This window comes from Macrotis lagotis, chromosome X (genome assembly GCF_037893015.1).
Source record: "Macrotis lagotis isolate mMagLag1 chromosome X, bilby.v1.9.chrom.fasta, whole genome shotgun sequence".
Lineage (NCBI taxonomy): Eukaryota > Metazoa > Chordata > Mammalia > Peramelemorphia > Peramelidae > Macrotis > Macrotis lagotis.
The window spans coordinates 373,017,913-373,090,001 of record NC_133666.1 but is presented as its reverse complement, the minus strand read 5'-3'; the positions used below and the strand labels follow the sequence as shown (position 1 = coordinate 373,090,001).

The following is a 72,089-nucleotide window of genomic DNA, read 5'->3' as shown; positions in this document are numbered from 1 at the left end:
ATCATATCTAAATTGTCTAAAATTTCATTCATCTTCTTAATTTGTTTCTTGTTTATTTTGTGGTTTGAATTATCTAGTACTCAGTGTAGGAAGTTGAGATTCCTCATTATTAAAGTTTGATTGTCTGTTTCCTTGTATTTCACTCAGCTTTTCCTCTACGAATGTGGATGCTAAACTTTGGGAGCATAACAGAATAAAAGTAGGTCAAAGGAAACTGAGACACTTAAGTTTACTCTCTAATCATTTGGTCTAAACCCATTACTTTTCACTGGGCTTTTTTTGTCTCACATATAGTGAGGTCATCTTTGACCTGTTCAATGGAGAGATAAGACCCAACTTTACCCATATCCTCTAAGTTAATTATATTTGAAGTACTTTTCTCATGCATAATCTTCCCTTTGTATAAACTTTGATGGTCCTGAATAACATATGTTTTATTCTGTTTTCCTTTTCCCTTCCTCTTTTCATTTACCTTTTTAGGCAAATTTTGATATGTGTATTTGGTGATTGAATTTTCTCATCAATTCTCTTCTTTTTTGTCAGTTAATTTTGAAAGTCCTCTATTCTGATGTATATTTATCTTTTGCCCCGATGTTGTATGCTGAATTTCTCAGGGTAGAAAATTCTTGATTATATAGTCCTAGGTTGTTCGTGCCCCACTATATGATATTCCAGGTCCTATGGTTCTTCAGTGTTGAGACTGATAGGTCCTGTGTGAGTATGATTGTATTTATTTTGCATTTGAATTTTTTCCTATTTTTTGCTTGGAATATTTTTGCCTTTATTTGAGAATTCTGGAATTTGGATACAACAGTCCTTGAAGTTTTTAACTCATTCTGGAGGGTTTCTGTGCATTCTTTCAATGACTGTATTGTCTTCATGTTCTAGCAGATTTGAACAATTTTCTCTCATAATTTCCTGCATGATATTTTCTAGATTATTTTTTTAATTAAGCTTTCTGGTAGTCAGATGATTTGCAAATTATCACTTCTAGATCTATTTTCCAGGTTTGTTTTTCCTAAAAAGATATTTACATTTTAATTAATTTTTTCATCCTTTTTAATTTTATTTGATGAAATTTTGTTAACTTGTAGATTCATTGATATTCAATTGCTGAGTTCTAAATTTTAGTGCTTTATTTTCTTCAAAAACATTTGTTTCCATTTCCAGTTGGTTATTTTTACTTTTAAAGATTTGATTTCTTTAATTATTTTTTCATAATTTTCCTGCATGAATCTCATTTCTTTTTTCCATTTCTCTTCTTCCTCTCCTCTTTCATTTTCAATTTTTTTAAGCTTTTCTTTGAGGTTTTGGATTTGAGTCCAGTTCATAGATTCTTTTGAGACTTCCCCTGTGACTAATTTTTCACTGATTTCTTATTCTGACATGGCATTGTTATCACCTTTATATGCAAATTAATTTTCTAAAGTGAGGGTTCTTTTAGCTTTGTGGGTATTTTTTGTTGTTTTAATTCTGCTCCTGAGGTATATGGAGTATTGTTCTAAGCTTTTTTTGCTGGAACTGGGATCTGATCCCTCGCTTGTCATTAACCTAGACCCTGACTATGCATTCTAAATTATATTTATTGTAGAAGTTTAATTCCTCCTTTATGTCCAGGTTTTGTCTCTTCAGCAGTTGTTTCCAACCCAATCCTGTCTTTTACCCCAGGTTTCCCAGGGTTGAGCCTTTCTTTGGGGTTGAGACCTTCCCTCCTATCTTGCTATCTAGCTGTTGGGACCTATGTTGTTGTCAAACTGTTGGAACCTAAACTGCACTGTAGTTTGAAGCCTCCCCTTGGGTTCCCCACTCTCCAAATTTACTTGGCTTTACTTCCCCTTTTCTGCAAAAAAGATAGACATTTACTGAATATCCTCCATGATGTCTACTGCTGAAAACTTCTTTTGATCTTCTCTTTTTCTTAGTGATATTTGAGGTTTCAATGTTGGTACAGAGGCTTCATTTATCTTTGCTAGGGAAAATCTCTGAAAGCATAATAGTTTCATACAGTCATCTAGGCTCCACCCAAGAATTGCCTAAATTCACTTTTTTTTAAAGAAAATTTTATTTCATTTAAGTTATACAATTTCCCCCCCATTTTTGCTTCCCTCCCTCACCCCCCACAGAAGGCAGTCTCTTAGTCTTTATATTGTTTCCATGTTATATGTTGATCTAAGATGAATGTAGTGAGATACAAATATCCTTAAGGAAGAAAAAATAAAGTATAAGATATAGCAAAATTACATAAGAAGATAAACATTTTTTCCCCTAATTTGAAGTTAATAGTCTTTGGTCTTTCTTCAAACTCCACAAATCTTTCTCTGCATATATATGCCATTCTTCAAAGCAGATAGCCCAAAATTGTACCTGGTTGTTGCATTGATGAAATGAGCAAGTCCATCAAGGTTGATTATCAACCCCCATATTGCTATTAAGTTGTACAATGTTTTTCTGGTTCTGCTCATTTCACTCATCATCAGTTCATGAAAATCCTTCCATGCTTCCCTGATTTCCCATCACTCCTTGTTTCTAATAGAACAATTATGTTCCAGGACATAGGTATACCACAGTTTCTTAAGTCATTCCCCAATAGAAGGACAATCACTTAATATCCAATTCTTTGCCAACACAAACAGGGATGCTATGAATATTTTTGTATAAGTGTTGTTTATATCATTTTTCATAATCTCTTCAGAGTGTAGACCAACCATTTTTCATACTCTCTTCAGAGTGTAGACCCGGTAGTGGTATTTCTGGATCAAATGGTATGCACATTTTTGTTGTCCTTTGAGCGTAAATCCAAATTGCTCTCCAGAAAGGTTGGATGATTTCACAGCTCCACTAACCATGCATTATTGTCCCAGATTTACCACATCCCTTCCAACATTGACCATTGTCCTTTCTGGTCATATTGACCATTCCCAGAGATGTGAGGTTGTACCACAGAGATGCTTTAACTTGCATTTCCTTAACAAGTAGTGATTTAAAGTAATTTTTCATATGACTAGGTATTACTTTCATTTCCTCATCTGTAAATTGCCTTTGCATATCCTTTGGCCATTTGTCAATTGGGGAATAGCTTTGTTTTTTTAACTTTGACTCAGTTCTCTTATATTTTAGAAATTAGTCCTTTGTCAGAAACATTAGTTGTAAATATTATTTCCCAGTTTAATGCATTTCTTTTGATCTTGGTTACAGTGGTTTTGTCTGTGCAAAAGTTTTTAATTCAATGTAATCATAATTGTCTAGTTTGTTTTTAGTGATGTTTTCCAACTCTTCCTTGGTCATCAACTGCTTCCATTTCCATAGATCTGACAGGTATATTACTTCTTGATCTTCAAGTTTGCTTATAATATTGCTTTTTATGTCTAAATCCTGTATCTGTTTTTTACTTATCTTTCTATAGGGTGTAAGGTGTTGGTCTAATACACATAATAACTTTCAATTTTCACAACAGCTTTTATCAAAGAGAGAGTTTTTATCCCAATATCTGGATGCTTTGGGTTTATCAAACAGCAGATTACTATAATCATTTCCTGCTATTGCACCAGTCTATTCCGCTGATCCACCACTCTATTTCTTAACCAGTTTTAATGACTGATACATTATAATAAAATTTTAGATCTGGTAGGGCTAAATGACTTTCTTTTGTACTTTTTTTCATTGAATCCCTGGAAATTCTTGATTTTTTATTTCTCCATATGAATTTACTTAAAATTTTTTCTAACTCATTAAAGTGACTTTTTTTTTTTTGTAATTTTGAGCGGTAGAGCACTAAACAAGTAGTTTAGTTTTGGTAGAATTTATGTTTGACCAGTTATTTAAATCTGATTTTATTTGTGTGAGAAATGTTTTGTAATTGTTTTCAAGAAATTTTTGAGTCTGCTTTGACAGGTAAACTCCCAGGTATTTTATATTGTCTGAGGTTACTTTGAATAGGATTTCTCTTTCTAGCTCTTTCTGCTGTATCTTGCTAATCATATATAGAAATGTTGAGGATTCATGAGGGTTTATTTTAGCTCCAGCTACTTTGCTAAAGTTGCTAATTATTTCTAGTAGTTTTTAGATGATTTGGGGGGATTCTCTAGGAATACCATCATGTCATCTGCAAAGAGGGAGAGCTTTGTCTTTTCCTTCTCAATTGTAATTCCTTCAAATTCTGTTTCTTTTCTTATTGATGAAACTAATATTTCTGATACAATATTGAATAGTAGTGGTGATAATGGGCATCTTTGTTTCACCCCTGACAATATTGGGAATGCCTATAGCCTACCCCCCCATGCATATAATGCCTGTTGATGGTTTCAGATAGATACTGTTTATTATTCTAAGGAACAATCCATTTATTCTTGCACTTTCTTGTGCTTTTAGTAGGAATCGGTGCTGTATTTTGTCAAAAGCTCTTTCAACATCTTTTAATATAGTCATATTATTTCTGATGTTTGTTATTGATATAATTAATTAAACTAACAGTTTCCTAATATTGAACCAACCCTGCATTCCTGGGATAAATCCTTTTTGGTCATAATGTATTATCCTAGTGTAAACTTGTAATCCTTTTACTAAGATTTTATTGAAGATTTTTGCATCTATATTCATCAGGGAGATAGGTCTATAATTTTCTTTCTCTGTTTGAACTCTTCCTGGTTTAGATATCAGCACCATATTGGTTTCATAGAAGAGTCACCTAGGTGGCGCAGTGGATAGAGCACTGGCCCAGAAGTCAGGAATACCTGAGTTCAAATCCAGCCTCAGACACTTAATAATTACCTAGCTGTGTGGCCTTGGGTAACCCATTTAACCCCATTTGCCTTACAAAAAAAAAATTCTAAAAAAAAATATTTCCACATATTGGTTTCATAGAAAGAGTTAGGCAGAGTTCCATCTTCCCTTATTTTTCCAAAGAGTTTATATAGAATTAGAACTAATTGTTCCTTAACTTTGTTAGAATGCACTTGTGAATCCATCAGGCCCTGGAGATTTTTTTCTTAGGGAGTTCCATGATGGCTTCTTGAATTACTTTTTCTGAGATAGGGTTGTTTAGACATTTAATCTCCTCTTCATTTAACTTGGGCAATTTTTATTTTTGTAACTATTCGCTTAGATTGTCAAATTTATTGGCATTGAGTTGAGCAAAATAATTCTGAATTGTTACTTTAATTTCCCCTTCTTTGGTAGTGAGTTCATCTTTTTCATTTATGATACTAGCAATTTGGTGTTCTTTCTTTTTTTAATCAACTGGAACAGAAGGTTTATCAATATTATTTTTTTTTTTTCATAAAACCAACTCTTGGTTTTATTCATTAGTTCAATAGTTTTCTTGCTTTTGATTGAGTTGACCTTGAACAATGTGCTGGGCCCTGAAGGAGTTAATCTCCCTTTCAGCTGATTGCACTCTGTTTCCCACACCTGAGCCTGAAGGGGTGTATGGGTCTTTTAACTTTCATTCTGGGCAGAATGCTCTGCAAAACCTATAGAGCTTATGCCCCTTGGGCAGCTAGTTGTTTTCCAGGTGTGCTCTAAACCTCTGTGTTGGAACTCACCCTTCCTTTTACTGGGGCTCAACAATCCCCAGCCAAAGATTCTGAAGTTCAAGTTGTTCCTTGGGCCCAGCACTCACTAAAGACTGCTCTGGTTTCCCCCTGCTGCTGTCCCTGTGTTCAACCTCTGGTCTCCACTCCTGGTTCACCCACAGTCCCCTGAGACAGAGCTTTTTGATAGGTGTTCTTCTAGCTTCTCTTTCTGGGTTTTGTGGATTGAATTTCTGTTAAGAGATTTCCTTCATGTTACTTTTGAGGGGGAAACTGGAGCACTTAGAACAATACCTGTCTTGGCCAGAAGTCAATCCCAATCCATACATTCATTTTTTTTCAAAATTTATATTATTGTTTTCTTCTTATCTCATGGTTTTCTTCCTTTAAACTTACTCCCAATTCTTCATGCAGAAAATAATCTGTAAACATCAAATAAAAATGTATATATATATATAATGTTTAACAAGATGTTTGCTATTGAGGAGAGAGGGGTAGAAAGGGAGGGTGGAAGACAATTATGTAATCTACAAATATGCATAATCATGTGAATGAATGTTGAAAAACTTTTATAACATAATTGGTAAAATAAAATAAAATTTATATTTAAAAAAAGATTATCTACAAGCAGAGACTTTTTAATATAAATTTTATTTCATTTTACCAATTATGCTATAAAAGTTTTTCAACATTCATTATAGTATTATATTATAGTAAGCATTGCATTCTTTTTGTTCCTCATATATAAGCATATATAAAGAAGGAACTCCTTCATTTTTCATTTTTTTTCTTTTTTGCATATTCTGTCTAACCTGGTTTTTGATTAAAATTTAATAGAGCAAAATAATTTAGTATTATTATTGTTATACCTTTGAACTTAAACAAAATCTTGAGTACCTTAAAGGATATGTCATTGTCACAAGTAAAATACATAAAATAAGATAAATGGCATTTTACAAAATCAGTAGTATTTTCTATTTCCCACTTTGCTATTCAAAAAATAAAACATGTGAATTGAATTGTACACAGTGACATTGTTCATTTATGATTGTGGGCTGTTATTTTTTCACTCAATTTATCTCTCTTTTTAATGCTTTTTTCTCTTATTTCTTCAAACACTGATAATTTAGAAGAATTTTGATGTAAAATCTCATACACACTATCAAAGATCCAAGTAAAGGATTTTCAATTTTTTTGCTCATTTCTGTTTTTTCTTATTGTTTACTTATTTTTTGCTATAATTCCCAAAATAATTTTCAACAATCATTTTTGTAAAATATTCTGCCTCAAACCCTTCCTTTTGCCCACGCTAGGATTGGAAGAAAGCTGTTATAATTTATACATGTAAAATTGTGTTGCATATATTTTCATATTAGCTATGCTGTGAAAGAAGAATAAGGGCAAAAAGGGGAAATCACAAGAATGAAAACATTAAAAAGAAAAATCAATAAAGTGAAAATAGTTTGCTTTAATGTATAATCAGATTCCATAATTTGTTCTCTATATGTGAATGGCATTTTCTATTGAGTTGTTTTCGGAATTGTCCTTCATCACTCTATTGCTGAAAAGAGTTAAATGTATCATAGCTGATCATTGAAAACTGTTGTTGCTATTAAATTATGCAACTTCACATTCATTTATGTCTTTCCAGGATTTTTCTGAAATCTGCCTTCTCATGATTTCTTATAGATAAATAGTAATCCAACATATTCATTTGCCATAACTTGCTCAGTCATTCCAAATTTCATGGATGTGCTGTCAGCTTCCAATTCATTGTCACCACAAAAAGATCCTGTCCTCATTTTTTTGTAATTTCTTTGGAATATAGTGCTGGAAGTAGTATTGAAGAATCAAAGGGAATGTACAGTTTTATTTCCCTTTGATCATACTTCTAAATTGTCCTCCAGAATACTTGGATCAATCCATAACATAAATAACAGTTTATTAATGTCCCAATTTTTCAACATTCTCTCTGGAAATGACCATTTCCCTTTTTTTCTTATTAGCCATTCTGATATGTGTGAGGTAGTACCTCAGAATTGTTTTTATTTACATTTCTTTAATTAATAGTGAGAGAGCTTTCTTCATACAGATATACATAGCTTTTAGTTTTTTAATCTGAAAACATTTTTTTCCAGATCATTTTAATATTTATCAATTGGGGAATGTTTTGTATTTTTTATAAAATTTTACTCTGTTCTCCATATATTTTAGAAATTAAGTCTTTATGTGAAACACTGGCTATAAAAATTGTTTCCCAGTTAAATATCAAATTAGAATTCTTGATTGTTGATGGTCATTCAAGAGAGTTTGGGTTAGAAGGTCAGTTATGACTAAAAAACCTAAACTCCACAGAACTCTTATTTGATAACACAACTGTGCCATTCATTATCTCACTTGTTGATAGCCTTGTTCCCAAACTTCTTGACCTGAGTAACATGTTGTCATGTTATATGCTTCCTAAATTAGAGTTACATCATTGTATTTATCCTGTATGGTAATTTTGTGGTTTTTCTGCTATAAAGAAATTTGATACTACCAAAAAATGGCTCTGCTAGTTGTCCTGCTAGCACCCTGAGTATACACATGTTTCTTTTCTCTCCTAAGCTGAATTAATACCCTGGTGGATAGGGGGACTCAACATTTGAAATCTAAGGAAACTAAGAAGAGCTTAAACATTGAAATAAAACTAGTGAATTAGTAAATGCAATTAAAATTTTGTTTTACGAGAAATCAAATAAGTAGCAAGGCCATTTCAGTTTTGGAAAGTTGGTGTGCCATTAGGTTACCCAAGGACAGAGAGCAGATTGGAACACTGTCAATTCCAGAGTAAAAAGTCAGGAGCTAAAATATTGGCCCCCCAGCCAAAAAAAAAAACAGCTTGGAACTATACATCCTATATAACAGGAATAGACCCAATGATCAGAAAAGCAAAACAAACAAAAAAAAAAAACATTTAACCATTGACAGCATTCTGAAAGTACCATTTCAGTTGGTACTATCTAAGATATTATCTCAGAATCAAAAGTAGTGATAAAATGCCTACTTGTGAATTATCTAAGGATTGATGAACTTGTCTCAATTCCAAAAAGACCTCTTGAAGAGATCAAAAAGTGTTTTAAAAACCAAAGAAGAGAGGATGAAGAAAAATTGAGAAAGGCAATGAGAGTTATGCAGGAGAATTATGACACATTAACTGAAGAAAACACTAATTTTAAAAGTAAACCTTGAGCAGATAGAAAATAAAATAAGCCAACTGAAAAAGGAAATAAAAACACTAACTGAAGAAAACAAAACTGGACCAATGGAAATGAATTACTCTGTGATACACCAAGATTCCGTCAGACAAAATCAAAAGGCTGAAAAAAAGAAGAAAATGTAAGGTAACTCTTAGGGAAAATGACCAAGTTGGAAATTGATTCAGAAGAGATAATTTATGAATTATTGATCTATCTGAAAGCCATGATCAGAAAAAAAGCCAAGACAATGTCATTCCAGAAAACATGATGGGAAACTACCCTAATGTCCTAAAAGAAGATCAAATAGTCACTGAAAGCATCCATCATTCACCCCCAGGAAGAAACCACCAAAATAAAACTCCAGTGAATTTAGAAGTAAAATTTCAGCATTCTGAGTTAAAGGAGAAAATACTACAAGCAGCCAAAAAAGAAGTAATTTAATTACCAGGGAGCCACAGTAAGGATTTCACTTGAATTATCTATCAGCTTAAAAAAATTAAAGGATGAGAGCACCTGGAGTTTAGATTATAACCAAGAATCAACTTCCCTGCAAATTTAGCATATTCTTTCAGGAGAAAAGATGATCTTTTAACAAATTAGAGGACTTTCAAATTTATCTTATAAAAAGTCCAGAACTGAAAAGGAAATTATATCTTCAAATACAAGTTTCAAGAGATATAAAAAGATAAACAGATGGGGAGAATATGTTCTTAACTCTAGGACAATTTAAAGGACCGCATTTAGACAAAGAGGTTGGGTATAAATTGACTGTATTACCTTCAAATATTTAGCTCTTGAGTTGTTCTGCTTTACATGATACTTTAGTTCATGAGGATTGAATTCTATAGACAATACTTAGAAAGAAGTTGTATTATAAATTAATTATAATTTGATGATATCTATGACTCTTAAGAATTGTTTTTATTTTCCCTAATGGAACAATCTACTTGTACAGTGTGTACTTGAAAAGAGGCTGTAGGTACAAAATGATTGATATGAAATGAGATAATATTGCTTATAAATCATTCAATCACTCAACTTTTGAGAACTGTACCTCTAATGGAAGAAAAATGGCCATATATATTAATAGAATTTGTGGATAAAAGACATTTATGAAACAATCAAGACATGAAAGAAGGATTATACTAGGAGAAGGCAATGCATTAGCCAATAAATAATGTCACTTGTAGAGGCACACAGACCTATTATTGCAGAGGGGAAGAAGGGAAGGCATGATCTCTAATCAAATCTTATTTTCAACAAATTAAGCTGGAATAGCATATATTCCTAATTAGGGTTAAAAATTTATCCTACTCTTCAGGGAAATAGAGGAGGGAGGAGAAAGAATTTGGAAAAAGGCACTAACTATGGGGAAGAAAAAAGTAAAAAAAAAAAAGGTAAACTTAATGTAAAAATCAAATGTGAAGTAAAAAGGGAAAGGGAGAAGAAAAGAGAAAGGGGCTGATAGAGATAAAGACTGTATGGGAAACAGCAATCTGAAGCAAAACAATGGTGTGAATGGATAAGAGGAAAAGAAAGAGAAATGTAAAAATGGGGGAAGATAGCTTGGAAAAAATAGAATTAGTAATCATAGCTGTAAATGTAAATAGGATGTTTTTTCTTTCTTTTTCATAGTTTTCTTCCTTTAGTTCTAATTCCTCTTTCATAATATGACTAATAGTCAATGTACATGTACATGTACTACTTTTGCCAGATTGTTGCCATGGGGAAGGAGGAGGGAAGAGAAGTTGATAGAAAAATATGGAACTCATACACTTTCAAATGAATATTGAAAATTACCTTTGCAAGTAATTGGAAAAATGAAATAAAATTAATCTAAAAACTAAAGAAAAAGAAATAATGAAGAATAGCACTTTAGAGAAACCTGGAAAGTATTGTCTCTCCTGATGCTGAGTGAAGTGAGAAGAAGCAGAAGAACATTGTTCACACTAAAAGGAATATTGTATGATGATCAACTACCCTGGATTTTCTCTCATCAGTTCAATGATCAAAGACAATTTCAAAGAACAAGAGTAGAAAATAACATCCAAATTCACATGCAGAGAAGGATCTAAATTCAGACTAAAGTTTGAAATTTTCAATTTTTAAAAGTTGGTTTGAGTAAGAAAAAGGAAAAGAAAGAAGAGAAAAGAAACAATAGATAAACCTTTGCTAAATTTGGTTTAAAAAAAGAAGAAAATCAAATTATCAGTATCAAAAAATGAAAAGATTGAACTCACTACAAATGAAAATTAAACTTAATTATAATTTAGAGATTTAATGCTTAATAATATATCAATAAACATGAAAATCTAAGTGAAATTGATTAATAATTGCAAAGAAATAAAAATTATCCAAGATTAGGAAAAAAGTTAATAAAATACTTAAATAAACTTTTTTTTTCAGACAGAAGATATTGAACTAGTCTTCAATAAATTCCCTGAGGAAAAGTCTTCAAACTGTATGGATTCAGAAGTGAATTCTACCAGACATTTAAAGAACAAATAATTCTAATACAATCTAAACTCTTTGGAAAGATAAATGAATAAGGAGACTTATAAAATAAATTTTATGACAAAAAATATGGTGCCGAAAGCTAAGACAGGAAGAGTCAAAATAGATAGACTAACTTCCCTAATGATGAAAGATATTAAATTTTTTAGCAAGCATTTTTAGCAAATTATCACTAAGATAAGGCATTTTGATAAAAAGGAATTTCTCCAAGGAATAGAGGGCTAACTCAATATTAGGAAAATTATCAGCATAATCAACCATATCAATATCAAAAGTATCAGAAATCATAAGATTATCTCAACAGAAATTGAAAAAAGATTTTGATATATTGTGGTGTCTATTCCCATTGAAAACAATGGAGAGCAGAGGAATAAATGGGCATATCCTTAAAATGATGAGCAGTATACAACAAGCAAGCTTCATATGCAATGATTATAACATAGAAGTCTTGCCAATAAAAACAGAAATGAAGCAAGGATGGCTATTACCCCTGATATTTTTCATTGTTGTTCTAATCATAGTAATAATACTAATTATTTTAAATTTAGAATAGTAAAAGAAAAATATAAAAGAATTAGAATTAGGCAATGAGAAAACAGATCTATAACTCTTTGCACAATAATATGATGGCATACTTAGATAATCCTAGCAAATCCACTAAAAACTATTTGGAATAGTTAACAACTTTAACAATGTAGCAAAATATAATATAAATCACATTAATCATAAACATTTCTGTTCATTACTAACAAAGCATAGCAGCAAGAGATAGAGAAAATCCATTCCAAACTAACTTAGACTACCTTACATATTTAGCAATCTGTCTGCCAAGACAAAGCCAGAATATAATTGCAAAACACTGCACACAAAAGAAGTCAGATCTAAACAACTGGAAAATATTTGTTGCTCATGTGTAAACTGACCTAATATAATAAAAATAATAATTTAAGCTAAATTAATATACTTGTGCAGTACCATACTAATCAATATACACAAAAATTATTTTATAGAGTGCAAAAATAGTAAAAAATACTTATCTGGACAAAGAATAGATTAATAATATCAAAAAACTAATTCCTAAAAATATCAAAGGAATGTATGCTAGCCATACAGATATAAAATTGTATTATAAAGCACTAGGATTTTTTAAAGTATTTGGTATTGATTAAGAGAGTTTTGAAACAGTGCAACATATGTTCACAAGACCAGTTGTACTTAACTATAATGATTTACTGTATGATAAACACAAAGTTTCCAGCTTCTGAGATAAAAACCCAGTGTTTGACAAAAATTTCTGGGAAAATTGGAAAGTATCAAAAATTAGACCTAGACCAATATCTGTCACCTGACAAAAGGATAAGGTCAAAATGAGTATATTATTTTGATATAAAGGTTGATATCATAAGTTTGTTTCCTTCTCAGATCTTTGGAGAGAAAACTTGTGAATAAAGAAGAGAAATATTAAGGAAAATGCAAAAAAAAAATAATAATGTAAATGTAGTTTGTTGGTGCAGAGGTTAGAGCACTAACTCCGAAGTTAGGTAGAATCAACTTCAAGAATTCAATGGAATCTCAGATACTTACTAGTTGTTTGACCTGACCAAAATTTGATTGCCTAAGTTCCTCAATTATAAAATGAAATGGTGGAGGAAATTAAAAATCACTCCAGAAACTCTGACATAAACAACCCAAATAGGATCAATAAGAATTAAACATGATGAAAAGACTAATCATTAATCAGGGAAAGCAAGTCATCAGTCAATATAATGTTGCATATGAATCATTTATTAACTTTTATGATGACTTCATGTTGTCTTAAAATTTCATTCATAATCTATTGAGTCAAATTAGTTTGATTAATATTTTAACACTTCTAAATATTTTCTCTTCATACACCCTTTAATATTTACCAGGTACACATAAGAATATCTTTGGTTCCATTATAGTCTGGAAGAATCATGGACTTTTTCTATTGTTACTTAAATGAATATTATTGCAAATACCACAGCCTTAATTGCTATAAAGGTTAAGCTTTTGCTTTCAATATATATATATATATATATATATTATATATAGTGGCAGATGGATCTATTCTATGAAAAAGTTGTTCCACTGAAGATTTGGTAACTCACAGTTGTTTTAATTTGTATTTCTCTAATCAATAATGATGTAGATAGGAAGGGAGGGCAAATGACAGGGTGGGAAGGAAGCGGGGAAGGAAAATTTGTAACTTAAAAATATACATGTGCAAATAGTTGAAAATAAATAAGTAAATTAAAAAAATGATGTAGAGCATATTTTGATATGACTATAGTTACGTTTAATTTCTTCATCTGAAGACTACCTATTTATATTCATTGACCTTTTATTAAATGGAGAATGACTTGTATTTTGGAAATTTGAATCATTTCTCTATATATTCTAGAAATGAATCTTTTATCAGTAATAATAAGTGTAAAATTTTTTCTCATCTTTCTATACTCCTTCAAATCTTGATTGAATTGGTTATATTTGTGCAAAAACTTGTTAATTTAATTTAATCAAAACTACTTTTTTTCCTAGGCAATGGGGTTAAGTGACTTGCCCAAGGCCACACAACTAGGTAATTATTAAGTGTCTGGGGTTGGATTTGAACCCAGGTACTCCTGACTCCAGTGTCAGTGCTCTACCCACTGTGCCACCTAGCTGCACATAAAACTATATATTTTGAAGTTTAAATGTTTTCTTTCTTTTTCTTGGTTATAAATAACTGTCCTCTTCAAAGTTTGGAGAAATATATTGTTCCTTATTTTCCTAATTGGTTTAAGATATTCCCCTTCATATCGAAATCAGGAGCCCATTTCAAATTTATCTTGGTTTAGGGTATGAAATGTTTATCTGTACCTCCTTTTTATCATGCCATTTTCCTAGTTTTCCATGCAAGTTTTGGCAAATAATAATTTCTAATACTAGAAGTTAGCTTTAGGGTTTATCAAATAATAGATTTTTGTAGTAATTGTAATTATTCTATTCCACTCATTCATTCTCTATATCTTAGCCATTTCTTGATCATTGTCTCTTGCTAATATAGTTTTAGATCTGGTAAGAATAGGGCACCTTCCTGTGATGATTATTCAAATTTATTTTTCTGAAAAGATTTCATTTAATCATTTTATTTCCTTTTCTGTTAATGTGGGCTATTCATATTTTAAAATATTCATCCCTATTACTTATATTATCACATTTGTTGTAATACAGTTGGACAAAATTACTATGAATTATTACTTTTGTTTTCTCCTCATTGAATTTCTTTTCACACTTTTCATATTTATTTGATTTTCTTCTTTTATTCTAATGAAATTTACCAAATTTATCTATTTCACTTTTTATAAAATCAACACCTAGTTTTCTTTCTTAATTCAAGAGTTTTCTTTCAATTAATTTCTCCTTTTATTTCCAATATTTCTAATCTGTTTTTTTGGCATGAAGCTTCATTGTCATCTATATAAATGCTGATTATTTCTATGATTTGTTGTTCGATGCACTCATTCATTAAAATTATGTTATTTCATTTCCAGTTAATTTTTAGCTCATCTATTCATGGTGCTTTATTTCATTTACTTTTTAGTTGCATCATGATCTGAAAAGGATAAAATTCTTTGATTTATTCACAATTATATGAGGTTTATATGCCCTAATACATGATCAATTTTTGTGAAGTGACTATGGACCACTGAGGACAACATGTATTACTTTCTATTCCTATTAAATTTATTACCGTAATCTCTAGAGATCTATCATCTCTAAACTTTTTAAAATGCTATTCACCTGCTTCATTTATTTTTTGTTTATTTTAGGATTACATTATTCTAATTCTGCGAAAGGGAGATTGATATCTCTCACTAATGTAATTTTGATGTCTATATCTTCCTGTAACTTGTTAAACTTTTCCTCTAGGAATTTGAGTGCTATACCACTTTGTGGTATATATAAAATATTGCTATTACTTCATCATCTATGGTAATTTTTATGATGATGTATTTTCCTTCCTTATTTCTTTTAGTGAAATCTATTTTTGCTTTTGCTTTGTCTGAGACTTGGTTGCTACCCTATTCTTTACATATCAGCTGAAACATAATATATTCCTCTATAACCTTTTCCTTTACCCTCTATGTATCTCTATCCTTCAAATTTATTTCTTATGAACAACATACTGCAGGATTCTGATTTGTTCATCCACTTTCAACTTTCATTTCATGGGAGAGTTTATTCCATTCACAATTATATTTTATTACCATTAATTATTTTTATTTGCCTCCATTTTTATTACCCACTTGTACTTTTCTCTTTACTTCACTTTTATCCCTCTGCACCAGTGTTGTGCTTCTCAGTGCTACCTCTTTCAATGGGTCCTCCTTTCTACTATCCCTCTTCCCTTTCCTTTTTATTCTCTTCTAATTTTTTAGCTTTAACTTTATTTTAGCTTTCTTCCTCCCTTTTATTCACTCCTTAATCCCATTTCTTTCCCCTTAGCCCCCTACTTCCCTATAAGGGAGGATAGATGTCTAAGCCACTTTGGGAATGTGTGTTGTTTCCTCTTTCTTTTATATGTTCTGATGAAAGTACAGTTATCTAAGTTTGATTGGCTGATTTATAAACATCATTTCATCATTATTATTTCATCTTCACAGTCTCTGTCCAAGTCCCCTCAAAAATCTCATTAAAAATGCAAGTTTTAAGAGTAATAGTAGCATGAAATTATAATCAATTAATACCCACACCCTCTTTCTAAGTACAGTTGCTACAACTAACTCTAAAGAAATCCAACCCTCATGTGCTAAAATATTAGCTAAAGCATCATCACTTGTGTTATCAATTTTTACCTACACCCTCTATCCTAATATGTTTCTTTTAATTATCCAAAGAGAAATGCAGTTCTCAAGAGCTACAAGTTGTCTTCCTTTGTAGGGACATAGTTTTATTTTATTGACTAACATTTTCCCCCCTTTCTGTTTTTCCTTTTTTCCTCATCTCTTTTACTGTTTGTTTGTTTCAAGGCAATAAGGTTAAGTGACTTGCTTTAGGTCACATAGCTAGGTAATTATTAAGTGCTGAGGTCTGATTTGAACTCAAGTCCTCCTAAATCCAGGGCTTTATCCATTGTACAGTCTAGCTGTCTCTTTTTCTCATGTCTTGAATATTTTATTTTACATCAGATTTTATGTCCTTTTCTGGGCTTTTTATCAGGTAAGTTTTTAAAGTCCTATATTTCATTGAAAATTTATCTTTACCCTAAAAGACTATGCTGGATTTTTGAAGGTAATTGATTCTTGGTTTTATTCCAAGTTCCTTTGTCCTCCATAATATCATAATCCAGGTAGTTCGATCCTTTAATGCTGGAGCTGTTAAATCCAGTATAATCCTGACTGTGGCTCCAGGTTATTTAAATATATCCATTAGGTTGTTTGTGATATATTCTCCTTTGGTTGAGAAATAAGAAATTTGATTGTAATATTACTTGGAGTTTTTATTTTGGAATCTCCTTCTGTGAATGATTGTTTCTTTCAAGGAATATTTTACCTTCTTATTCTAGTAAATAAGGACAATATTAAATGGTAATGTCTTGAAAGATATTTTCCTGGCTCTTTTTATGACTTTCAGGTAGACCAATAAATTGTGAATTTTCTCTAGTGTATCCATCATCTAAGTTGATCTTTTCTCCTAAGAGGAACTTTACATTTTCTTATATTTTTAAGGTCTCTTGTGTGATGGAATCTTGGTTTCTCATAGAATCATTCCTATCCATTTGTCCAATTCTAGTTTTCAAGTTTTTATATTCTTCAGTTAGGTTTTGCCTTTCCTTTTCAAGGTGGTTAATTTTACTTTGAGCTGAGTTGTTTCGTTTTCTGCAATTGATCAGTTTTATTTTAAAAGGTATTATTTTTTAAATCAATTTTTAATAATCTCCCAAATAAAATCATTTTTCTTATCCTGTTTTTTCCCCTTTCTCTTTTGTTGTTTTTTTAGACCAATTTACAAACCCCTTTGAGGGTTCACATGTATGAATTTTATTACTACTTTTCTTATTCTGAGATGTCATTTTCATTGTCCCTATTCAAATAGTAGCCTTCTATCATAAGGGCTCCTTTTGCTTTTTTCAGTATTCATTTTTTTTTGCTTATTTTTTTCTGAATTTTTAGGTGCTCATGGTTTGCTCCCTGAACTAGGTTACAACTGTGCCCCAGAGTTAGACCCTTGTTCTTCCAGATGGAGTTGAAACCCTCACTGTTGGCATGCTGTTCTGCTATCCTGATGAACCAGAGTTTTGCTATGCATAAGAGCCTCCCTCTTGCTTCTCTGCTTTCCAGACTACACTGTACTACATTCCCCCTTTACCCATGTAAAATGAATATCTTCTGAATTTCCTCCATGATATCTTGAGTTGAAAACTTGTTTTAATCTTCCTTTCTGTGGTTTAAAATTTTCAGGAAAAACTCTGGGAGCTTCCTAGCTTCATGTTGGCTCCATTCTTTAGTATTTTAAATACAGTGGGGGAAAAAACAAGAAAAAGTAATCCTGTTGTCTTATTATTAAACATCCTCAATTATTCCTTAGTCCAAAAGGTGCTAAATAAATAAGATAGAAACAAGTATTCTATTTCACCTCTTCTTCAAGCTCCCATTTCACATAAAGTTATACCTTGTTAAAACCATGGAAAGGTTGCTATGACAATCTATTCAAAGAAAGCTAATAGTTCTAAACTCCTTAAGTTAAATAAGTGTAAAATTGCTTTCCATTAGTAAAGAGAAATTAGACTTTTCATGTGAAAGAATAAAAAAGATCATCTCTATTAATTACTTTTCTTAAAGCATTCTTAGGAAAGGTTGTTTTATATAGTACAGGTGACATAGTGAATAAAGAAATGGGCTTGGAGTCAGAAACAGTTGAGTTAAAATATGACCTCACATACCTACTTATTTTCTAACTCTGAACATCAATAAAGTAAGTATAAGAATAGCACCTACCTTGCAGAATTGTTGTGAAGATCAAGTGAGATAGTAATTATAAACCACTGGCAGTCTGAAGCAAAAATGATATATAAATATTAATTAATTATTATTATTCTAATCTTTTTTAAACCAAATTTAAAGTAGACACAATGCATACATTTATACAGAATATTTCAATATATCTATGAGATAAAGTAATTCTATACTATTAAATTCAAGACATCATTAATTTGTGATCCATCCCTTTTATTTCTATTAAAAATAACTCATAAAATGTTCAATCATTTAAAGGCATAGATAAGGGATGAGATTTGCTCCTAGACTCAAAGGTATATGCTCATTAAGTAGATGGATGGGATCCCACTCAACTGGCAAAGTCAATTTTTATTCAGAGTTTAAATAGAATCCAGTATGGGTGAACCTTTGCTAGGGAAGGGGAGAAAAAACTGTGTTCCTGATCCTTTAAATTAAAGTTTATGATAACTCAGTTTATTTAAAAATAACCTAGGTAGAGAGGTCCATAAGGCCATGACTTTCCCAGGCCAGATGCCTTAAAGCTCCTTGTGGCTCATAATCAACAAGGAAGAACTGAAGATTTTTAGTTCATACCCTCATTAAATGTTCAGGAATCAGCATTGATTTTCAATTGTCAAGATTGCCTCCTTCCAGGGTATTTCAGGGTATACCTTGGTGTCTTTGTTGTTGTGGGAAATCATTGGCTATTAATTTATTGATTTATGGCTAGCCTAATTAATAAATTTATTATTTATTCCTCTGAAACTCTTTGAGGATGGAGATTTCTTTCATCAAATTTATTGCTAGATACACACTCATAGACATGCACATATACATATGCATATATGTGTATTGCATTGTATATATATATATACATATTTATCTAGCTAGAGATAAAGAGATAAATATCTTAGTGTGATATTTAATTTTGAATTTTCCTAATACATTTATTCTCAGTTCATTAAAGACATATAGCATTTATTTACATTTATATAATCAAACAATTAAAAAAAATGCAAAAGGGCAGAAGTAACATATATAACCCTACTACTGAAGATATTATACATTATAATCATTCAGATTTTGCTTTGGAATGAAAATAGAAATTCTATATTATAAATAATTCAAAAATAAAAGTAGTGTCTTATTTCTAATTATTTTCTTATATTCAGCATAATGCTTATATATATATTACATATAGGATATGTTTTATTAATTTAAAAAAACTGTCTTCTTTCTTTCTCATTCCCACTGCCACTCAGAATTAAAGAAAAAATATTTTTATTCTTTTATTTTAGGGGTTTTTTTTTTTGCAAGACAAACAGGGTTAAGTGGCTTGCCCAAGGCCACACAGCTAGCTAATTATTAAGTGTCTGAGAAAGGATTTGAACCCAGGTACTCCTGACTCCAGGGCCGGTGCTTTATCCATTACAAGACCTAACCACCCCAAAATATTTTTACTCTTCCACATTACAAATACTATTACAAATATGAATCCAAACAGCCTTCTACATTGGATATGTAGAAAAGTATATTTCATTTTGCACCTTGACTTCTTCATATTTTATAAGAAGGCATTTAATATTTTTTATCATTACTCCTTTTTAGGAGTGATTGTTCATTATACTGAAAAGAGTAACTAAATCTTTGAAAGTTGTTTGTCTTTATGTTCTCATTTTATAAAAATTTCTCTTAGTTTGGGTCAGTTTACTCAGTACGAATAACTTCACAGGTTATTCTAAACCATATCCTTCAATACTAAAGCATGATAATATTCCATTTTATGATTAACAACTTGCTAAGCAATTATACAATTAAGAGATATCCTCTAAATACTTTTACATTGATACCTCAAAAGTACATGTGTTGTTCTTCCTTAGATTTCATTTTGTTTAGGTTTAAGCATTCCCTTCATCCACCCTCCTTCTTCCTCTAAAGCTCCCATTTTTTATTAAGTGAAACATATTCCAGTATCCATCTGTTACTCTTTGTGTTCTCATCTTTTATCTAGCTCAGGAAAACATGCAGTTTAAAGGACAGCTGATCCCCATCCCAACTCCTTATTTGTTTAGATGTCTATTTGCATACCATGATGATATAAAATTATTTTCCCTAACCTTCTTTTCCTTTGGCTGACTATACTTGACCCATATACATCTCTTCAACTCTCTTTCCATTCTTACCTTGTTAAAATTTTCTGAACCATTTTCAATTAGGAGTTTCTTTGAGGAGGTGCTGGGAGAATTCTTTTTATTTACATGCTGTCTTCTGGTTGTAAGATATCTTGACAATTTTCACTTAAGATTTCATCAAATATAACATAATAAGTTCTTTGTCTCTGTCTCTCTAAATCTATGTTTATCTCTGTCTCTGTCTGTCTGTGTCTGTGTGTCTTCTCTCTCTTACTAAAACAATAGCATTCAGAAAGCAATTATTATTTGTTTTTTTCCTGTATCTATTCATCTGTTTTCCAGATCAGTAGTTATTTCTTGCTTGGGAAAGATTTTGTACTTCTAATTACAAAGCATTATTTTTCCAGTTCTTTCTTCTATAGCCTTCATTCCTTTTTAAATTTTCCCTTAAGTTTTTTAATGCATTAATAAAAAATAAATATTTTAACTCTTCTTTCATTTCATGAATTCTAGCTGAATTTGTTCCTAAGTTAGGTTTTTCTCTGAGGCTTTGCATTGGGTGCTTTAGCATTTTTCTGATTTTTTTGTGTGTTCTAAGCTTCTCTGCCTACATAACAGTTTATTATGGTAGGATACCTTTTTGGTTTACTTTTTCTTCCAGTGTGCATTCTAACTTTCACACCTAGTATTAGAACTCAATTTGAATTATTTGTAGTTATTCCATTCTATGGTTTCAAGGATAGAAAAATAGCTCAATTATCTCTTTGATTTTAAAATGGTTTGATCAAAATCAAAGTCTAATTACTGTTCTCCTGTTCTGAATTTTTTGTACAAATTAGATTAGGTGGCAGCTGAACTTAACATCCAATCAGCTAGCTATAAAATTTTATGGTTTCCAATAACAGAATCACTGTATCACTTTTCGTTTGAGAATTCTCCCTTTTCTGATTAGGCTAAATGCTGAATCTGAGGTCCTATTCTGATCATAGTTTCTGAACACCACCACCAATATTTGCCTCTCAACTTTCCCTTTTTTTTGTATATCACCTACTTCAGAATGTAGTACCTTTTCTCAGTCTGCTGTGAATCTGTAACTCCGGACAAGGTAGTAATTAATAATTCAATTACTTGCAGCTGTTCTAATAGTAGAACCCTGGTATTGTTCTATGTATGCCCTGGTTCAAGAAGTGTCTCTTGCCTTAGTGTACACTCTATCCCTAAATGTTAAACTGCTATGGATTTGTTCCTGACTGAACATTCAAAATACCACTCCAGTGCCTTTAGACTTCTTTGTCCTTTTGATACTGAGTTCAGCTGGAAAAAAAAAATGACTCAATGGGACTTTTTGTCTGGTATTCCCTATCAATATTTGGGGTTATGCATTTTTTCAAATTCCATTTGAAGTGTTTTTTTTTTTCAGAGGAAAGATTGACTGTACAGCTTCTTGTTATTATGCCAACTTATCTACTCAACAAATAGCATTTTTTAATATTGACAAATTAAGTCCTAGATGAATCATAGAATGATAAGAATATTAAGAATCTAATTAACTTCAAAAATAACTAGTTTCTTAACTGATGGTTTAAGGAAAGATTTCACACTTTTGAAAATTGAGATTTTAATTTTCATTAACCACTAACTGAAATGTAACATTTTATTCCCATATTTGAAAATGTTTTCTTCATTTTTACTGTTAAAAGTATCCATTATGTGCATAAATAAGGTTAAAACTTCTAATTTAATCCAGACGATACCTGAAGAAATTCCCCTTTATAATATTTACAGGTAAACATAACATGATAGCAGGGAAACTAAGTGGCCCAGTGGATAGGGCATTAGCCTTGGTGTCAAGAGGACCAGAATTTGAATCTGGCCTTAGACAACTGACATTAACTAGCTGTGTGACTCTGGTCAAGTTACTTAACCATGATTACCTCACATCCAGACCCATCTCTAGTTGTCCTGATTCATATCTGGCCACTGGATCCAGATGTGTCTAGAAGAAAAAGAGAGACTGGTTACTTGGCACACCACACCTTCACTCAAATTTCATTCCCATGCTTCACATTCAAGGTGTCGCCTCCTTGATGTCATGGTCTTCAAGAATGAAGGATAGGGCTTCTGGCCGAGATGTCAGAGAGAAGACAGGCAGAGTTCTAAAGTCTCCTGATCTTTCCCCATTTATGATATGAAACAAAGCTCTTAATAGAAATCAATCCATAAAAGCCAGAAAGGAAAGTCAGGAGAAAGAACATCTACCTCAGGATTTGTCTTCTAAAGTCATGGGTGAGTCTAGATGCAGAGGGCAAATCAACCATGGATCAGCCTAATTAGCAGCAGGAATGGAGCTCCAGGAGCCTGAGGACCTGAGAGCCAGACTGGCTTGATCAGCGACAGGGCTAGACCATGGAGGCTTAGGACAACTAGGGAGCAGAGGCACTGGTGTTAGTGTTGACACTCTGGAGCTTGCTAGCAGGGCTGGGGGGGTGGGGAGAATTCCAGGGCAGGAGAGTTGTTGACACCATCCCTGGACTCCTCTGGTCTGGAGGAACTCCAAGTCCCCACCTCCATTTTGGCTGAGGACTCTTCCCAGTACAAACACAATTACAGACTACTTCTGCCCCAGGTACAGGTGTGTGAGCAGAAGAGCCAACTCAGCTGGCAATAGGGAGAGTGATGATCTCACCCCAGGGAAGAGCCCATCATTGATTGAAGACAAAAGTATTTAACAACATCAATCACATCTTCCAGGCTAAGGAAGAAGGTCGAATTCAAGGTCACAGACACTCCAGAGAAAGCAACCAGCACCTCCTACTGGCCATCCAAAGAAATTACAGTCAATGAGCAAATCCGCTAGTACCCCCTATTAGCCAGCTGAAGATATTGCACTCAGTGAGTAAAGCCTCTAGAGATCCCAACACCAAACCTCTGTGAACCAGCCCCTACCAAACCCAAGGTCTTAGCAAAATGAAGAAATGTAAGCAGAAAGGTGGATCCATAGAAAAATTCATGGAAGGAAAAGACCCTAACTTAGAGAGGCCTAAACCTCAGAGGAGAATATGATCTGGTCTCCAGCACAGAAAGACTTCCTTGAAGAAATAAGGAGTTTAAAAATCAATTGAAAAATTTTGGAGAGTCAATTAACACCTTGCAACAAGAAAACAAATCATTGGAAATTACAATTGGACAAATACAAAATGAGTATAATTCTCTCAGATCCTCAATTGGACAAATACAAAATGAGAATAATTCTCTCAGATCCTCAACTGGGCAAGTGCAGAAAGAAAATAATTCTCTCAAAACCTCAATTAGTCAAATGAAAAACTCTTTCAAAAGTAGAATTGACCAGTTGGAAAAGGAGTTGCAAAATGTAAATGAAAACTCCTCAAGAATGGAGTCTGTTAAATGAAACCAAAAATTAGAAAAAAAAAATAGAAGAAAATGTAAAATATCTTAGCAAAACCACTGACCTCGAGAATAGATCAAGGAGGAGAAACCTGGGAATTATTGGTTTTCCTGAAAACACTGAAGAGGAAAAAAAAAGCCTGGAATTAATATTTTCAGATCTAGTTATGGAAAAATGCATTGATATGGAACCAGAGGAAAAAATAATTATTCAAAGAATGTATCGATCCCCCTCCAGAAACAGATCCTAAAATGAAAACACAAAGGAATGTTGTGGCCAAATTCCAGAACTATAAGATAAAAAGAAAATTCTGCAAGCAGCCAGAAAGAAACAATTTAAATACCAAGGAGCCACAGTAAAGATTATGCAGGACCTGGCTGCACCAACATTAAGGGATCAAAGGGCCTGGAATGAAATATTCCAAATTGCAAGGGAGCTTGGAATGCAAGCAAGAATCCACTATCCTGCAAAGCTTAGCACATTTAATGAAATGGAAGAATTCCAAATATTCCTGATGAAAAGAACAGAGGTAAATAGAAAGTTTGGACATCAAACAGGAGGTTCAAGAGACACATGAAAAGTTAAAAGGGGGGGGTGGTAAAGAAAAAAAAAACTGATATGCAATAAGTTGAAACTGTCTATATCCCAGCACGGGAAAGATATTCTTATAACTCTAGAGAATTGTAACTCTAACAGAGAGACTATACCTAACCAGAAGTGATGGACACTCATGACTTATCCATAAGACTGCTATCTAATGCCATGAAACTGGCTATAACCCTACTTGGGAGAAAGACTTTAATAACTCTCAAGAATAGTAACTCTATAGATAGAATATACTTAGCTTGAAATGATGGATACTCAGAATTTTCTATGACTCATAGAATGATTTAAAAACACTACCTCCTTAAAAAAGGGGACAGGAAGGAGATGGGAGGAGGGAGGCAATTGAATGGGGGTAAATCTCATTACACTAAGAGGTACAAAATACTTTAGATAATAGAGGGGAAGAAGGGAGCAGATGAGGAAATACCTGAATCATCTTCTCATCAGACTTGGCTTAAAGTCAACTTACACACATACTCAGTTTACTTAAAAAATGTCTAACCTCTCAAGTATTAAAAGGGGAAAAGGGGAGAGGGTACGGAGAAAGAGAGGGGGAGAAAAAAAGAGGAACTAGCAAAAGGGAAAAAGGGAAAGGGGAAAGAAAGGGGAGGGGTGGATAAAAGAGGGCAAACGCACTGAAGGGGCCGGTATTCAGAAACAAAATACTGGGGAATATGGATAAAGGCAGGGGAAAAGGGAAAAATACAAACAATGGGAAGATAGCAGGGAAGGCAATAAAGAGTTAATAATTATAATTTTGAATGTGAATGGGATGAATTCTCCCTTAAAACATAAATGTACAGCAGAGTGGATTAAACCCCATAATGGTCAATACATTTTCTCAGATCACAATGCAATAAAAGTCATATGCAGTATAAGGTTAGGGAAATATAGACCCAGAAACAATTGGATACTGAATCACCACATTTTAAAGAATAAGTGGAACAAAAAATATATTATAGGAAGAATTAATCATTTTAACCTAGATAATGACAATAATGAAACAACATAGAAAAACCTATGGGGTTCACTCAAAACAGCTGTCAGAGTATATATTATATCTTTATATGCTTATGTAAATAAATTAGAGAAAGAGGAAATCAATGAACTAAATATGCAAATAAAAAATTAGAGAAAGAACAAATTAATAATCCCAAATATATATATACCAAATTAGAAATTCTAAAAAGTAAAGGAAAAATTAATAAAATGAAAGCAAAAAACTATTGAAATAATAAATAAAACTAAAAGTTGCTTTTATGAAGTAAATCAATGAAATTCATAAACCTCTAGTCAATTTGAGTAAGAAAAAGAAAGAAAACCAAATTGCTAGTATCATAAATGCAAAAGGTGAATTTACCACCAATGAGGAGGAAATTAAAGTAATAATTTGAAATTATTTTGTCCAACTTTATGAAAATAAATTTGAAAATCCAAGTGAAATGGATGAATATTTACAAAAATATAAGTTGCCCAGGTTAAATGAAGAGGAGATTAAATACCTAAACAACCCTATCTCAGAAAAAAGAAATTCAACAAGCCATCATTGAACTCCCTAAGAAAAAATCTCCAGAGCCTGATGGATTCACAAGTGAATTTTATCAAACATTTAAGGAACAGTTGGTTCTATTTCTCTATAAACTCTTTGGAAACATAAGGGAAGACGGACCTCTGCCTAACTCTTTTTATGAAAACAATATGGGGCTGATACCTAAACCAGGAAGTGTTACAACAGAGAAAGAAAATTATAGACCTATCTCCCTGATGAATATAGATGCAAAACTCTTCAATAAAATATTAGCAAAATGATTACAACAGGGGGCAGCCCAGTTGGCACAGTGGATAAAGCACCAGCCCTGGAGTCAGGAATACCTGGGTTCAAATCCAGTCTCTGACACTTAATAATTACCTAGCTGTGCAGCTTGGACAAGCCACTTAACACCATTTGCTGTGCAAAAAGCTAAAAAAAAAAATATTACAACACGTTATCCTTGGGATAATACATCATGATCAAGTAGAATTTATCCCAGGAATGCAGGGTTGGCTCATTATTAGGAAAACTTTTAGTATAATCAATTATATCAACAACAAACCTATCAGAAATTATATGAACATAGCAATAGTTGATGAAAAAGCTTTTGACAAAATACACCACCCATACATACTAAAAACACTAGAGTGTAGGAATAAATGGACTGTTCCTTAGAATAATTGTCAGTATCTGTCTGAAACTATTAATAAGCATTATATAAATGGGGAGAGGCTAGAGGCATTCCCAGTAAGATCAGGGGTGAAACAAGGATGACCTTTATCATCACTACTATTCAAAATTGTATTAGAAATCTTAGCTTCAGCAATTAGAGAATAAAAAGAAATTGAAGCAATTAACATTGGGAAGGAAGAGACAAAACTCTGCCTCTTTGAAGATGACATGATGGTATACCTAGAGAATCACAAGAAATCATCCAAAAATCTACTGGAAACTTCAATTATCAATTTTAGTAAAGTTGAAGTATATAAAATAAAGCCTTGTAAATGCTCAACTTTTATATATATATATATATATATATATATATATATATATATATATATATATATATATATATATATATGTCTAGCAAGATACAACAGGAAGAGCTAGAAAGAGAAATCCCATTCAAAGTAACCTAAGACAATATAAAATCCCTGGGAATCTATTTGCCAAGGCAGCCTCAGAAAATATTTGAAAATAATTATAAAGCACTTCTCATTCAAAATAAATTAGATTTAAATTAACTGGCCAAATATCAACTGCTCATGGATAGGTAGAGCTAATCTAATAAAAATGACAATTTTACCAAAACTAAACTACCTGTTTAGTGCCCTCCCAAACAGAATTCCACAAAATTACATTAAAGAATTAGAAAAAGTTGTAAGTAAATTCATATGGAGAAATAAAAAGTCAAGAATATCCAGGAATTGAATGAAAAAAAGTGAAAAAGAAGGGGGCTTAATCTTACCTGATCTAAAATTATATTATAAAGAATTGGTCACCAAAATTGTCTGGTATTGGCTAAGAAATAGAGATGTGGACTAGGTGGAATACACTAGGTGCAGTAGCAGGATATGATTACAGTACTCTGCTGCTTGATAAACCCAAAGAATCCAGCTATTGGGATTAAAAGCTCTCTCTTTGATAAAAACTGCTGGGAAAATTGGAATTTAATATGGAAGTAACTTAGATTAGCCTAACACCTCACACCCTATATCAATATTAAGATCTAAATGGATACAGGATTTAGACATAAAAAAAAATACTAAATGCAAATTAGAAGATCAAGGACTAGTTTACCTCTCAGATATATGGAAAGGGAAGCAGTTTATGACCAAGGAAGAGATAGAGAACATCACTAAAACCAGCTAGATGATTTCAATTACATTAAATTAAAAAGCTTTTGCACAGATAAAACCACTGTAACCAAGCTCAAAAGAAATGTAGTACACTGGGAAACAATCTTTACAACTAATGTTTCAGACAAAGGACTCATTTCTAAAGTATACAGAGTACTCAGTCATATGTTTTTTTTTTAAAAGCCATTTTCCACTTGACAAATGGTCAAAGCATATGCAAATGCAATTTACAAATGAGGAGATCAAAGCAATCCCTAGTCATATGAAAAATTGTTCTAAATCACTACTTATTAGAGCAATGTAAATTAAAGCTTCTCTGAGGCTGGCAAATATGACCAAAAAGGATAATGATAATTGTTAGAAGGATTGTGGGAAATCTGGGACACTATTACAATTTTGGTGGAGCTGTGAACTCATCCAACCTTTCTGGAGAGAAATTTGGAAGTAAGCTCAAAGGGCAACAAAAATGTGCATATCCTTTGATACACCGATACCACTACTGGGTCCTTACCCTGAAGAGATGATGAAAAGGGTAAAAACATCACTTGTACAAAACTATTCATAAAAGGCCTCTTTGTGATAGTAAAAAATTGGAAATCAAGTAAATGTCTTTCAGTTGGGGAATGGCTTAGCAAATTGTGGTATATGCATATCATGGAACACTATTGTTTTACTAGAAACTAAGAGGAATCACAATTCAGGGAAGTCTGGAGGGATTTGCTTGCTGATGATAAGTGAGATGAGTAGAACCAGAAAAACACTGTATCCCCAATAGAACATGGGGGCAATGATCAACCTTGATGGACTTGCCTGTTCTATTGTTGCAACAATCAAAGACATTTTTGGACTATCTACATTAGAGAATACCATCTGTATCCAGATAAAGAATTGTGGAGTTTGACAAAAGTCCAAGGACTATTTTCTTTAATTTAGGGAAAAAAAAACTGGTATCATTGTCTAATCTTATCTCTTATATTTTATGTTTCTTCCTGAAGGATATGATTTCTCTCTCATCACAATCAATTTGGATCAATGTACAACATGGAAGAAATGTTAATACTGACAAATTGCTTTCTGTGGGGGTGAGGGTAGGGAAGTAAAATTAGAGGAAAAATTGTAAAACTCAATATAAATAAAATCTTTAATAAAAAATAAACAATGAAGAACAAACAAAACATAACATAACAGCTGTTTCTTGGCCCAACCTGGAGAAATTGTACTGACTGATTATTCTTTCAGTTAAGGTGTAATTATTTTGAATATTTACATTTTAAATGTTGTCTTCTAGTGGATGACAATGTTTTTGCAGCCTATGATAACTATCAAATAAATTTTAAAAAATCATATGTATGGGCAACTCATTACTTATCACAACTAATTACAGTATTGAAATTGAAATAGAAGAAGGATTTACACACATGAAAATAAGAATTATGACAATGAAAAAAGATCACAAAGTGAATAAAGCTGAATAGATTATGAAGAAGTTTCTTCAATTATTTGGAAGTCATCCCACTGGATGTTATCTAAATATGGCATATTAAAAGAGTGATAAGATTGTTAGATAATTTCTTTTTACTTCATCATTTAATGGAAAATTTGAGCTATGTAACTCTCCAAGGACAAATTAGGATATTTATCAGGCATCTGGATCTATTACAGTCATTCATAAAACCAAATATTATAGCTTTAATAGAGAGAATATCTTTTCTTCTCTTTATGTACATTAAGGGTTTCAGATAGTATATTTTATAATGTTTGAATCTGACTAAAAGACTGAGAACTTGAGTTGGTAGGAAAACAACTTCAAATTTATTAATAAACTATTCAAACTGTTATATTTTAAAGTATTTCATCTACAAAACAAAATGGCACCTGACATTATAGGAGAACTGTAAATAGAGAAGTTAGAAAACTACTGGTTCTGGAGTCATAGAAGATAATTTCCTCCTTATGTCACTTAATGTCTCTATGACCTTGGGCAAGTGAAATCATTTCTCTGACACAAAATTTTCCTAGATGAAAAATGGGAAAGGCCAAATAAATGGTTTCTAGGGATCCTTCCAGCTCTAACTCGATGATCTTATGATTCAGTAAAATAACTTTATTTATATGTGGTGCTATAAGAGTTGCAAACTACTTCAGAAATAATATTTCATTTTATTCTCACAGGATCCCAGAAAGATAGGTTCTTTAGTTAAGTTTTTAAATCTGAGTCTAGGAAAGAGTAAATAATTTGACAATCTTACACAGGTGTTAATTGTCTGAGGCCATAATTGTTTTTAGATCTTCCTGACTCTAGGAGGAGCCATTTGGTTTTCATCTACATATGTTGATAAGTTATTCACTGTGCCACTTAGTTTTCATCTATATAAGAAAGACAATATTTCTTCTTCTCTTTTTGTTTTATCAAAAATTGCAAATGGATTTTTAATTAATTTAAAAAATCAGGTATCATATCCCACATATTTTTTAATATTTTTAATCCTATATAATAATGGAGTAATTACAAAAAAATAAATATTTTCTTGGATTATATAATAGTTTCAGGTTCCATTTCCTTTTGATTTGGTATTTGCTTGATAATCTCTTTGAAGTTTTTATTAGAATATGTTGTGATTTCACATCAGATTCTTTAAATGGTATTAGAATTACTTCTGGATCACTTCATTCTCAAACATCTCTTGAATTGGAAGTATGACTCAAATATCAATTTAAGCTCACACCAAACAAGGCAAAAGTTTCTGGGAACTGAGTACAAAGAACATTAATGCCTAATTCCTACAAGTTCATTCTACAACTTCTCCCCAGACACCCACCTTCAAATGAAGGGATACATAATCTAATCTTATTCTCATTAAAAATTAAAATCAATTTGAACCTCTCCTTTTCCTGGAACCACAAATATCCAAAGAGAAATTTGCTCAGCCTTTAAGGAGTTCTACAAAGAGGAATAGTGCTTTCTGCCAGCACTGTTCAAAATACAGCCTGTGAGCTGTGGCCCCAGTGTGATTTAATGTGGCCTCTGTGGGTTTCCTAAATTCCTTAGTAAATGAAATCAAGCTACAGAGGACCTGTCACTAAAATGGTAAACCAAACATATTATCTAATGTTTCAAAAAAACTTTTAAAACTAGAGTTGGATAAATCTGCATGCCATAATGGACTTTAGTCTCATACTATGCCAAACTGTCTCCCATTTTCAGAAAAGGGAAGCTGAAGGGGGTCTGAAGAAACAAAATGAACTTAAAATGTTTTGGAAACCAATAAAAAAATTCCCAATATGTAATTGGTGAAAAATTTTAAAAATTAGAGGACTAAAAATAAGAATCAGGGATAAGGGATACCCATGCCAAGTGAAAGTTTTTAGGCAAATGAGATATAAATAATCAAAGGAAGGGAAAATGCCAATATGTACTTCAAAATTTGGGGTGCAGGAACTTTCATAAAATAAGGCAATATCTCTCAATCTTAGGAATTGATTTTTCAAAAGAAAAGGTGATAGAAAAAACAGTGGGACAATCAAAGAAAGAAAACTGGGGCAAAAAAATCTGCAAGACAGTATTACAGACAGTAATTAAAAGAAGGTTATGTGCTAAAAGGCTTAGAAACTATAATTCCATGAAGAATAGTGAAAATAAAAACTAAATAAAAGTTCATTGAATAAAAGAATGAAAGAATAGATTAGATAGTAAGAGAAGATAAATAATTAAGAGAAAGGGGAAGATAGAGTTTTAGAAAAATATAATTTCATCAAATGAAATTTCAAAATATAAATGACCAAAATAATCTGAAGAAGAGAAAAGGAAAGAGCATTTTAATTGACTTCTAAGAAGAGGAAAAAATATATGAATCAAATAACTACTTAAGCTTTAAAAAATTCAATAATGACAAAAATACAAAAGTAGAGAAGAGGCTAACACTTTGATAAGGAGTTATGCTTGAGGATAAGAAAAGGAAAGGCACTGAGAATATCATTGCCTTAAAATAGGTGAAGCTAAAATCACAGGACATTCATAGATCTAAATGTGTGAAGAAGACTTAACATCTTAATATTAGGCAAAAATTCTAACATGAGAGAAAAATTGAAGAAACTCTAAACCCACCTTTCGTAATTATAAATTTAAATGATTAGTTTTCTAAAATGAAAAAGTAAAATATAAGATAAAAAAGCAAAATCTCACAATCTTTTGCTTATGAAAAACACAAATTTAAAGTAAACAAATGGAAAATTGAATTGAACCACTACTGCTAATAATATCATTAACTCTAAATACCTGAGCATCTAAATTCATAAAGGAAAAACTTACTACCTATGTGACCCCTTAGTTTGCTCGAGTATAGAATAAGCAGGAGAAGGCAATGGAAAACCATTCCATTATACTGAACCCCAAATATGAGCAAAAGAGTTTGAAAAAAGTGAAAACAACTAAATAACAGCAAAGAATTATTCAAAAAAAATTGATTCTATATATTTTTTTATTTCTTTAACTTTGAAGTCACGAAATTGCTTGTTACCTTTTAGGTGGTATAAAGTATGGATCTTACTTTCATTCTCATTTTCCATATACCTTAAATACAAAGTCATAATTGAATTTCCTTTTCTCTATTATTTCCCCATTCAACACATTTCAAATTATTTTAAGTGAGTAGATAATTTAACTTCACTCAACCCCTAAATATATCCAATTTATTATTTATCATTTTCCTTGTTTATAAAGTTTTTGATATGCATATAGATATAGCTATAGCTATACAACAGACAGAACTGATTTGTAAAGAACTAGTAAGTACTATAGCCTTTTAAAATAAGAGAAATTGGGGTGGCTAGGTGGCATAATGGATAAAGCACCGGTCTTGGAGTTAGGAGTACCTGGGTTCAAATTCGGTCTCAGACACTTAATAATTACTTAGCTGTGTGGCCTTGGGAAAACCACTTAACCCCATTTGCCTTGCAAAAAAACTAAAATAAAATAAGAGAAGTCTTCCTGGTATTGATTCATTAGATATTGCATTTTGCTTCATTATAGCTCATCTATACCTGATAGAGATAATGTGATTTTATGATAAATGCTTACATTTTAATGGCCTTCTTATAAATCTTTTTATATGATCATCTTGGAATTCTATTAAGCCTTTACAATATTAAATATTTTTTAGTTTTTTGCTTTTTTGTTTTGCTAAATTAATTTATACCTTTTTGTACAAATGATTTTTGATAAATTACTAAAATATTCTTGTTTAAGATTAAATATAATACCCCTCCCCCAAAAAACTATAGACCCACAAGAGCAATGAAGAAAAGGGAAGAGAAAAATATTATTATTATTATTATTATTATTGATAATAATAATAATAAGTGCAGCCAGGTGGTGCATAGGATGGAACACAGGCCCTGGAGCCAGGAGCACCTGAGCCCAAATCTGGCCCCCAAAACCATGCAATCAACCAGCTGTGTGGCCCCAGGTAAACCCAGCCCCCTTTGACCTGGAACCTGCCCCCCCCCAAATAATAATAATTATTAGTAATAGTATTATAATTATAATTATAATAAATGTACTTTAATCTGTGTTCCAACACCTCCAGCTCTGTAATGGGTGGATAACATTCTTTATTATAAGTCCATAACAAATGCTACTTCCATATTTTTCCACCATTGCCATTGCTGATTGTAACTCCCTTTTTTGTATTTTCCCCACTACAATATACTATTTTATCTCTCTCCTTTCACGATGACCCTCTTCTTAAATATGCTGCAGGATAGCCGAATGGAGTAGAAGACAGAACACCAGCCCTGGGGCCAAGAGGCCCCGAGCCCACACACCACCCCTTAAGCCCAGCATCCACCTGGGCTTATGGTCCCAAATAGGCCATTGAATCCCAGCCCCTTATAAGAAGAAAAAAGAAAATGTGTTATATCTGACCACTCTTCCCCCATGGTCCACCCTCTTCTCCATCAGTCACATCCCCCCCTTCCACCCATCCTCCTTTTCTCCTTCTTACTCTAGATGTCTATACCCCATTGAGTATATATGCTGTTTCCTCTCCAAGCCACCTCTGATTAGAGTGAAGGTTCCCTCATTCCCCCTTGGCACGCCTCCTTCCATATCATTGCAATAGCTCATTATAATAAAAATCTTATTATATGAAATATCTTAGCCTATTCCACTTCACCCTTTTCTTTCTCCTATTACATTTCCCTTTTAGCCATTGACTCGATTTTTACACTATATTATATCTACAAATTCAGCTCTCTCCTGTGCTTCCTCTACGAAAGTTACTTCTACCTGCTCTATTAAATGTGAAGGTTCATATGAGTATTATCAGTATCATTTTGCTATGCAGGAATGCACATAGTTCATCATCATTTAGTCCATCATATTTATTTTTATTTTACCCTCTGCTTCTAGGATATCTGGGCAATTTTCCTGAAGTAATTCTTTGAAAATGATGTCAAGACTCTTTTCCTTATCATGACTTTCATGACTTTTTAAATTATCTTTCCTCAATCTGTTTTCCTTATCAGTTGTTTTTTTTTATGAGATATTTCACATTTTCTTCTAATTTTTCATTCTTTTGGTTTTGAATTATTATGTCTTGATTTCTCCCCAAATCAACAGCTTCCCTCAATTCCATTCAAAATCTGAAGGACTTGTTTTCCTCAGAGAGCTTTCTTATCTCTTTTTCCATCTGACTAATTCTGCTTTTTGAAGCATTCTTCTCTTCAATAACTTTTTAAACCATTTTATCCATTTGACCTATGCTGGTTTTTAAAATGTTATTTTCTTCAACATTTTTTGGATCTCCTTGACTAAGCTGCTAACTTCTTTTTCATGTTTTTCCTGAATCTCTCTCATTTCTTTTCCCAATTTTTGTTCTATCTCCCTCGCTTGACTTTCTTTTTTTTTCAGCAGTTACAGACTTTTTATTTCATAATATGGAAAGTACAACCTTATTAAGGTTGAAGTGAGGTGAGGGAGAGAGAGAGGAAAGCACATTCTAGGAATGACTTCAAGAAGACTAAAGCTAAGAACTGGTGTCAGAAAAGGAAAAAAACAAATGGCTACTTCTCAAAAAGGGTAGTTCTTAATTGTTTAGGGTAGAGAGAGTAGCAAGCTGATGATGATCCCTTCTCTGGGTTTCCTTCTAGTCCCCCTCCTTCAGTACCAGTAGCTTACTTGTTAGACAGGGAATATCAGAGCTATTTGTAAGTTACTAAATGGAACTAAAAGATTTGACTTTTCAGAGGGTTCACAGGAGAGAAGAGGGCCCCCAGAAGAGCAGGGACCATATATGCCAGTCTTTCCCACAGTGGGGCAGAAAATGAGATCAAAGAGATACAGAAGACCCCAGAAGATGTGAAAATCACTAAAATCCTTTCATATCTATACTCCTGGCTCCAAAATAATTTGCCAAAAATAAAAAACTGTTCTCTTTTAACTTAAAAAAAAAGATAAACCGATGAGAGACTGGTAAAGACCAGCATATGTGGGAAATCTTGGTGGTTTACATCTTCCTTTCTCATTCCACCTTTCCCTCCCAATCTTTCATCCTGCAGTTTCAGCTAAAGGCAACCCCCTCCCCTCCCCAAACCCTCAAACTAGGTATGGATTTATCCTATGAATGGGAGTCTTTCTTTTACTCTTGTGGATTCTAAGACATCAGTTCATTTTAGTCCAGAATGTTCTTGTGCTTGATACTGAGGGCAAGGATGAGGGAAGGGAAAAATACCAAATTAAAAAAAAAAAACAACTTGGAATGCAGGCTCATGCTGACAATCAGCATACTCCTTCATAGGTACAAGTAACAATGATTATAATTATTAAATGGTGTTTTAGTAACTGTTGAGTTTTCAGTTTCTGAGCTGTTATTCTGCCTTTTTCTTTGCGATGCCAGGCAGTTTTGCTTGGATCTTGGCAACAACTACCTTGGTCTGGTCCCGAGCGATGCCAACATAGTGGTTGATCTCCGTCTTATACTTTTCATAGACAATTGGAACACTGAAGACCAGCAGTTCCCCAAGGATCAGGAAGGTGATTCCATTGAAAACTGCCCCCACGTATGTCATCAACCACATGAGGATGGCCAGCTTTAAAGAATCCACCAAATCTTCCACCAGAAAGAGACAGAGGATGAGTTTGAGAGCCTTGTTGACATGCACCATAGCAGTGTTCACGTAATTATGGAAAGTTTCTGAGGACAAAGCAATGTCCAGATCCAGGTAGGCCTTGAATGGACGGCTGTCTTCTGACTTTTGGACAGCTTGGACGACAGACCTGTAGACTCTGAAGCTGATGGTGATAGAGAGAAGGGCCAAGATGAGGTAAGAAGCCACACTGATGACACTGAAAGCTGCTAGAGAGAGCAGCAGCATCAATGTTGTGCCAAAGACAAGGCTGGTCTTGGTGCACCGGGCAGGACGAGGCGCAGCTTGCGCCCCCAGGCCTGGGCCGGCCCGGGGCTCCCCCCGCCGCCCACCTGGCCCCGGGGGCATCGGGCCTGGAGGCCGCCGCGGCCCACGAGACTGACTGGGACTGGGTGGCCTCCAACGGCTACGCCAAGGCCTTGCCAACAGGGAGGTGGGAAGGGCAGAGGCGAGAAGAGGAGGCCGGCGGGGCGGCCCCGAGGGCGGCCGGCGAGCGACAGCCTCTGAGCGACTCTGCTTCACTTTCAAAATCTTTTTTGATCTCTGTCATAGCCTGAGCACAATTTCTGTTTTTCTTGGAGATTTTAGATGCAGGAGCTTGTACTTCATCATCTTTAGATTGAGTATTTTGATTCTTCTTAGGATCACAAAGTATTTCTCAATGGTGCTGCTCTTTTTTCTCTGCTTACTCATTTCTCCAGCCTATGCCTGGGTTTGGGGTGCTTCCTAAGCTTCTGAGTATTATAGGGACACTACCACCCTCCCCCCCACACAAGGATCTCCCTTGTGAAGCTCTGTCTTTCCTCCTGTTCTGTGGATGACCACAAGTGCACCCCGCTTCCACAAGGAGGAGGTGGGGGGGCCCTGCTGTTCTATGGGGGACCTAGACTGTGATCACAATCTGTTTGTGGTCATTTATTGCCACTTTTGTAGTCCTCATCACTTAGAATAGTTTCTTGCACATAAGTGTTAAATGGTGATTGATTGATTTTTGTATAGGTGTTGTTTTTTGTTATTGTTACTATATTCCAGTCATATGACTCCTCAAGGTTTTAGAGGCCCACAAGAATATCATATTTTTTCCTCAGTTTTCTAACTGAACATCAAAAGATCATATATGGAAGGGAATATCAAGAACATCTAACCCAGCCTCTTCATGTGCCAGTTTACTTCAGTTGCCCAATTTACTCAAGTGGCAAATTTGTAAATCTATGTGACTCTTAATGCCTCGCTATCACTTTACCAAGATAACCTCCTAACCTGTCTCTCTCTCTCTCTCTCTCTCTCTCTCTCTCTCTCTCTCTCTCTCTCTCTCATCTGGCTAGCTTGATTTAAATTGTACCTAACTGATTATCAATGATTGGGATAATGGGATGGGGAGGGAGGAGAAGAAGGAGAATGCCTGACATTTCTGCAGGAATGGAATATGACTAGGAAAGACAGAAGGAGAATTTGTAGCCATTTTATATAGGAAAATGATTTAGCTTAACAAAAATCTTAATTCACATTAAGTATAAGATGTTTTACATCTGGGGCAGCAAGGTGAAAGAGAGGATAGAACATTGTCCCTGGAGTCAGAAGGAACTGATTTCAAATCTGACCTCAGACACTTACAGGCAGTGCAAACCTAGGCAAGATATTTAACTATAATGGCCTTTTTCCAGGATAATCTCTAGTTGACCTGATTCATATCTGGTCCCTGGACCCAGATGGCTCTGGAAGAAAAAAAAATGAGGCTGCTGTCTTAACACAGTCCCCCCTCACTCAAATTCAGTTCAAATCATCCTTGTCATGACATCACCTCCCTGATGTCCTGGTCTTCTTTGAGAATGAAGGACAAACAAAAATGATGCAGATATTGAAGTATATTATCAACAAAGGATATGAATCTAGGGAGCATTTTACTTGTGTACTTCATTCACAATTGTTAAAGTATACTGACTCTAGAGTACTGGACCATCTGCTTTCATCTCTTATTGCAATTTTATAGCCACAACACTCCTAAGTACGGCCAAAACCAGATTAAAATGCATTCGGGGAATACTTAAAATAAATAAAATTATGTAGACTAGAGATAATATCACATTTTAAAACTGTTAATATACAATCATTAGGGATGGTTATGTACCCATTGTATGAGTTTCAAACCAGTGTTTTATAGCTCAACTCTACTTACTTTTCAAAATTCCTATCATAGGGGACATCACACAGTCCTCTTTCCAACCCACATAAAATATCACTGGGACTAAGAGTACAAGAAGATGAGAAAACTGAAGCAAATATATGGCCACAGTCATATAGCTAATAAATGTCAGTCATATTTAAATTCATTTTTAATCTCTCCAGAATATTTTTATTTTTTCCATTATAATTTTATATAGCTCTTCATTTAAAGTGGTAGCTGGGATAGAGGGTAAATTATAATAGATTTTTACCTAGTTCTTCTATTTAATAATAGTGTCACCTCAAGAAAGTTAAATTATACTGCTGAGACTCAGAATCCTTAGATGACAAATAAGTATATTATTATTTTTCTACCTGTACTTCTTATTTGTATTATTACTACCTCCTAAATGTTATGAAAGTCAAGTGAGAAAACACATCAACTATGAAGCATAATATAAACATATAATTTCCCTGTCATTCTTACCAATGTTACTCTATTCTAGGACATTATCAACTCATTTCTTGATTGTTCTAATCTTATCCTAAATAGTCAATCTTTGTCAATTATCTTGTAATACCAACTCTTCATGTTGATGCAGAATGATCTTAAGAGACTAATTTCATATATATATATATATATATATATATATATGTATATATATGTATATATGAACTCAAACCATTAATACTTACCTAGCCATGTGACACTGGGCAAGTCACTTAATCCCATTGCCTTGCAAAAACAAACCAAAATAAAAAAGCAAAATTCTCATTTTCTATCTATGTTGCTCATATTATACTCATCCCAAAATATTCCTTATGTTTCTTTTTCCTTTAAAACTCATTTGACAATGATTCCATTACTCTAGGAATATCTATGTTCCAGGCATGCTGGGTTGATGGATCCATCCTGGACAGGAAGAATAAGTGGAGCATTTGTTATAAGATCCAAAATGAAATATCAAATTGATCTAGAGTGCTGATCATGAGAACAGAAAGAAATGAATTATTCAAGTTCACAGCATTGAAAGAGAAACAACTAGTAGGACATTACATCTGATTAATATTGGAATTTTCAAAGGTGAGGAGAAAGGAAGAAGTCGAAGATCACATTAAAGATGAGAACTTTACTTTTTCCTTCTTTCCAGTAGACCCTTATTTATAAATTTTCATTAAAGGACAACCTTCTAGGATACAAATATTTTTCCCTTTAATATAATTTTAACATTATTTTTAAAGATGTTGTTTACTTTGAGTTTTACAATTTTTCCCCTAGTCTTGCTTCCCTTCCCCCACCCTCTACAGAAGGCAATCTGTTAGTCTTTACACTGTTTCCATTGTATTCATTGATCTAAGCTGAATGTGATGAGAGTGCAAAATTGCATAATAAGGTAATTTTTTTTTCTAAATTAAAGGTAAAAGTCTATAATTTTTGTTTAAACACCTCAATTCTTTCTCTGGATACAGAAGGAATTCTCCATTGAAGATAGGCCAACATTGTCCCTGATTTTTACACTGATGGAATGAGCCAGTCTATCAAGGTTGATCATCACCCATAATCTGTCATCAGGGTGTACAGTGTTTCTCTGGTTCTGCTCATCTTGCTCAGCATCAGTTCATGCAAATCCTCCCATGCTTCTCTGAATTCCCATGCCTGTTGTTCTATAATAGAACAACAGTGCTACATGACATACATATACCACAGTTGTTAAGCCATTTCCCAGTTGAAGGACATTTATTTCATTTCCAATTCTTTGCCACCACAAAGAAGGATGCTATGAATATCTTTGTAAAAGTGATGTTTTTACCCTCTTTCATAAGCTTTTCATGGTATAGGCCCAATAGTGGTATTGCTGGATCAAAGTGTATGCACATTTTTGTTGTCTTTTGAGCATAATTCCAAATTGCTCTCCAGAAAGGTTGCATGAATTCATATCTCCACCAACAATGTATTAGAGTCCCAGATTTCCCATATCCCTTACAACATTGATCACTTTATTTTAGGGTAATATTGGCCAGTTTGAGAGGTGTGAGGTGGTACCTCAGAGACACTTTAATTTGCATTTCTCTAATAAATAATGATTTAGAGAAATTTTTCATTACTATGGATCTCCTTGATTTCTTCATCTGTAAATTGACTTTGCATATCCTTTGACCATTTCTCAATTGGGGAATGGCTTTTTTTTTTGAAAATTTGACTCAGTTCTCTGTATATTTTAGAAATGAGTCTTTGGTCAGAAATACTAGTTGTAAAAATTGTTTCCCAATTTACTACATTTCTTTTGATCTTGGTTACAGTGGTTTTGTCTGTTCAAAACCTTTTTGATGTAATGTAATCAAAATTATCTAGTTTGTCTTTAATGATTTTTCCATCTGTTCCTTGGTCATTAACTGCTTCCCTTTCATAGATCTGATAGATAAACTTCTCCGTTATCTTCTAGTTTGCTTATAATATTGCTTTATTCCAGAAGGATTTAAATCATTTTGATTAAGTTTTAACAAAATGGCACACCTCTCTCATGGTGGGAGAGGGGCAGGGAAATCCCAACATACAAGCTATTTTATGCACTTTCAAAGGCTTTGTTCCTGTCCCGTTCATGTCAGTCATAGATTGAGGTAACAAATCTAATTGATGCACTGGTTCCTATATATTTCCCTACCCTACTCATTATACTAGTGAGTAAGAACAGATAGGTCTCTTTGAGCATGTGCAAAGGAGAAGGTCAAGACTAGGTTACTCTTGATAGGTTAAGGACTAGTTTCTTCCAATCTAGTTTGTCATCTTTGGAATGGGATTAGGAGAACTCTCCCAGTTTTGTGATTGAATGGGGCCATTTCCCCTTTGTAATGGATTTCAAAGGGGCCCCCTCCACACCCTGTGAAGACCAACAACACTCTTCATTCCTTACAACTCCCCCCTTTTCTTTTGAACAATCAATTACTTGGTCTTCACACTTCACCAACATGTCTTCCTCAAATTCATTCATAATCCTCATCTTCAATACCACTACTGACTTTTTCTATCATTATTATTAGAGCCATACACTAGTCCAAATTTGATGATAGAATTTTGTACTATTTGAGCAATTAACTGGATCATACTTGGGAGACACACACACACACACACACACACACACACACACACACACACACACAGAGCTAATAGGATTATCCCACTTAGGGTCAATAGTAAGATACCCAGTAATTGTTTTCACCATGAACCAGTAAACCCATTCATCCAAATAGGTACTAAAGGGGCTTGTCAAGGTTTGCACTGGCACCTGTGCCTACTTTCTGATATCCTTGGTTATCTCCTTTACCACCTTCCCATTGTCATCTATCTTTAGACAAAAATTTGATAAATTCAGTTTAACACAGACTCCTTCTTCAGTCAAAAGGTAGTCTAATACCAATATATTTTGAATAATTGCCTCTTTTGTTACCAAGGTTTGATAAGTCAGTAAGTCCATGACCTTAGCTGTGTGATTGATAACTTTTCTACTACAGCTTGAATCTTATTAGTCTGTTCAGGATATAAACTGGGGTTCCATAGCCCCAACTGTATCCAGGTAGTAGGCCCTTAATTCTAGATAACAACTCCCTGACCAACTCTTTGGACACCTGGGTGTAGGCAGTAGTCCTACAAATAGAATAATATCCCTCTAGTGCTAGTTGGTCTTCCAGGAATATAGTTTCCAACAAATATATAATACTGTTCCTCTTTATTTCCAAAGGGTCTTCTTAAATAGGCCATATAATCATCATGATAGTAGGTACATTTCCGAAGTTGCTTTACCTCCTTCCACTGCAAATTTTTATATCAATTTCTTTAGAAAAGTCTTCCTAGTCAAAAATTTATCAAACTAAATTCCTGATTTTGTGCCATTGGATCAACCCCAAGAATAGCTAATATCCATAGTGATGTTCCTTAAATTTTTTTTTTTTGCAAATGGCCATTTCCACACTTTCCTTGCAAGTCCATATTAACTTATAATCAGTTTCTCTTAACAAATGCCCCAGTTTGTGCAACTTTACAAGAGATACAGGTACCATGATTAATCTCACATGAACCTGAGACCACCTATCTCTTAAGTTGTACAGTCCTGAATATAGGTACCCTACTTCTGGACATGTCCAGATATTTGCAATTCCCCAGGCAAATATCCTGGCCAGTCAGTTATAAACAATAGTCACCCTGTACTGACTCAGTCATATGGTACTGGTGTTTTTCTCCTCTGGATCAGAATCTTGTGCTACAGTACACCTCTGACCAGGACCTGATACTGCCACCCAAGACCAATTCTCAAATTTCTATGAACTACTGAAAGTCCAACAGTTAGTCACATAAAAAGACTGGGCATTGATTTCTGTCAGCTAGATTTTCCTCCTACATTCACTAATACCACATTGTATAAATCAGAGATAGGACTCTACCTAGATAGGATATACAGACTCATGTAGTATAATCATGTCACCCTATAACCTTACTCTATCTCTATCAATGGAGAACATTTTCACCCTGCCTTCCCTTCTCCTTTCCATAAGGAGAAGGGCATAAGTAGGGGTGTCACATTTACAGAGTCAAGGAGAAGTTACAGATAAACAATGTATACACAGGCTAGAGATGGTGCAGATAAACTGGTCCAGTGTCTCTCCTTTCTTCTTTTCTGCCCTGGATGCATCCAATGCCCTTCTGAATCTACTGAACCTATTCCAAAAAGTTCTCTCCAGCTCAGGTGACTAATTGAGACATTGTCTTCTGATAGAGTAACTGCTTAACATCTTATTCAGATCAAAAGATGTTTCCATCACAAATCAATGAGATTCTGGAGTTTATTACAATTTACATTTTGCCTTATTGCCATATTGACACACATACTTCACTTTTAACATTAGTATTTTAACATGAGCAATCTCCCAATGAGAATGATCACATTGACTCAAGCTTGTAATACATACAGTCAACAGTCATCTTTGTTCTAGGATTCCCCAGCATCTGAATTAAAATGAAAAATTTTAAACTTTGCTCTCATTATAATAATGACTCAAACATACTTAACCAAAAGGAATTTTTCCCAAAATATTTCCATATTTTCCTTTTCCTGGTTTATTTATCTAACTCACATTCCTTTCTTTAAACTAGAACTTGAAACTGTAATTAGTCTAAGAATTTCCCATTTTTTCTTACTTAAATATTCACTCTAACAGGAAAACTAAGTAAGCTTAGTTTCTATCTTATCATGTAGCTGATAGCAAGTGTCATTGCCAGACATTCAACTTTTCTCTGGCAATTAGATTCCATTCACCTAAAACTTCCTTTATCTTATTTGCTTAGTAACTAACTATAAAGCTCCAGGACAATAAAGGAAAATTCTTTTTTAGATATAATTATTGAATGTCATTGTCTTATAATGTCAGTAAGTCGAATGTCTTAGGCCATATTTATTCTTTCAGGTGAGACATTATCCAAATGTCATTCTTGCAGAAGTCAAAGAGGTCCAACCTCAGTAATACTGAGAAGCTGCCCCTTCAACTGCCCATCCCTGATATTTTTAGCCCATTGATTTCCTTGGCTCCAAGAACATGACATTAACCCAGTAGAATTTCCTTTTGCTAAAAATCCTGGTATCTGATTTTAAAAGGATAAATTGATTAAAAATCCCATGATCTAAAACAGTTGTTTTACCTAATTAAAACTTTCAGTGAATGCAATTCAATAATTTCCAATTATAAGCTTAATGAAGTCCTAATTAATGAAACCCATACCAAAAAGCTCTGAGTATCCTTCTTGGATCTTTTCCTAAAATGAGGTATACTAGCTTTGACTGGTCCTACAGGGCTCATCTCCTACTTCTTACTAGAGATTGTATGAAAACATAATTATTCCATCTCTGTATAAAGATGGCATATCAGATTCCCCTTGGTTAGAGAATCCTCCTTCTATCCTGTTGTATCTTACAACAAATAAATCCTTCCTTTGACCAGGACATTGCACAGAGAACTCTCAAATTATCTTGTGTTTCTTGTTCTCAGATAGTGCTTTTGCTTCAGAGCAAATAATTTTGAATTGTGAATATTTTGGATCTATATATGTATATTCCAAAGCTGTGGTTGTTTGCTATAATATTGTTTTTATGTCTAAATCCTATATCCATTTTGAACTTATCTTCGTATAAGGTGTGAGATGTTGGTCTAATCTAAGTTTCTTCAATACTAACTTCCAATTTTCCGAGAAGTTTTTATCTAAGAGAGTTTTTATCCCAGTAGCTGGGCTCTTCGGGTATATCAAACAGCAGATTGCTATAATCATTTCTTGCTATTGCACCTAGTCTATTCCACTGATCCACCAAGCCATTTCTTAGCCAGTGCCAGACAGTTTTGATGACTGATGCTTTATAATAAAATTTTTGATCTGGTAAGGCTATGTCTCCTTCTTTTGCACTTTTTGTCATTGAATCCCTGGAAATTCTTGGCTTTTTATTTTTCCATATGAATGTACTTACACATTTTTCTAACTCATTAAAGTAATTTTTTGGAATTTTGATTTGTAAGGTACTAAACAAATAGCTTACTTTTAGAAGAATTGTTATTTATTTCACATTGTCTTGACATATCCATGAGCAGTTGTTGCTTGCCTATTTATTTAAATCTGATTTTATTTTCATGAGAAGAGTTTTGTAATTGTTTTCAAAAAGTTTCTAGGTCTACCTTGACAGACTCCCAAGTATTTTATTTTGTCACAGGTTGCTTTCAATGGGATTACTCTTTCTTGTTCTTTCTGCTCTATCTTACTAGTCATATGTAGAAATGTTGAGCATTTATGAGGGTTTATTTTATATTCTATGACTACTAAATTTGCCAGTTATTTCTAGAAGTTTTGGGGGGATTCTCTAGGTATATCATCATGTTATCTGCAAAGACTGAAAGTTTTGTCTCTTCCTTCCCAATCCTAATTCCTTCAATTTCTTTTTCTGCTCTTATTGCTGAAGCAATTTTGAATACAAGTAGTGATAATGGTCATCTTTGTTAGACCCCTGATCTTATTGATAAGGCCTCCAGCATATTCTGATTGCATATCATGCTTGTTGATGGTTTCAGATAGATACTGCTTATTATTCTAAGGAACAATGAACTTATTCCTATACTCTAGTGTTTTTAGTAGGAATGGGTGCTGTATTTTGTCAAAAGCTTTTTCAGCATCTATTGATATATTCATATTGTTTCTGATAGGTTTGTTATTGATACAATTAATTATACTAACAGTTTTCCTAATATTGAAGCAAACCTGCATTTCTGGGATAAACCCTATTTGATCATAATGTATTATCCTAGTGATAACTTGTAATCATTTAGCTAAGATTTTATTTAAGAGTTTTTCATCTATATTCATCAGGAAAATAGGTCTATAATTTTCTTTCTCTGTTTTAACTCTTCCTGGTTTAGGTATCAACACCATATTTTTCTAAATGGGGTATTTTCCCAAAGATTTTATATAGAATTGGAACAAGTTGTTCCTTAAGTGTTTGATAGAATTCACATGTGAATCCATGCCTGGAGATTTATGCTTAGGGTGTTTACTAATGACTTATTAAATTTCTTTTTCTGAAATAGGGTTATTTAGGTAACTAATTTCTTCTTCATTTAATTGTACAATTTATATTTTTGTTAATATTAGTCCATTACACTTAGATTGTCAAATTTATTGGCATAAAGTTGGGCAAAATAATCCTGAATCATTACTTTAATTTTCTCCTCATTGCTGGTGAGTTCACTTTTTTCATTTATGATACAAATAATTTAGTTTCTTCTTTATGATTTTAATCAAATTGACTAGAGGTTTATCAATTATATTTGTTTTTTTATAAAACCAACTCTTGGATTTATATATAAGTTCAATATTTATATTGCTTTTGATTTGATCAATTTCTGCTTTAATTTTCAGACTTTCTAATTTTGTATTTAATTGGGGGTTTTCAATGTGTTCTCTCTTTAATTTTTTGGTTGAATATTTAATTGATTGAGTTCCTTTTTTCTCTAATTTATTCATGTAAATATTTAAAGATATAATATGGCCCCTGTCAGCCACTTTGAGAGTATCCCATAGGTTTTGGTATTTTGTTTCATTTACTATCATTATCTAGGATGAAACAATCAATTATTTCTATAATTTGTTGTTTGATCCACTAATTCTTTAAAATGAGATTATTATTTTCCAGTTAGTTTTGGGTATATATCTCACTGGTCCAATATTACATGTGATTTTAATGCATTATGATCTGAGAAAGATGTATTCATTATTTCTGCCTTTCTGCAATTGATCATTAGGTTTTTATGCCCCTATTACATGGTCAATTTTTTGTGTAAATGCCATGTACTGCAGGAAAAAAAAGTATATTCCTTTCTTTTTTTTTCAAGGCAAATGGGGTTAAGTAGCTTGCCCAAGGCCACACAGCTAGGTAATTATTAAGTGTCTGAGGCTGGATTTGAACTCAGGTACTCCTGACTCCAGGGCCAGTGCTCTATCCACTGTACCACCTAGGCGCCCCAGTATATTTATTTCTATCCCCATTCAATTTCCTCCACAAGTCTACCATATCTAAGTTTTCTAACAATATATTTGTCTCCTTAAATCCTTAGTTGTTTATTTTATGATTGGATTTAGCTAAATCTGAGAGTGAGTTGTGGAGGTATCCCACTAGTAAAGTTTTGCTGTCTATGTCTTCTTATTGCTCTTTTAACTTCTCTTCTAAGAATGTGGATGCTATACCAGTGGGTATATAACTATTTAGTATTGAAATTATGTTATTGTCTATGTTATGTTTTAGGAGTGTATAGTTTCCTTCTTTATCTCTTTTAATGACATCTATTTTTGCTGCTGCTTTGTCTGAGATAAATATTGGAACCATTCCTTTTTTCACTTCAGCTGAAACAAAGTATATTTTGTTCCAACCTTTTACCTTTACTCTATATGTATCTCTCTGATTTAAATGAGTTTCTTGTCAGCAGCATATTGTAGGATTCTGGTTTTTAATCCACTATGCTATTCACTCACATTTTAAGGGAGAGTTCAACCCATTCAAAGTCAAAGTTATAATTATTAACTCTTTACTGCCCTCCATGCTATCTTCTCTCTGTTTTTATTTTTCCCCTTTATTTCCTTTATCCATGTTCCCTAGTATTTTAGTTCTGAATACTGCCACCTTCTGTGTGTTTGCCCTGAAAATCTCCTCCCCTTTCTTTCCCCCTTCCCCTTTGCCCCTCCTTCCTTTCCTTCTATTAGTTCCCTTTTTTCTCCCCATCCCTGTACTCCCCTCACCTTTTCCCCTTTTAATACTTGAAAGGTAAGATAAGTTTCTTAAATTAACTGACTGTGTGTAAAGTTACTTTAAGCAAAGTCTGATGAGAAGAAGGTTCAAGTGGTTCCAACCTCCTCCTTTCTTCCCTTCTATTGCAATATGTCTTTTATACCTCTTAATGTAATGTGATTTACTGCTTTCAATCACCTCCATCCTCCTGTCTCAGCTCTATCCCCATTTTAAAGGAGGTATTGTTTATAAATCTTTCTATCTGAGTCACAGAAGAGTGATGAGTGTCCATCACTTCTGGCTAAGTATATTTTCTCTAATAGAATAACAATCCTTGAGAGTTTTTACAATCTTTCTCAAAGATAGGGATTTAGTTAGTTTCATCTTATTGGATAGCACTTGTTTGTTTTTTTTTTCTTTATCACCCCCCCCCTTTTTTACATTTTCATGTGTCTCTTGAGATTTTTGTGTGATGTCCAAATTTTCTATATAGCTCTGGTCTTTCTGTCAGGAAATGATGAAAGTCTCCCTGTTAATTAAATGTCCATCTTTTCCCCTGGAAGAGAAGGCTTAGTCTTACTTAATAGTGGATTCTTGAATGATGTCCAAACTCCCTTGCTCTTTGGAATATCTCATTCGAGGCCTTTGATCCCTTAATGCTGATGCAGCCATATCATACATAATCCTTACTATGGCTCTTTGCTATCTAAAGTTTTTCTTTATTGCTGCTTGCAGGATTTGCTTTTTTATCTGATAGTTCTGGAATTTGGCCACAACATTTCTTGGTGTTTTCATTTTAAGATCTCTTTCCAGAGGGGATCAATGTATTCTTTCAATGACTATTTTGCCCTTTGGTTCCATAATACCAAGGCAATTTTCCATCACTAAATCCTGGAATATCAAGCCCAGGCTTTTTTTTTTTCTCTTCAATATTCTCAGGAAGGCCAATAAGTCTCAGATTCTCTTTTCTTGATGGATTCTTGTGGTCAGTGGTTTTGATGATGAAGTATTTTACATTTTTTTCTATTTCATTTTGTCCTTTGGTTTTGTTTAACACAATCTTGTTGTCTCAGGTTTCATTAGTTTCCAACAATTCCATTCTTTTTTTTTAGAGAAGATTTTTCTTCCTTGCTCTTTTGCAACACCTTTTCCAATTGGTCCATTCTATTTTTGAAGGACTTTTCTATTTGCCCAAATGTATTTTTGAGAGAATAATTTCCTTTTTGCTTTTGTCCAGTTGAGGATCTGAGAGAATCTTTTTCTTTTTGCATTTGCCCAATTCAGGATTTGAGAGAGTTACTCTCATTTTGTATTTGTCCAATTGTTGCTTTCCCTGGAGTGAGGTAATCAGCAGCAGGGTCTGATTTGACCTTGAAAACTGGGCTGGACCCTGGGGGAGGGAGTTAATCTCTTTCTGTACAGTGAGCTCTGGAGCTTGGGGGACTTGTTTATTGTTTCTCCAGCACATGTTCTGAGACTCTGTGATGGAACTCACCCTCCCTTATCTCTTCTCCCCCTGGCCAAAGACTAGGTAAAACTGAATCTTGCACTCACCACTCACTGAAGTCCACTGCTGAGGCTGACCCTCTAGCCTCCCCCCAACTGCTGTCACCTCAGCTCTCACTTTCCTGGTTCACCCACTGTCCCCTGAGACAGACCATCTTGGTAGGTGTTCTTCTCCTAGCTTCTTTTTCTGGGTTTTGCTGATAGAATTTCTACCTCATGCTAATTCTGAGGGGAAAGAGACAGCACTATCACAGTGTCTGTCTTCTCTCTGCTATCTTGGCCAGAAATCTGTAACTCTGTAAGGGGTTCTTAAAGGATACTTTTTTTTTTTTTGGTTCCTCATTATTTCTTGATGTATTGGATATCATTGATCTTGTTTTTCCCAATGATATGTCTCATAAGTGAAGGGGAAATATTATTTCAAATCTGACATCCAGAATTTCCCTCTCAGCATCATGACTCCAAAAATAGATTTATAATTTATATAAATATATATATATATATATTAATTTGTTCAGATATTCCCCAATATAGAAAAAGATTTCAATTTAATGTAATCAAAATTATCTTATTTCATTTTATGATGTTCTCTTTCTATTTTTGGTCCCAAACTGGTCCCATTCCATAGATCTGACACTTAGACTATTCCTTATTCTCGTAATTGGCTTGTGATATCATCTTCTATATGAAATCCTGTACCTATTTTGATCTTAAATTGGGATAAATTTGAAAACTTGGTCTTTGCAAAGCTTCTGCCATACTGCTTTCCAGTTTTCTCATCAGTTTTTATAAAAGAGGGAGCTACCACAGAAGATGGAATCTTGGGTTTATCCAATAGCATATTATAAACATTAACTAATATTTTTTGCACCTAATCAGTTCTACTGATCCACTACATATTTTTTGTTGAGTACCAATGATTCTTTGTAATATAATTTTAGAAATGTTATCTCTAGACCACTTTCTTTGCATTTTTCATTAATTTTCTTGATATTGTTGACTTCTTGTTTGTTTGTTTGAACAAATTGTAATATATGTATGTTATGGAACACTATTGTTCTATTTGAAATCAAGAGGGTTGAGATTTCAGAAAAACTTGCATGAGTTGATACTGACTGAGATGAGCAGAACCATAAGAATGGTATACATCCTAACATCAACGTGGGGGTGATGATCAACTTTAATGGACTTACTCCATCAGTTCAATAATCAAGGACAATTTTAGGGAACTGTGATATAGAATTCCATCTGTATTCAGAGAAAAAAAACTGTGGAATTGAAATAAAAATGAAAGATTATTATCCTTTATTTAAAAAAATCATTTATATTAAATAATTTTGTGATCTCTAACATTTTCATTCTTTCTTTAGGATATGTTTTTTTGCTCTCAACACATTCAGTTTTGATATATTCATACCATGGAAACAAATATAACCACTATCAGGTTTCCTTCTATTTGGATGAGGGGGGAGTGAAGGTGGGGAGGGGAAAATTGTACAATTCAAAATCTTGCAAAAATGATTAGTAGAAACTATTATTGTATATAATTGGGAAACAAATTATATATATATATATAATATATATATATATATATATATTATATATATATATATATATACACACACATACACACACACAGAAAGAAAAATAGTAGTGATAACAGGCATCCTAGTTTCTCCCCTAACCTTACTGGGAATGCTTCTAGCTTAACCTTTCCATGTACAGCTTTTTCAGGGTTTTAGACAGATATTTTGTATTGCTTTAAGGTACACTCTTTTTTATGCCTATGCTCTTTGATATTTTAAATAGGAAATGGTGCTGTGTTTTGTCAAAATTTTTCCAGATTCTGTTGAGATCAGCATATTATTTCTGTTTGGTTTGTAATTGATATGGTCAATTATGCTAATAATTTCCTAATATTGAACCAACCCTTTATTCTTGGTGTGAATGCAATTTGATCATAGTGTATAGGGATAACATGTTGTAATCATATTTATAATATTTTATTTAAAATTTTTGCCTCCATATTTCCAAATGAATATTTTCATCCCATTTGAAATATCATCAAGGAAACAGACTCAAAGGGTGGTTGTCATGGTTCCTTAGAATCCTTCAGAAAAAACCTAAAGAATCCTAAATAGTGCTCTTATATTAGACTGCCAGTTACTTGAGAGTAAGGGCCATAATCTTTGACAACTGGCATGTTACTGATAACATTGAGACCACTAAATAGTACTAGAGAGGTCTAAAATGAAAGGTAAATAGAAATGGAGAGAAGCACCTATTCTCAAGTGAGAGAGGAAGAGAATAACATATGTTTAAGTTGTAAAGGGAAAAACATAAATGTAAAAAAGATATAAACATGTGAAAATAGAAAATACTGAAATAACTCTAAATGAAAAAATGAAACTTTATGAATACAAAATCTACTATGTAAGCAATTATTGTTTGAAAATTACTTTCATACAAAGCATTACATAAATGGAAGGATACCTCAACTAAAGCATGGACAAATACTTAACAAAAGTTTGATGGCTTACAGTGCTTTATGGATGTCAGTTTTATTTTTATTGTGTTGTACCACTGAACCATCCATTTCATTAACATGAATTTCTGGCAATTAGAATTAAAAAATTATGCTCACTGGGTGGCTAGGTGGTGCAGTGGATAAAGCACCAGCCCTGGAGTCAGGAGTACCTGAGTTCAAACCTGGTCTCAGACATTTAATAATTACCTAGCTATGTGGCCTTGAGCAAGTCATTTAATCCCATTTTCCTTGTTAAAAAAAAAAAAAAAAACTAAAAAAATTATGCTCACAATGGAACCTATTTTAATTGTAGATGGCCATGTTTCCTTTGGCAAGTATGTTCTCATTTTCACTTTCCATTTGTAATTTATAAATTTCATTATTTTGTCTATATGCAGTAATCTGCAATACTCCAATTTCAGATATTATCAGCAATTCAAAAGACTATATTTGATGCCTTCATCTACAGTTTTATTCATGAAATAATACTTCTAGGACTTTAGTACACTATCAGGCCATGGTTTGGATAATCAACAGTTCCCTATAGTTTTGAGTAGATCTTCCATTGTTCATTTAAAATGTCTTTCCTTTAAAAAAACAGTCAACTTATTCATACAGAGGAAAAAAAATGTATTTTCAAGCTTTACTCAAATTATTTTTTTCATATTGTATCAAATATTTTTTGTACAAATGAGGTTTGCTTATATATTACTAAAATGTTCTTGTTTAACAGTAAAGATAATACCTGCTCCCCCAAAAAATATAGACCCTCATGAACAATAAAGGAAAGAAAAAAGAATAAAAATAAAAATAAAAACAAAATTTGCTTCAGTCTCTGTTTGCACACCACCAGCTCTGTTGCAGGTGGATCACATTCTTTATTATAAATCCATCGCAAAATCTACTTCCATATTTTTCCAATGTTGCTATTTCTGATCACTCCATTTGTACTACCTCACTAGCATCTACTATATTTTCCCTCTCCTTTCACTCTGTCCCTCCTTTTAGATGTGCTGTAGGATAGCTGAGTAGCACAACAGACTGATCACTGGCCCTGGGGGCAAAAGGCCCCAAGCCCACATACCACACCTTAGGCCCAGCAACCACCTGGCCCTGTGGTTCCAGACAGGCCATCCAGTCCCAGCCCCTTGCAAGAAATGAAACAGAAAATGTGTTATATCTGACCTCTCTCCCCCATGGTCCATGGTCTCCTCCATCAATCACATCCCCCCCCCCATTCCCCATCCCTGTTCTCTCCTTTTTACTCTAGGTATCTATACCCCATTGAGGATATATGCTATTTCCTCTCCGAGCCACCTCTAATGAGAGCAAAGGTTCCCTCATTCCCCCTCACCTTCCTCCCTTCCATATCATTGCAATAGCTCATTGCAAAAAAAATCTTATTATATGAAATTTCTTAGCCTATTCCAACTCTCTTTTTTCTTACTCCTATTACATTTCCTTTTTCACCATTGACTCCATTTTCACAATATATTATATCTTCAAATTCAGCTCTTATCTGTGCTTCATCTATAAAACTCCTTCTGTATGCTCTATTAAATGAGAAGTTTCATATGAGTATTAACAGTATCATTTTTCTATGTAGGAATACATGCCATTCATCAACATTAAATCTTTCATATTTTACCCTTCTCCTCCCCTCTCTATGCTTCAACTGAGACCTGTATTTGAACATCAAGCTTTCTGTTCAGCTCTGGTAGTTTCAACAGGAACAATTGATATTCCTCTGGTTCATTGAAAGTCCATCTTTTCCCCTGGAAAAGGATGTTCAGTTTTGCTGGGTACTTGATTCTCAGTTGCATTCCAAGCTCTTTTGCCTTCTGGAATATAATATTCCAAGCCCTACAAGCCCTTGATGTAGTTGCTGCTAAGTCCTTTGTGATCCTGACTGCAGCTCCACGATATTTGAATTGTGTTCTTCTGGCTGCTTGTAATATTTTCTCTTTGACTTAGGAGTTCTGTAACTTGGATATAATATTCCTGGGGGTTGTTTTTTGGGGGATATCTTTCTCAGGAGAGATCAGTGGATTCATTCAATTTCTATTTTGCCCTCTGCTTCTAGCATATCTGGGCAATTTTCCTGTAGGAATTCTTTAAAAATTAGATCAAGGTTCTTTTCCCGATCATGACTTTCAGGTATCCTAATAAATTTTAAATTATCTTTCCTGAATCTGTTTTCTAGATTATTTGTTTTTTCAATGAGATTTTTCACATTTTCTTCTAATTTTTCATTCTTTTAGTGTTGAAGTACTGTATCTTGACTTCTCATGAAGTCAACAGCTTCCTTTAACTCCATTCTAGGTCTGAAGGATTTGTTTTCCTCAGAGAGCTTTCTTATCCCTTTTTCCATCTGACTAATTCTGTTTTTTAAAGCATTCTCAATTCTCAATCCTCAATTACTTTTTGAACTGTTTTATCCATTTGACTTATGCTGGTTTTTAACATGCTATTTTCTTTAGCATTTTTTTGAATCTCCCTGACTAAGCTGCTGAATTCTTTTTCATGTTTTAGCTGCATCTCTCACATTTCTTTTCCCAATTTTTCTTCTATCTCCCTTATTTGATTTTCAAAATCTTTTTTGAGTTCTGTCATAGCCTGAGACCAATTTCCATTTTTCCTGGAGTATTAAGATGCAGAAGCTTGTACTTCCTCATCTTTGGTTGAGTATTTTGATCCTTCTTGAGATCATAGATTATGTATTTCTCAGTGGTGTTCCTCTTTTGTATCTGTTTACTCATTTCCCCAGCCTATGCCTGGTTTGGAGGATGCTTCCTGAGCTTTTGAGCATTATTGGGACACCTGTCCACAAGGATCTCAGTGTATGAGGCTCTGTCTTCCTTCCTGGTCTGTAGATGATCACAAGTGCACCTCTCTGCCACAGTGTTGAGGTGTGGGGGGGGCCCTGCTGTTCTATGGTGGGCCTAGACTGTGATCAGGATCTGAATGTGGTCAGAACCAGAGTCCTATTCCAGGTACAGAAGTCAGACATAATCAGAAGTCTCTCTCCAATTCCCTATGTTTGGTAGGCTGAGCCCTCAAGCCTCAGTTGCCTGGGTGCTCCTACTTACTGGCTCCACCTGCTTCCATTTCCTGGATCTGGGCTGCCATAGCCAAACTGCTCACTGAATGCACTGAAAGCTAGGCTTCATGCACTCACTCTGTCAGAGACCCCCCTGCTGATCTTCCAAGTTGTGCCTGGTATGATCTGGGTTGTAGGTCATGGAACTGTCCCTGCTGCCGTGAGCCATGGCTTCCAAACACCCTTGGGCTGCCTCTGGGATGCTGAAGTTCCATCACTTTGATGCCCCTCCCCTAAACCCATGGAGCAGAGCCTTTCCACAATTGCCCAGGTTACGTTTTTTCTAGGAAATTGCCTCACTGGATCCCTCTGTGTGTTATGTTTCTTGAAAATTTAGTTAGAATCATAATTTTATGATTTTTGAAATGTTAAGAAAGGCTCTTCTCCTGTCACCATCCTGGCTCTACCCCCTTCACTCAAATTCTAAATGCATCCTAAAATATCAACCTATCCACATAGGTTTTTTTTTTTTTTGGAATGAGAGAAGAAATTTTTTCCTTTGTCTCTTCAAATTTTCTCATAAAATTATTTTACATAATAAGTTACAACTCTAAGAAGATTTTTGGAATAGATACTTATATAATTTAAACTTGCATTTCTTAGTTGAAATTTTTATAGTTCAGTGACCACCAGTTTCCCATACTAAGCACATAATACAAGTATTTTAACTAACAATTTTGACCAGATTAAGTTCAAAATCCATAATATAATATAATATAATATAATATAATATAATATAATATAATATAATATAATATGGTATGATATGATGTGATGTGATGTGATGTGATATGATATAGTATAATGTAATGTAATATAATATAATATAAAATTAATGTGATACAATACAATATAATAAATACAATACAATACAACACATCACAACACAACAAACACAACACAACATAACTCAACATACAATACCATACCATAACATAATATAATATAATATATATAATACACACAAATGAATTGCTATTATGGAGAATGCATGTTTAAACAAATACATATTATATGATAGGTGACATTGATTTTCAAACCTTAATTTGTAAATGGCCATTTATTTAAAAAAATAAATTAGAGAAAGCTCTGTGACATTAGAGTTCTTAGATTACTAAGGTAGATGGGTGTGCATTAGGGAGAGAAACAAATAAGTTTTGTCTGGTTTTTGATAGACTTTAAAGTATTTGAAGTTTTCTTGAGTTAAACAAAGTCTGTAATTTATTCAGTAGTTTGTTAACCTGAATGACTACTTGGGAATTAAAGAAACTTGCTTCTCTAAAATAACTTGGATGTGATAAAAAATTCTGAAATTCCCTGGAAATGCCTGGTTGGGAGAAGAAAATGAAGAGAAGTTTGTGAGAGATTACTCAGAATAGAATGTGAAATTTAAAATAAAACTCTGGTTTTGTTGTTGATGTTGTTGTTGTTGTTGTAATTGTCCTGGGTCTAGGTATGATTTAGATACTCAAGATAGAAAACATCTATTCTTATTATGAACACAAGAAAATTTAGTAAAAAAAGGATTAACTTCCAGGGGGAGCAAAGGTGGCATCATGAAGCTACCGTGCTCCTAGAGCTTTTACTTAGCAAAGATAAATGAAACCTGTACTTTGACACTTGCACTACACATCTCACCAATAAAAAGAGGAGAGGCAAAGAAGTTTTCTTCTGTAAACAACATGGAAGACCTTTAGTAAAGTTATGACTCTGTGGAGAAAAGAGGAAGTAAAGTCAAGGAGTTAGGAGACAGGAAATCCAGCAGGAGGCTTTTTATCCACAATGCAATCCAGGTCCCACATGCTTAAAAACAGCAGAGGTCCCTGCAGCTAGATAGCAAACGATCAGGGAGGACCACAACCCCAAGGTCTGAACCCTGTGAACACTAAGGTATAAGACAGGATTGAGTTGGGAACAAACCACTGTTAAGTCAGAACCTGGGCATAAAAAAGACAAACAAAAACAAAAACAAAAACAAAACACTGGAAAGTGCACAGACCACTTCTTGGCCAAGGACAAGCCAAGGATCAGATCCTATCCCTAGCAAAAAAAAAAAAAAAAAAAAAAAAAAAAAAAAAGCTTGGATCTATACTCCCTATAGACCAAGCGCAGAGATAACACAACAAAGATGAAGAAAAAAGCTAAGAAAAAAGTTCTCATAAAAGAGAGCTTACTATAGAAATCTACATTACAAAAAAGATAGCAAGGCCATGTCTGAAGAAGAATGCAGTAAAAAATCACTTACAGGGGAAGTGTCAAAAACAGTCTATAAAATGAACTCAAACACAAAAGTTCATCAAAGAAATTACAACAATAATTTAAAAACCAAAAAATAGAAGAAAAGAAAAAGGGAAAAAATGAAATGAAAGTCATGCAGGAAAATTATGAAAAGTTGAAAGAAATCAACTCCATTTAAATTAAAAATATCCAACTGGAAAAGGGAATACAATAGCTAATTGAAGAAAATAAAATCCTAAAAATTAGAATAGAAGAAATTGAAAGTGGACACAATACCATCAATTAAAACAAAAACACTGAAAATATAGAAAATGTAAAGTCCTTTTTAGGGAAAAGGAATGTGCTAGTCAATATATCCAGGACAGACAATCTGTAAATATTCAGAATGCTAGAAAGACTGGATCAAAAGAAGAAAGTGGAAAATATCATGGAGGAAATTATAAGGAAAAACTGTCCAAATCTTCTAGAACAAAATATCAATATAACCATTCAAAGTATCTACAGGGGGCAGCTAGGTGTCAGGGTGGATAAAGCACCCGCCTTGGAGTCAGGAGTACCTGGGTTCAAATCCGGTCTCAGACACTTAATAATTACCTAGCTGTGTGGTCTTGGGCAAGGCCTTGCAAAAGCCTAAAAAAAAAGTATCTGCAGAAACTCTCCCAAAAGTGATCCTAAGATTGAAAAACTCCAAGGGCTAAAACAGCCAAATGCCAGAACTCTCAAATAAAGGAGAGAATATTGCAAGTAGCAAAAAAAAAAAAGCAATTCAAACACCAATAAAATACAATCAGATTTACACAGGATCTCTCAGTCTCAACACTGAAGTATTGGAAGAACTGGAATAGCATATTTCTTAGAGAAAAGATCTTGGGATTACAACCAAGAATGTACTACCTTGCAAATTTCAGCATATACTGTCAGGGAAATAGATGGATGTTAAATAAAATAGAGGACTTCCAGAATTTCTTCACCCAAAGAACAGAACTGAACAGAGAATTTAATGGCCAAAAACACTGTTCAAGAGATGCATAAAAAAGGTAAATCAAAAGAGAAAGGAAAAACAAAATATAACAAAATAAATGTTGGTCAAGTTCATCAAATTGTATACAACCCTAAAAGGGAAGATATAGCACTTCTAATTCTTTAGAACTTTACTTCTCTTAGGAAAACATGGAGCACAGTACAGAACTAGTAGTCTTAACTATAAATGTGAATGGGATGAACTGTCCCTTAAAGAAGTAGATAGCAGAATGGATTGAAAACTAGAATCCTACAATATGTTGTTTACAAGAAACTCATTTGAAGCAGTGAAATAGACACAGGGTAAAGGCAAAAGGTTGGAGCAAAATATTTTATGCCTAGGCTGAAGTAAAAAAAAAAAAAATTGGATATCAGTCCTAAATAAAGTAAATGTAAAAACTAACCTCATTAATAGAAATAAGGAAGCAAACTAATCTTCTTAAAAGGCACCATTGGAAATGAAGCTATATCATTACTAAACATGCATGTACTTAGTGTTATAGCATCCAAATTCCCATAGGGAAAAACTGAGAAAATTACAAGGAGACATAGACAGCAAAACTTTAATAATGGGAGATCTCAATTTCCCTCTATCAGAAGGGATAAATCTAACCACAAAATATAGAAAGTTCTGAAGGTGAATGAAATCTTACAAAGCTTAAATATGATAGACCTCTGAGAAAACAATGGGGATACAAATGGATATTTACCTTTTTTCAGCAATACATGGCACCTACACCAAAAGTGACCATGTACTAAAGCACGAATCCTATAATCAAATGCAGAAAGGTAGAAATAATGAATGCATGCTTGTCAGAACAAAGGAGGAAAAATTGCATGTTATAAAGTGTCATGGAAAGATAAACCAAGAACTATTTGGACATTAAATAATTTTATCTTAAATAATGAGTGGATCAAATTATAGAAATAATTAGTAATTATATTCAAGAAAATGATAATAATGAGACATCACACCAAAATTTATGGGAGGCAGCCAAGGCAGTTTTGAGGGGACACTTTATATCTCTAAAAGCCTGTATGAATAAAATAGAGAAAGAGGAGATCAATAAATTGGGTATTCAACTAAAAAAGCTAGAAAATGAAAAATTAAAGATCCCAAATTATATAACAAATTAAAAATTCTCAAAATCAATGGAGAGATTAATCAAATGGAAAGCAAGAAAACCATTGATCTCAAAAATAAAATTTTGTTTTATGAACAAGCCAATAAAATAGACAAACCTCTGGTTAATCTGATTAAATATGAAAGAAGATAAACAAATTACAAGTATCAAAAATGAAAAGAGTGAACTAATCACCAATAAGGAGGAAATTAGAGATAATTGGTAGCTACTTTGCAGAACTCTATGGCAAGAAATTGCTTAACTTGAGTGAAATTGATGCATATTTACAAAAATAAACTGCCCAGATCAATAAAAGAGGAATTTAATTACTTAAATAACCCCATTTCAGAAAAAGAAGCTGAAGAAATCACCAATAATCTCCATAAAGTCCCTAGGTCCAGATGGATTTACAATTGAATTCTACAAAACATTTAAGGAACAATTCCCGTTCTAAATAATTAAAAAAAAAAAAAAGAAGAGGACAGAGTTCTGCTAAACTCCTTTTATGTCGCAAACATGGTGTTGAGAACAGGAAGAACCAAAGCAGACAAGGTAAATTATAGACCAATCTCCCTAATGAATATTGATGCAAAAATCTTAAATAAATTTTTTGCAATTAGACTATAGCAAGTTATTACTAGGATAATATTGCACGATCAGTCACGATTTGGACCAGGTAGTCAGGGATGGTTCAACATTAGGAAAACATTCAACATAATTAAACATTCATTAGATGCAGAAAATATCTTTGATAAATTACAAATCCATCGATGCTAAAAACTCTAGACAGTTTAGTTCGAAATGGTTTTCCTTACAATAGCAAATAATATCTATCTAAAATCATCAACAAATATTAGATGTAACTGGAACAAACTTGGTGCATTTCCAATAAAATGAGGGGTGAAACAAGGATGCCCATTATCACCATTACTATTCAATATAGTATTAGAAATGCTAGCTGGAGCAATAAGAGAGGAAAAAGAAACTGAACGCTGTGTGGAAGCACAGGTTTCACTCTTTGTAGATAAAATGATGGTATACCTAGAAAACCCAAGAAAATCATCAAAAAACTCCTTGAAGCAATGAACAAATTCAACAAATTTGTAGGATATAAACTCAACCCATATAAATCATCTGTATTTCTATATATGAACAACAAAGCCCAAGAGCAAGATATTGAAAGAGAAATGCCATTTAAAATAACTATAGATAGCATTAAATATTTGTAAATCTACCTCACAAGACAAACCCAGAAATTGTATGAACACAGTTATAAAGCATTTCTCATCTAAATTTTATAGTATAAAGTGGCAGTAATCAAAATTTCCCTGAATACAATAATCTACTACTTGACAAACGCAAAGATATCAGTTTCTGGGATAAGAATTCACTATTTGATAAAAATTGTTGAGAAAACTGGAAAATATTATGACAAAACCTAGGCATAGACCCATATGTTATACCCTATATCAAAATAAGATCAAAATTGCCACAGGATTTAGACACAAAGGGTGATTGATACCTTTGATAAATCAATAGATCAAGAAATATTCTATCAGATTTATCGAAAGAGGTTAAATTTAAGACTAAGCAAGGAAATACAGTACACAATATACAATACAGATAGAGTACTACAAAATGAATGATTTTGACTATATTAATTTTGCACTAATAAAATCAAGCTGTCAAAATTAGAAAGAAAACAGAAAGCTAGGAAACAATCTTTCCAATTTGGAGTTCTAATAAAGGTCTCATTTTTAAAATAATAGAAAATTGCAGCAAATATATAAGGTTACAAATGGATAAATGGTCAAAAGATATGATTAGACAGTTTTAAAATGATGAAATTAAAGCTATATATATATATACATATATATATATATACACATATATATACATATATATACATATATATATAATTGTATGAAAAATGCTCCAAATCATTCTTAATTAAAGAAATGCAAATTATAACAACTATAAAGTATCGTTTCACTCCTATCAGACTGATGGAGATTAGAAAAAGGGAAAATGAACAATGTTAGAGAAACTGGGGTAGAATTGTGACATTGATGTATTGCTGGTGGAGTTGTGAATGGATCCAACTGTTCTATAGAGCAATATGTAACTATACACAAAGAGGAATAAAAATGTTCATTTTATTTGACCCAGGAATTCCATTTATGAACCTATATCCAGATGAGTTCCTAAAAATAAAAAAATTAAAAATGGGAAAAACTCCTCATGTTTCAAAATTTTCATAGTGACTCTTAGTAGTGGCAAACAACTGGATTATTGAGGGGATGCCCATCAATTGTGGAATGGCTAAACAAGTTATGGTACATAAACACTATGGAATACCATTGTTTTAAAAGAAACCATAATGGTCAAACTCTAAAGTAGTATGGAATGTTTTATGGGATCTGATGCTGACTGAAATACCAAAAGAACAATGGTACGTTAACAACCACATTGTTCCAAAATCAACCTTGATGGAAACAGCTCCATTCTGTAGTTCAGAGAGCTAGGACTACCAAATTAGACCGGCTACGGACAATATTATCCTCATTCAGAGGCAAAAAAGAAAACAAAAGAACAAACAAAAAAATAACCCTCCAGAATCTGATGAACACTTTATAAAAAGTTTCACCTCATGTATCTCTTTCCCTTAATCCTATTAACTCTTATAGAAAATGACTTATCTGTAAACATGTTTATCAAAAATATTTATGTACAATGCTAATCTGACTCTTCACCATTGATGGGAGTGGGAAGAAACAAAGGGTGGAAGGAAATTTTGTAACTTTAAAATATACTTGTATATATGGATGAAAAAATAAATAAAGATACTACTCACCAAAAAGAAAAAATATATGGTCTTTTAAACAATCTCAAGCTTACTCCTGACCTCTTCAATGACTAGAGAGTAATCTGCCAGTGAACTTTAAGGTTATAAATGATGTAAAACACAATATTTGGAGAACCAATAGTATCAATGTAGATAATAATGGTGTATTTTAATAGATCATAGCATATATGTTGATTTGAGCAAGAGCCAGCATTGAAAGATGAGGAAATTGAAAACAAATACATGACCTCCATGTAGTCACTCATCTAGAAAATTATTAAGAAAGTTGGTATTATGAAAAAAAATAAAATTGATAAACCTCTGGTCAATTTGATTAAAAAAAAGAAAGAAGAAAACCAAATTACTAGTATCATAAATGAAAAAAGTGAACTCACCACCAATGAGGAGGAAATTAAAGTAATAATTCAGAATTATTTTACCCAACTCTATGCCAATAAATTTGGTAATCTAAGTGAAATGGAGGAATATTTCCAAAAATACAAGTTGCCCAAGTTAAATGAAGAAGAGATTAAGTACCTAAGCAACCCTATCTCAGAAAAAAGAAATTCAAGAAGCCATCATTGAACTCCCTAAGAAAAAATCCCCAGGGCCTGATGGATTCACAAGTGAATTCTACCATACATTTAAGGAACAATTGGTTCCAATTCTATATAAACGTTTTGGAAAAATAGGGAAAGATGGAACTCTGCCTAACTCTTTCTATGAAACCAATATGGTGGCATTTCCAGTAAGATCAGGGGTAAAACAAGGATGCCCATTATTACCACTACTATTTGATATCATTTTAGAATTGTTAGCTTCATCAATTAGAGAAGACAAAGAAATTGAAAGAATTAGAATTGGGAAGGAAGAGCCAAAACTCTCACTCTTTGCAGATGACATGATGGTTTACCTAGAGAATCCCAAGAAATCATCCAAAAAACTACTGGAAACAATTAACAATTTTAGCAAAATTGCAGGTTATAAAATAAACCCTCCTAAGTCCTCAACTTTTCTATATATGTCTAGCAAGATACAGCAGGGAGAGCGAGAAATAGAAATCCCATTCAAAGTCACCTCAGACAATATAAAATACTTGGGAGTCTATTTGTCCAGACAGACTCAGAATCTTTTTGAAAACAATTATAAAACACTTCTCACACAAATTAAATCAGATTTAAATAACTGGGCAAATATCAACTGTTCATGGATAGGTAGAGCTAATATAATGAAAATGACAGTTCCACCAAAATTAAACTATCTGTTTAGTGCCCTGCCAATCAAAATTGCAAAAAATTACTTTAATGAGTTAGAAAAAATTGTAAGTAAATTGATATAGAGAAATAAAAAGTCAAGAATTGCCAGGAGCTTAATGAATAAAAGTGCAAAAGAAGGTGGCTTAGCCCTACCTAATCTAAAATTATATTATAAAGCATTGGTCATCAAAACTGTTTGGTATTGGCTAAGAAATAGAGTGGTGGACCAGTGGAATAGACTAGGTGTAAAAGCAGGAGATGATTATAGTAATCTGCTGTTTGATAAACCCAAAGAGTCCAGCCATTGGGATAAAAACTCCCTCTTTGATAAAAACTGCTGGGATAATTGGAAGTTAGTATGGAAGAAACTTAGATTAGACCAATATCTAACAGCCTTCACCAGGATAAGATCCATAAAAAACAATACTATAAGCAAATTAGAAGATCAAGGACTAGTTTACCTGTCAGATCTATTGACAGGGGAGCAGTTTATGACTAAGGAAGAGTTGGAGAACATCACCAAAAACCATTTAGATGATTGCCATTACATTAAATTAAAAAGCTTTTGCACAGATAAAACACTGTAACCAAGATCAAAAGAAATGTAGTAAATTGGGAAACAATCTTTACAACTAATGAATCTGACAAAGGACTCATTTCTAAAATATACAGAGGACTGCATTATATTTAAAAAAAAATCCATTCCCCAGTTGAGAAATGGTCAAATGATATGCAAAGGCAATTTACAGATGAGGAGCTCAAAGAAATCCATAGCCATATGAAAAAAAAAAATGCTCTAAATCATTAATTATTAGAGAAATGCAAATTAAAGCTTCTCTGAGGTACCACCTCACACCTCTCAGATTGACCAATATCACCAGAAAGGATAATGACCATTGTTGGAAGGGTTGTGGGAAATCTGGGACACTATTACACTGTTGGTGGAGCTGTGAACTCATCCAACCTTTCTGGAGAGCTATTTGGAACTATGGCCAAAGGGCAACAAAAATGAGCATACCCTTTAACCCAGCAATACCACTACTGGGTCTGTATCCTGAAGAGATGATGAAAAAGGTTAAAAACATCATTTGGACAAAAATATTTATAGCAGCCCTGTTTGTGGTGGCAAAGAATTGGAAATCCAGTAAATGTCCTTCAATTGGGGAATGGCATAGCAAACTGTGGTATATGTATGTCATGGAACACTATTGTTCTATTAGAAACCAGGAGGGATGGGATTTCAGGGAAGCCTGGAGCGATTTGCATGAACTGATGCTGAGTGAGATGAGCAGAACCAGAAAAACACTGTATATCCTAACAGCAACATGGGAGTGATGTTCAACCTTGAAGGACTCCCTCATTCCATTAGTGCAACAATCAGGAACAATTTTGGGCTGTCTGCAAAGGAGAGTGCCATCTGTATCTAGATAAGGAGATGTGGACTTTGAGTAAAGTTCAAGGACTATTCCCTTTAATTTAGAAAAAAAAAACAGATATCTTATTGTCTGATCTTGTTACCTCTTAGACTTCTTGTCTCTCTCTTCTTTAAGGATATGATTTCTCTCTCATCATGCCCAATTTGAATCAAGGTACAACCTGGAAACAAAGTAAAGACTGACAGATTGGTTTCTGTGGGGGGTGGGGGGAGGGAAGTAAGATTAGGGGGAAAATTGTAAAACTCAAATAATATCTTTAATAAAAATATATTAAAAAAGAAAATTATTAAGGCAGGATTTGAACTCAGATCTCTTTGAGTCCTTATTAATAATGCTCAATGTTGCCAACACTATTTCACTTAACTGAATATGCATAGAATCATCCCATTTAATCCCATTGCCTTTCAAAACCCCACCAAAATAATTATTTTCAGAATCAAAGGCAATAATCTTTGCAAAATTTTTCATGCAAATCTTGTCATATAGTTAGTACTTAAAAAAATGCTTCTTCCCTTCTTCCTTTTTGAAATTGTATATACAATTGTCACTGCAATCCCAGTATTTGCTCTTTTCTCTGGGAAAACAACATCTAATTCTTCCACACATCAACCTTTAAAATATTTGGAAACAATTATGTACCTCTCAACTCTCAGGCTTCACTTATTCAGGATAAAAGATTTGTATCCATAGTTCCTTCTACCATATATTCTTATCTAACATGGACTGGGGACCTTCAACATCCCACTTGTTCTCATTTGCATTGTTTACTTTTTATAGATTATTTTTATACATTGTAGTTCAAAATTTAACACAATATTCTAGTTATGGTCTGACTGTGGGAGAGTGTTGAAGAATTATGACTTTCTTATTTTTAGAAGCTATGAATTTTTTAATGGAGAGCAAGGTGATTTAAATTACTTTGTCACATCATAGCTGAATAATATTGAATTTGAAGTCAGATAAAGATAACATGAACAAGCTGGGATCATTGGGGTTTGGCTTTTACATATCTCCAGCCAAAGTGATCATGAACCACTAAGATGACTCTTTATGTATAGTCAGTCAACCAATTTAAGATAGATTTTAAGATAGATCTACTCAGTGTTAGTTCTCTACTTTTTCCTGAAAAAAAAAATAACAGTTTATCTAACATAAAATCAAATTATAACTAGCATCTTCCTCTTCTAATAGTTAAAAATCATTTCAAAAATAGGAAATATGTTTATGATTTGGTCTTCATGAGGTCAAGATACTTTTTCGTATTTATCTTTTATTTTTGTAGGTTTTCACTAATCTCTTCTTTAATATTATATTTTAGAAAATTCACAGTAATGGATCAGATATAGTAGTCTATCCTCCCCCCCATAAAAAAAATAGCATTGCCTTTTTATAAGCCTTTAGTGTCTTTCCTGTTCTCTATAACTTTCAACTGTCTTTGATGATGGCTCAACTGTCACAGATCTTAATGGTTTCACTATCAAAAGAAACATTTTTAATGATAGCTACTATCTCTTACTTTATATCTTCTTATTTATATTGTATAAATAGCAAAGTTCTGTCTTCTTTTTAATGCTAATTACATTATCTCAAATACCTCACATAAGAATGTTATCTTTTCTTTCAACTCCCATCCCCCTTCTTTAATACAGCATAAAAATTGTATACTTTCCTCAATCTCTTCATGTATTTCTTCAATAACTATTTTTCCCTCTGGTTCCATGATTTCAGAACTGTTTTCCAAATCCTATAATATTAAGTCCAGGCTTTTTTCCTCTTCAGTTATTATTTTATTTTTGTCCATTTGTATTTCTCAATGTTTTCTTTTCTTGTTGTGAGATGGTATTTTTCTCTTACAATGTGTTAATTTTCTCTTGAGTTTCTATTCCCATTTTTCAGTTGATTTTTAAACTCCCTCCTGAATTCTTCAAGGAACTCTTTCTGGGCTGGAGACCAATTCATATTCTCCTCAGCAGTGCTAGATCTCTCTGGGTTAGAATCTAGTTTTTCTTAGTATTTCTCCATGGATCCCCTTTTCACTGGTTTTTCTTCATTTTATGTAGGATTTTGTGTTGGGGAGGAACTGTCTTTCAGATGTTTGCTTTTGAAGATCCTAGAGGCTTTGTTCACTTGGTTTAGTAATTCCAAGGGATGCCCAATAGGGAGTGCTTGTTGTTTTCTCTGGAGGTATTGAAGCCCTCTCCCAATCCTGGAGGGAGTGAAGAGGGAGGGAGGAGGGGAAGCAGGGTCTGAGTTGACCTTGAACAGAGGGCAGGTATTCAATCTCCCTTTCAATTGAATGCTCTCCTTAGTCCACATCTGTACCTCAGGGGATGGGTGGTGAGGGTGGTGTTTACCATTTTTTTCTGTGATGAATACTCCATTAAGTATGGAGCTCAGATATAGTTGCACAATTCCCAGGTGTGAAGAGCTCTCCTCCCCCTGGCCAAAAGCTCCTTTGCTAAAATTGGTTCTAGACCTGCCTCTCACCAAAGTCTCTGCAGCTCACACAGATGCTTTACCTCCCCCCTCCACCTGCTTCTGTCCCTGACCTGATCCCCTAGTCTCCTCTCCTGATTCACCCATGCTTACCTGAGACTGACCTTGTTGGTAGGTGTTCTTCTAGAATCTTTTTCTGGGTTTTGGTCATCAAGTTTCTTTTAGGAGGTTTCGTTCATGTTATTTTTGAGGGGTCACAGGGAGTGCTTAAAGCAGTGCCTGTCTTCTCTCTGCAATCTTGGCTGGAAGTCCAGAACTTTTCTTATCAGGATAAATGAGGTGCTATTTCCAGAAATAGGCAAGTTATCAAAAGGTACTGCACTTGAAATAAAGATGAATTTAGTTTTATACTTGCCATTGAGCTCTTCCAATTCAGCAAGAGTTTACAATGTAGGAATGGAACACAGAAGAAAAAAATTAATGGGACTACCTATCAAACCATAGAATTTTAGAACTGAGAGTAACTTTGCAGCAGATTAGGTTAAGGTTTACCTAATAAGGAAAGAAAATTATTTCTATTATTTTGATAGATATGTATTATGGCTCTAATTATAGATTCATGAGTTTTTCCCCCCAGAAAAAAATGGGGAATAAAGTCAAAGAAGATGAGCTAATGGAGAAAAAAATGCTTATAGAGAAAATGCTTATAGAGAAAATGAGGACCAGGATTAGGGGAAGATCAAAATTTAGTTGAGAGGCTAGGAAAAATTGCATGAAAGTCACAAAGTTACGCTCCATCAAAGGTTGCAGAGGAGACAGCTGTAAAAGATAAGTAATCACATTGAATCTTTCACAGATCAAAGGGATAAAAAATGCTATATTTTTTTCAATAGCTTGCAATTAAAACTGTGCTTTTGGAAAACTTTTAAGGAAGTATAATTAGATTTTTACTCTCTGTTAAATTAGCAGAAACCTAAAAACAAACAACTCAGCAAACCAATAGGAAATAAGTCCTGAAAAATAATCCACTTCAGTAGTTTTACTCTTTATCTGTCAAAATTGATTTCATTTCAATTACATATTATCTATTTGTTGAACAACTTTTAAAATTATCTCAAATATTGGAAAAATCCATTTCACACAACAAAACTAATTATTTTGTAATTATATTTATATGAATTCTATATTCTAATATTTCAGTTTATATAATAGATATCATAATAATAATTTCATAAGTAATACTGATTATCTTAAAGGTTAGTATGATATCCAAGCAGTATAACTTTTTAATCCACCAGGGCTTTATGTATAATATTATGTATTGTTCATAAGATACTTTATGCCAAGTATCTTTTTTCTTTTTTTTAAATAATTTTTTTATTCTCATTTTGTACAAATTTTTTTTACATTAATAAAATATTCTTCTTTACAAGTAAACAAAATACCCCTCCTCCTCCTCCATGAATATAGATAGACTTGTTTGGGCGAAAAAAGTAAAGGGGAGAGGAAAAAAATTAAAATAAAAAAATAATAATAGTAATAATTGTAGGTATGGCCAGGTGGCGCAATGGACAAAGCAACAGCCCTGGAGCCATGAGCACCCAAGTCCACATCCAGCCTCGTAAACCCAACAGTCACCCAGCCCTGTGACATGCAAGCCACCCGATCCCCACTGCCCTGCAAAAACCAAAAAAAAAAAAAAAAGAAAAAGAAAGGGAAAAAAGACCCAAAATAAAATAAAATAGTAATAATAGTAGGGGTGGCTGGGTGACAGACAGAGCATTGGCCCTTGAGCCAGGAGCACCTGGGTCCAAATCCGGCCCCAGACACCCAAAGATCACCTGGCTATGTGACCCCAGGCAGGCCATCCAGACCTACTTGCCCTGCACCCTCCCCCAAATAATCATAACAAAAAATGTGCTTGAATCTTTGTTCCAACACCAACAACTCTGTCATGGGTGGATCTCATTCTTTATGATAAGTCCATCACAAAAGTTATTTCCATATTTTTCCATCATTGCCATTGCTGATCACAACTCCCTCCTTTCTTATTTCTCCACTACCATGTATGCTATTTTCTCTCTCCTTTCACTATGATTCTGCTGTAGGGTAGCTGAGTGGCGCAGCAGACAGATCCCTGGTCCTGGGGCCAAGAAGCCCTGAGCCCCCATACCACCCCTTAGGCCCAGAATCCACCTGGCCCTGTGGTCCTGGGCAGGCCTTCCATTCCCAGCCCCTTGCAAGAAGTAAGAAAGAAAATGTGTTATATCTGGCCATTCTCCCGCCATGGTCCATCCTCTCCTCCTTTATTCACATCCCCACCCCTTCCCCCTGCTCCCCCCTCCTTCTTACTCCAGATGTCTATACCCCATTGAGTATATTTGCTGTTTCCTCTCCTAGCCATCTCTGATGAGAGCAAAGTTTCCCTCATTCCCCCTTGCCTCCCCCCTTCCATATCATTGCAATAGCTCATTGTAATAAAAAGAAATCTTATGTGAAATATCTTGGACTGTTCCCACTCTCCTTTTTCTTTCTCCCATTCCATTTCCCTTTTTGTTCTATTGACTCCATTTTTACACCATATTTTATCTTCGAATTCAGCTTTCTCCTGTGCTTCAACTATAAAAGCTCTCTCTTCCTGCTCTATTAACTGAGAAGGTTCATATGAGTATTATCAGTGTCATTTTTCTATGCAGGAATACATGCAGTTCATCCTCATTAAGTCCCTCATATTTCCCCCCCTCTCCTCCAATCTCCCTGCTTCACTTGAGTCCTGTATCTGAAGATCAAGCCTTCTGTTTAGCTCTGGCCATTCCAAAAGGAACCTTTGAAATTCCCCTGGTTCTTTGAAAGTCCATCTTTTTCCCTGGAAGAGGACATTCAGCCTTGCTGGGTAGTTCATTCTTGGCTGCATTCTAAGCTCTCTTGCCTTCTGGTATATTGTATTTCAAGCCCTACAAGCTTCCATCGTAGCTGCTGCTAAGTCCTGTGTGATCCTGACTGCAGCTCCATTATATTTGAACTGTGTCCTTCTGGCTGCTTGTAATATTTTCTCTTTGACTTGGGAGTTCTGGAACTTGGCTATAATATCCCTAGGGGATGGGTTTTTTGGGATCTCTTTCTCTGGGGGATCGGTGGATTCTCTCCATTTCTATTTTGCCCTCTGCTTCTAGAATATCAGGGCAATTTTCCTGCAGTAATTCTTTGAAAACGATGTCAAGGCTCTTTTCCTGATCATGACTTTCAGGTATTCCAATAATTTTTAAATTATCTTTCCTAAGTCTGTTTTCCATATCAGTTTTTTTTTTTCAATGAGATATTTCACATTTTCTTCTAATTTTTCTTTTTTTTGGTTTTGAAGTATTGATTCCTGATTTCTGGTAAATTCATCAATCTCCCTGAATTCTATTCTTTGTCTGAGGGATTTGTTCTCCTCAGAGAGTTTTCTTATCTCTTTTTCCATCTGGCCAATTTTGCTTTTTAAAGCATTCTTCTCCTCAATAACTTTTTGAACTGTTTTATCCATTTGACCTAAGCTGGTTTTTAGCATGCTATTTTCTTCAGCATTTTTTTGGATTTCCTTGACTAAGCTGCTGACTTCATTTTCATGTTTTTTCTGCATCTCTCTCTCCTTTCTTTTCCCAGTTTTTCTTCCAACTCCCTCATTTGATTTTCAAAGTCTTTTTTGAGCTCTATCATAGCCTGAGCCCAATTTCTGTTTTTCTTGGAGTCTTTAGATGCAGGAGCTTGTGCTTCCTCATCTTCAGACTGAGTATTTTGGTCCTTCTTGGGCTCATTTGCAAATATTTCTCAATAGCCTTCTTTTTGTTTCTCTGCTTGCTCATTTTCCCAGCCTGGGCCTGGTTTGGGGTGTTTCTTGAGCTTTTGGGACACTCCCACAAGGGTCTCAGTGTGTGAGGTTCTGTCCTCCCTCCTGGTCTGTGAATGACCATAAGCGCCCCCCTCTGCCAAGGGGCTGATGTGTGGGGGGTTGCTGTTCTATGGGGGGGCCTAGACTGCTATCAGGATCTGAGTGTGGTCAGAGCCCCAGAGTCCCTGTTTCAGGGGCAGAGGACAGAGCTAGGCAGTCTCTCTTCACTCCCCTCCCTCAGCTCAATGGGCTCATGCCCTGGGGGCTCCTGCTTACCTGCCCCACCTGCTTCTGTTTCCTGGATCAGGGCTGGGGAAAGAGGATGCTGCTTGCTGTGTGTTCTGAGGGCTGGGCTCCAAGTGCTCCCTCTGGCAGAGGTCCCCCACTGTTCCCCCACTTTGTGCCTGGTGCTCCTTGGGGTGCAGCTCAGGAGACTCTCCCGCTGCTGTAAGCTGAGACCCCCAGCGCCCTGGGGCTGCCTCCCCTCTGGCGGGCCGCCTCTCCGACCCCGGGGAGCAGAGCCTTTCTGCTCTTTTCCAGGTTACCTTGAACTCAGGTACTCCTGACTCCAGGGCTGGTACTCTATTCACTGCGCCACCTAGCTGCCCCTTCAAGGTTACCTTGAGTAGCAGAACTGCCTCACTGGGTTCCTTTGTGGCTTCTGTCTCTCGAAAGTTTAGTTAGAGTCCTTAGCTGATGAATTTTATCAGAGAGCTCCTAAGACTCGATCCCTTCTTGTCGCCATCTTGGCTCTGCCCCCTGCCAAGTATCTTAATATCAGAATTAATTTTGGTGTGTTAAAGAGACTAGTGATTTCAATTTAAAACAATAGTAAAGTCATAATGGAAAATTGGTTTGATTTAGAGTTACTAATTCAGTGTTAGACATAATGAGGTTGAGAGAATGGGGGAAAGATGTTAAATTCTAAAATAATAACTTTGTCGAGGCATGTTGATAGATGGTCTTAATGCAATGAGCACATTGATGTTAATATAAATGGAAAGTATGTCCAAGTGGAAATTATACATATGGAGGTAGGAGTATGGAAATGTCAATAACTAGGAATTTATTATAATAATAAAAAATAAAAATAACAAACACTGAAAATCAACTGACTAGGATCACTTTCTCTGTGGCATATGCATTATTAAAATAAAATAATTTTAGTTTGAAATTTTCCATAGATCAGGATTTTGGTATAGTCCCATGGTCAATTATAATGAATATCATATATATGTATATTATATATATCTATGTATATATATTTATATGTGTATATAGACACATATCTATAT

The 72,089-nt window shown here is 33.8% G+C and overlaps 1 pseudogene; it reads right to left on the bottom strand.

The window, feature by feature from the left end:
- Positions 1 to 35,608: 35,608 nt before the first annotated feature.
- On the bottom strand, positions 35,609 to 54,597 carry LOC141499144 (reticulon-3 pseudogene; annotated as a pseudogene).
- Between the last annotated feature and the right edge of the window lie 17,492 nt (positions 54,598 to 72,089).